The 72089-nt window shown below is 36.6% G+C and overlaps 1 protein-coding gene and 1 long non-coding RNA gene across 5 annotated transcripts; one reads left to right on the top strand and one right to left on the bottom strand.

Annotated features, from left to right (window-relative positions):
- Positions 1 to 34629: 34629 nt before the first annotated feature.
- Positions 34630 to 37089, top strand: LOC131158276 (uncharacterized). Its single transcript, XR_009137439.1, has 2 exons — positions 34630 to 36733; positions 36834 to 37089. It is a non-coding gene; the product is annotated as an uncharacterized LOC131158276 (long non-coding RNA).
- Positions 37090 to 38094: 1005 nt separating this feature from the next.
- LOC131157652 ((-)-kolavenyl diphosphate synthase TPS28, chloroplastic-like) lies at positions 38095 to 49116 on the bottom strand. 4 transcript variants are annotated; one of them, XM_058111962.1, is made up of 16 exons: positions 49060 to 49116; positions 46014 to 46139; positions 45406 to 45492; positions 45261 to 45337; positions 44743 to 45049; positions 44333 to 44516; positions 43564 to 43784; positions 43298 to 43418; positions 43039 to 43151; positions 42625 to 42851; positions 42365 to 42480; positions 41875 to 41973; positions 41215 to 41469; positions 40100 to 40229; positions 39000 to 39200; positions 38095 to 38401 (listed from the first exon to the last, which is right to left on the bottom strand). In XM_058111962.1, exons 2-16 carry the CDS (start codon positions 46120 to 46122, stop codon positions 38174 to 38176), a joined length of 2475 nt encoding a protein of 824 aa, XP_057967945.1. In that variant the 5' UTR covers positions 46123 to 46139; positions 49060 to 49116; the 3' UTR covers positions 38095 to 38173. The 4 variants fall into 4 exon arrangements, with proteins under 4 accessions (XP_057967945.1, XP_057967946.1, XP_057967947.1 ...); XM_058111963.1 differs by having other exon boundaries at positions 45261 to 45325; XM_058111964.1 differs by lacking the exon at positions 45406 to 45492.
- Between the last annotated feature and the right edge of the window lie 22973 nt (positions 49117 to 72089).

Below are 72089 nucleotides of genomic sequence, written 5' to 3'. Positions count from 1 at the left end.
GTTGGACATGTCGAAGCTGACAGTGCCTAAAAACTCCTTCCCAATTGAAAAATATGTGATTAGATGCTAACTTAGTAAACTTAGTTATTTTTAAGCACCCAAAGTCCAATTCGGGCATACGAGGTCCTCCCTGGGAGGTTTTTTCCAACTTAGAAGTAAAGTTAGAATACAAACATAATAAACTTAGTTCATTTTAATCACCTTGGTGTCCAATTCAGGCATACGAGATCCAAACTAAGTAAGGTCAGTCCCGACACATCCGTCACATTGACTTGGACGTGCTGGAGCTGACGGTGCCCAAAAACTCCTCCCCGGGAGCTTTTTTCCGACTTACAAGCAAAATTAGAATACAAATATAGTAAACTTAGTTCATTTTAAGTATCCAATTGTCCAATTCGGACATACGAGATTCAAACTAAATGGGGTCGTCCCGACACGTCCGTCACATTGACTTGGATATGCCAGAGGTGACGGTGCCTAAAATTCATCCCCGAGAGATTTTTCCCCACTTAGAAGTAAAGTTAGAATAAACACAAACTTAGTAAACTTAGTTTATTTTAAGTACTTAGCTTACAATTCGGGCATATGAGGTCCAAACAGAATGAGGTTAATTCCGACTGATCAAACTTACTTAGTTACAAATGTATCAATTTTTTTACACTATGTCCGAATGTCCATTCATTTTGCTATCAAATCATTTTTAATTATAGTATATACATATATGTTCAAACATTGTATACTAGCTAATTTCTTATATAATTATTATTTTGTAGGATTTGTGGCTATCTAAACACTACGACGATGCCATGCACTATAGTCAAGTCGAATGCGCACAACTTTTGACTTTTCCTGTATTTATTGTTATCTGAACAGAATTAATTTGTATATTTTAATTTGAATCTGTATTTGTATGTATTTGAATTTTGAACATTTTATATTTTAAATTTTAATAATTTATGAATGTAATGTACGCTAAAATGAAATTACAGGTTTTTACAGGAATTTTTTTTTAAAAATAATTATTTCAAAGTATTAGTGACGGTTTGAAAAACCATTACTAATAATAGAAGGATGAAGTATTAGTGACAGTTTCTAAACCGTCGCTAAAAGACTAAAATCGTTACTATAGAATCAACATATTCTGAACTCAAATTTGTCACTAAAGGCCAAATATTAGTAACGATTTTATAACCGTTACTAATATTTGTCCTATTATTAGTGATAGTTTAATAACCGTCACTAAAAGAGTAGCATTAGTGATGGTTTATTGACCATCACTAATAGCGTTGTATTAGTGACAAATTTAAGTCGAGAATATGTATAATTTATAATGATGGTCATATGCTATTAGTGACGATTTTTTCTAGTTTTAATACTCCACTATTTGTGATGGTTTGTATAATTCGTCACTAATAAGTATTTGTTGCCGCAGATATGGTGACTAATTTAAAATCGTCACTAATAATGATCGAACCGTGACTAATACTATTAGTGACGGTTTTTTATTATTAGTGACAGTTTGAAAACGTCACTAATAACCTTGCTTTTCATAGTGTTCCAAAACTTGTTTTTATTAACTTTGAAAAGTGTTTTGGACCTTATAAAAATATTTTCTATGTTCTAAATAAGATCTCTAAGTCCAGAGTTAAATCCTAAGAGCTTCAGTCACAATGTTGAAATTAAAAGTACTTACATGAGACTCTAAAACGATTGTAGACACCTCATTTTTACCCAGGCTCAATATATTTATTATCATTATTATTATTATTTTATTAGTATTTTTATTATTTTATTTATTCTTATTATTATTATTATTAGTATTATTATTATTACTTGATCTTATTGTTACTTCTATGTTATATTATATTTATGATTATTATTATTATTTATTATTTCCATTATGATTACTATTATTTTTTAACTTTGATTATTATTAGTAATTTCTATCTTTATTATTGACTATTATGATTATATATTATTTCTGTTATTATTATGATTATTATATATTATATATTATATTATTTATTATTATTATTATTATTATTATTTGTTTTTGTTATTATTATTATTCTTATTATGTTTTTATCATTATTATTAATCTTATTTTATTATTATTAGTATTTTTATTTATTCTTATTAATTTTCATTAGTCTTATTATTATTATTATTTTATTTATTATTATTGTTATTATTAATTTTCATTAGTATTATTATTATTATTATTATTATTATTTATTATTTTTATTATTTATTTATTATTATTATTAGTATTTTTATCTTTATTATTATTATTATTAATATTATTACTATTTTTTTATTATCATTATTATTTTACTCCTTATTATTATTACTTATTTATTATTATTTTTATTATTTATGGGTAGCTAGGGTTTTGGGGAGCCTATTTATAGGCTCTTCTCACAGCACACAAAGGGGGCGCTGCGCACAGCACAGCCGGAGAAGCCAAAAAGAAAAAAAAACAACCAGCCGCTGCTCTTTTCCTTCATCCTCACCATACCAGACCACCTTCTACAGCCAGCCGAGGTTCGAGCAAATCTCTGCAACAGAACTCCCCCGCTCACGGCCCATCAATCCTCACCCTGCTGCAACTCCGCAGATCACAACGGCCTCTCAGGCGCTATCGCGACCACCGCTGCCCACAAAGGACTCAGCAGCGGCCGCAGGAGCAACCACCCAGCAGCCCCGTCGCTCACTCCCGTCATCTCCGGCCGCAGGAGCAACCACCCAGCAGCCCCGTCACTCACTCCCGTCACCGTCACCGTCGCCGTCGCTCGCTCCCGTCACCGTGGAGTCTCTCGGCTGTACCCCCCCCCCCTCCGTAAGTCCCTGCACTCAAACACGATGCACACACACACACACACACACGCTGGAACACACAGTGAGTTTCCTGCCTTCAAACACACATACACACACACACGGAACCCCTACCCAGATTCCTGCACACAGCAGGCACTTCACACATAAGATATATATATATATATATATATATATATATATATATATATATATATATATTTTTACTATTTATTTCATGCATTTTTTTATATGTTATCATTATTATTATGTGTATTTATTTTGCATATTATTTATTATTATGTTGCATATTTGTTTTATATATATTTTTACTTTTTTTTGTAATGTTATTTATGTGTTTTAATGTTGTAATACTTTTAGTAATAGGTCTGTATTTTATTATGTTTTATTGTTAATATTTGAAATGCAATTATTGTCTTGAATATTTATTTATGGTTTTTGTTGTGTTAATATTATAATATTTTAAGTGCAATGTATTTAGTTGGTTTGTACATTTATTCATGATTTCTTTGTTGATTTTGTAACATTTAATATGTAATAGTCATTCTATTTGCTTGTATTATATTTAGGATTTTTATCATTATTGTTAATTTCAATATGTAATATGTTAGTGTTTTAGGGTTTATTTTGTTGTCATTATAATATTCAATGTGTAATATATTCATCTTATTGGCTTATATGCTTATTTTCGGTTCTTTGTTTTTATTGTAATATTTAATGGGTAATATGTTCACCTTATTTGCTTGTATAATTATTTTGGGTTTTTATTTATTTATTGATATTGTGACATTTAATGGGTAATATATTTATCTTATTTGATTGTGTAATTATTTAGGGTATTCTTGATCATTATTTTATTATTGCTCCCATCTTTATCATTTTATATTATTGCTTACTAATGTTAAAGCTTATTTGTTCCCATATTTATCCTTGCATATCTACATATTGATTTTAGAATTGATTGTTTCCATAATTTCATTATTTTGTTGTCATACTCATAATTGTGTAATTACATACTAATTTTAGAATTGATTTGTTTCCATATTGTATAGTTTACATTTTAATTGTAGGATTGATTTGTTTCTTTAATTATTTCCATATTGTATATGTTATTATTAATTGTATGTTACTATTAAGACAAGTATTGTATTATTAAGATATACCTTTTTATTATTAATATTATTATTGCTACAACTATTATCTTTATCATTATATACATATACATACATATATTTTTAGAATTGTGTCATTATTGTATATCCCACTGCGTGTTATTATTATTATTATCTTTTTTGTGTAGGTATATATATGTTAAAGTAGGTGTTATTATTATTGTTAGTGTATGTATATATATATATATTATTTGAGATACGTGTTATTATTACCATAAATCAGGGTACAAGTTATTTATTATTATTATAATAATTATTATTATCATACATATATATACATATGCTAAGGTACGTGTTATTATTACTATTACGTTATGTACATATATTTAAGTTAGGTATTATTATCATTATCATGATGTGCGTTCTTCATAATTGCCGTATTTATTTTCTTTAAGTAATTTATATTATATTTTTTATTTATATATCATTATACTTATTTTTTTTTTTATAAGATATTTTCTCGATATTTCAATCCCTATGATTTTATTGCAGGGGTATGAGCCTTCGGGCATTACGTACCCTAAGTTCTGAGGGAATATATATATATATGTATATATATTATCTTTATTTATTTATTATTTTATTTATTTATTTATTTTTCACATGTATTTGTAAATTCATAAAAAGGAGTAATTTAAAGACTTATTAGATTAACTTAGGGATAATTTCAAATTAATTAGGTACCGTTCGTAAGAACGGGCGCGTAGGGGGTGCTCGTACCTTCCCCTCGCGTAACCGAACTCCCGACCCCAACTCTGGTAAGGTAGACCGATTCTACCCCTAACGGGGTAGTAATCATGTGTTCTAACCGCACTAAAGGTTAATGGCGACTCCGACATTCCATGTTTTTCCATGAAAATATTAAAATGATTTTTAGTTCGCCGCCCGGGGCACACGCGCTCCCGGGACGTCGCGACAACGATAAATACACTTAATTTCCTAAGTCTTCTTGTCATATGACTTCAATCTTTGCTCGAGCTTGATCAACACTTTATAACGCTTCGTAATCTTCATGACTTGTAACTTTAAGTTTAAGCTTTATTCAATCTTTTCCAAGTAGAACCATCTTACTTTGTAAAACACTTGATTCGTGAAACTAAACTTGAAAGTACAATTAGTAACCTTAGTTTGTTATCATCAAAACTAGATTAAGCCTTGTTAGGCCAACATCCCCTCCTCTAGCCGAAGTTGCACTGCCAGACGGTTGGCAAAGGATGAATGGATGGAGAGATGGAGATGGTCAAAAAGTAATTTATCATTTGGGTTATTATCTTAAATAATAATTTAGCAATGCATACACCGCTGGTTGTAGGATTTCGACAAATTGTATTGTTCTAATTAATACTATATTAATTTTATCCAAGAAATTTTAAAGCATCATTTTGGAAAATTTTTTTTGTTTGACTCAATAAAAGGGGTCGCGATTTAATCGTTATTATTGTCGCAACGTCTCGGACCCGGCCCTGGAGAGAACCACTCTCTTGGCGCAAAATATGGGTGCGACTGCGAACTAGGAAAATGGATGTGTGATTTTGAAAATGTGAGTTTCGTGGAAAAATAATGTGCGATGGAGTCGCCACTAACCTTTTGAAGTGCGGTTAGAACACTTGATTGCTACCTCATTAGGGGTAGAATCGGTTTGCGTAACCAGAGTCGGGCTCGGGAGTACGGTTACGTGAGGGGAAGGTATTAGCACCCCCTATGCGCCTGTTCTTACAAATGGTACAAGATTAATCAAAAACTATCCCAAAACAAATCTGATAAGCCTGCCAAAACTATTCCCTTTCAAAAATCAAAAGAATGAAAATATTATATAGGTATTCCCTCAAAACCGGGGCAATCCGATACTCCGAAGAGTCTATGCCCTTGATTGCAATCATCGGGAAGGAAAATTGAAAATAGGATACAAATTACACTCTTAGGGGTTTTGAAATCTATAGATTTTTCTAAGTAGGAAAATTCTATTTCGGGAAGTTTTCGAAGTTTGTTCGGGATGAAAATGATTTTCTGTGCCTAAGAAATATTTTTGTGATTTTTCTCGAACTTCAAAATCACACAAATAAAATCAATGGAAATCAAAGTGTGAAAATATTTTTTGGGATTTTTGATAATTTTTGTGATTTTTGTGAATTTTCTGGATATAATAATAGCATACAAGCGAAATGGAGAGAAACAGGGTGAACCGTTCCCGAGAGTGGTGAATCGGTCAAACGTTGACCGGTCTAGTCAAGGCTTTTGTTTGGATTATAATGCAGGCTCCAAGTATTGGTTAGAGAAGAAAAGGGTACAATGTGGCTTGAATTTTGCTGATCTTTAGAAGGATAACCCTTGATCAAAGATCATGTCTTAAGCACGTTCCCTTTTGTTTTCTTTCTTTTTCGCCTTTCGGCTTAGATCACTAATGCTCTATTATTAGTGACAGTTCTAAAATCGTCACTATTGCTCTGCAGAACCGTCACTTATGGATTTAGTGACGGTTTTAAAACCTTCACTAAAGCCATAGTATTAGTGACGATTTTGAAACTGTCACTAATACTTAAATTGGACAATTATTAGTGAATTTAAATTTTTTTCCAATTATTAATTCCTATAAAAATCTGTAATTAAATTACATTTTTTTATACATAACATTAAATCATAATTGCAATAAAATTCATAAATTATTTAAAATTCTAATTCAAATTCAAATTCAAATACATTTATACAAATTCAAATTTAAATAGAAATACATTATTCAAATTCAAATACATTTCATCTGTTTAGATAACAAAAAAAGTGAAAAACTGCATCCGTAATGTATGACATTGTCCTGACGTTGTCACAGTTGCAAACCCTGCAAATTAAGAAAGTTAAAAAAATTAGTATACGTTTTTTGAAAAATTTTGGCAGCATTTCTCCAATAAATATGACATTTTCCATAGAGATATGCTCCAAACCTAAGTATTTACAATAAACAGTTCACAATAATCCAACTAGTAATGAATTTTTGCGAGTGCACATGAGCTTCATATAATAAGTATTAAATACTGTAACAATCATATATTCATGACATATGAATTATGTGACAAAAAGTAAATCAACGAATTATTATAAAACTCGTTTAACCTTCTATCATGTAGGCTCGTAACTCTACAATTACTCCCCCCATATGTAATTACTAAAATAAAAATAATATTGATTTATTGTTGTGTTGATCAGTATTCATGGACCTTAAAATTGAAAGATAAATGTTATAATGTTTTTCATCAATTCAATGAGCAGCACTATATTTTGGATTATCTGAATCTGGCAAGCTTATTGGGGTGCTCGACAACACCGAGTGGATTATACAACTACAAAGAAGACCCTTCAATGTATTTAAGTTCTAAAAACCATAAAATTTTTCTGTCTTAAGAGTTTGACAAGGACTGAAATTGCAGCCAAGCTAGACCCATGTTCAAAATATAGGAAAGACAAGACCAGATAAAAACCAAGCAAGGCTCAGTTCTGCAAAAATTATGATTAACATTTGTGAGGCCCAAAGAAGCGATAAGGGAAAACACAGTTGACAAGTGAAAATTCCCACAACTCAACAGGCTGTTATGTTAACCACAATGTAGAAAGACACAAAAGGTGTTGGTTTCTGGAATGGGAATGGGATTATGGTGCAGCAGATACTCAAAAATGAGTTAAGCTAAGTATGCGCGTAGATAGGTGAAAAAAGTGTTATGGCATTTATATACTTAAGAGAGTATAGTTAGGCGTTTAGAAATTGAAAAAAGATTTCTTTAATAAGTATGTTAATAATGACTGAAAGGAAAATTATGATGCAATAATGTTCTACTTTTATGATTAAAATAGATGTTATGTAGAAAAAAAATATTGAATTAAAACTTTGGAGCACTAGATTTAATCTCTTGGAACGAAAATATAGCATGTTTTGGACTGTTCATACCAATTTGCAGTTCACTAGAATGTTAGCATCTTGCAAAAGAATAACTCAACACTATTAACTGGAGTCTATTGATATTCTCAAGTTAATTTCACCCACCTAGGAAGCCATCTAAAAAAGGATGAGGATCAAGATAATCAAACAAACTCATTCAGAGAATGATGTCTTCAACCACATCATCTCACAATCAGGAAAAGAATGATGCATCAAAATCTCTTTTCTCCTTTAAAATTCACTAGCATCATAGGGAGTTTCAGGCATAACATAGGCTTCTCATATCAATATAAATCATCAAGATATGGATTCTTCACAAGCAACTTTAATCAACCCAATTCACCAAGTCAATCTACGGCGCCCATGGAGCACGTGTATGAATATGTATTTCAGTGTGTGCATGAGCGCATGTTTTGATGTGTATTCTGTACGTGTATGAGTGTGTGTGCATGTGCATGGGTGGGTAGGTTGGCGTGTGTTGTACGCAGACGGGTTATATGTGAATTGGTGGTGTGTGAGTTGGTGTGTGTGCAGGGGGGTGTGTGTGTGTGCAGGTTGTGTAGTGATGTGTTGGTGCATATTTTGATGTGCATGTGCAGGTGTGTGTACAGGTGTGACAGTGTGTGTTGTACTATGTATTGCAGTGAGTGTTTTCCTGTGTTTGTGGTTTAGTGTGTGTGTTCTTCTTGTGTGTTCTTCTTGTGTGTAGGCAATGTGTGTAGCAGGTTATTGTGTGAAACAGTGTGCATGAACAGTGAGAGTTATTATGCAAAAGAGATAAAGCCCTGCTTAGCCTAGCAAGTTCTAATAGATACAGCAGTTGGAAAAAAGACCCTACAATTGACACTGCATAGATTTCCAATTATGTCAAGACTCCATAATCTCCGAGTGTGGAGCAAGTGGCCCTAGTTCCTCATTCTAAAATAGTAAATGGAGGCAAAAAAAAATCAGTAACTGAAGCCATGAGCATGCTCCCTTCCCAAAAATATATCCAGGTCACCCTTCGGTCAAAAGACCCTAATATTTTTCTAGAATCCTGCAACCCAAAACCATCAGTTCTAATTCTCTAAAAAGCTAAGTCCCTTAACAAGAGCCTCTAACTCAGACAATCCCCTTTTTCTACAATCATGTTGCTCCCTATCATAGTTCTAGTTCTCTATCAAACTTTGGTGTTCTCCCCGAAGAACGAAATGAAAAAAACTTGTAGATCAGAAGTTAGAGAATGCCACAGCACACGCTAACGCCATGGGGGCAAAGATAATCTGTAAAGCTGCAAGACCCCTGGAAACAAGAACTACGCAAAAACCCCTTACACCATCTTCAAAACCCACCGATTCTAAAAATCTCCAATGATTTCAAGTATAAAACTGCCAAATCCCACACAACATCCAATTACTTCTCATAAAAAAAATGAACAAAACAAACAAAAGTCCTCAGGAAGTTCATAAAATGCGGAAGTGAAACAAAATAGTACACCCGAGAATCGAATAGAGAAATTCAGATGAAACCGCAATCAATAAGAAGTGTAACAATTACCGAAGTTGAACAACACAACTCCCAAATTCAATTCTAAATCCTTCGAAAACCCAGATTGACTCTCGTGAACTTCACAAAACACAGCAGCCCAAAAAAGGAAAATGCACCCGATAATTTGACAGAAAAAAAATTTAGATATCACCGTAACAATAATAAACGAAGAGATCCATGAAGTGTGATAATTACAAAGGTTGAAACCCTTTTCTCACAGATGACGATGGGGACTATTTTGCTTTGTTTTTTCTTTCTCTCTTCTCTTGTAGGGAGTCCCAAAGAAGATGTAACAAAAGAAAGCAACCAAAAAAAGAAAAAAAAAATCCACAAGGAGATGGGTAGACAGAGATAGAGAGGAAGAGAGAGACACAGAGGGGGAGTATGAGAGTTTACCCCTTTGAAATTTTTGGCAAGTTGAACCTGCTGAAGCAGTCAAAAATTAATAGGTCACACCTCCATGAAAGGGAATAATTAGTTTGAGTGCTAGGAGCAGGAGCAGGAACAGAGAAGCAAAAAGAGAAATGGAAATCGATTTGTGCGTGTCCAAGCGAAATCCCCCTTTCAGTGGCTACCTTCTGACCATGGGTGGTGAGGATGATAGTGGATGAGACAGAGGGATATGAGGATCCATGAAGGTGACGAGGGCTGCATACTGAGCTCCAGTGAGCTGGTTTACGTGGGGTCACGGCGCCGGAGGGGCATGGTGGTTTGGTGGTTACGGTGATTGGTGAGGGTGGTTTGGTTCGCTGGTGTTGCTGGTGGTTGACAGAGGCTACGGAGATTGGTGGTCACGGGTATTGGGTACTGCCGTTGCTGCTTGGAGATGATGGTGGTGCCGGGTGGTCATACCAGAGGGTGGCAGAGGTGAGTTTTGCGAGTGAAACAGGGAGGGTGGAAGATGGTTATGGCCATGGCCGCCTTGATCGGTGCGTCCATCATGGCCATCTCCGCCTTCTACATGCTCAAGCACAACATTGATCATCAGATTTTAGGGAAACAAAAATCTAAATTTGGGGAAAGAAGGGACGGCAGGAGGGAGAAGGAGGCGGGAGGAGAAAGAATAAATTTGGGAAAGTGGGGGAAATTATGCAAGTAAAAAAGCAGGGATTTCAGATTTTGAGCATTAGTGACGGTTCCAAAACCGTCACTAATATCGCCTTATTAGTGACGATTCTCTTAAACTGTCACTACTACTCTTAACTATTTCTTTTTAAAAATTTTTTAAATGAAAACACTAGTAGCGACGGTTTTAGAATTGTCACTAATACCCCCTTATTAGTGACGATTCTCCCAAACCGTCACTAATACTCTTAACTATTTCTTTTTTAAAATTTTTTAAATGAAAACACTAGTAGCGACGGTTTTAGAATCATCACTAATACCCTTAACTATTTCTTTTTAAATATTTTTTAAATGAAAATACTTGTAGCGACGGTATCAGAACCGTCACTAATACCGCCTTATTAGTGATGGTTCTCTCAAACCGTCACTAATACCCTTACCTATTTCTTTTTTAAAAAATTTTTAAATAAAAACACTAGTAGTGACGGTCCTCCCAAACCATCACTAATACCCTTAACTATTTCTTTTTTAAAATTTTTTAAATAAAAATACTAGTAGTGACGATTTCAGAATCGTCACTAATACCGCCTTATTAGTGACGGTTCTCCCAAACCGTCACTAATACCCTTAACTATTTCTTTTTTAAAATTTTTTTAAATAAAAACACTATTAGTGACAGTTTCAAAACCGTTACTAATACTCCTTTATTAGTGATGGTCCCCCCCAAACCGTCACTAATACTCTTAACTATTTCTTTTTTAAAATTTTTTAAATGAATATATTAGTAACGACGGTTTCAGAACCATCAATAATACCGCCTTATTAGTGACGATTCTCTCAAACCGTCACTAATACTCTTAACTATTTCTTTTTAAAAATTTTTTTAAATAAAAACACTAGTAGTGACGGTTTTGAAACCGTCACTAATACCCTTAACTATTTCTTTTTTAAAATTTTTTTAAAATAAAAACACTAGTAGTGATGATTTCAAAACCGTCACTAATACCCTTTTATTAGTGACGGTTCTCCCAAACCGTCACTAATACCCTTAACTATTTCTTTTTTAATATTTTTTAAATGAAAACACTAGTAGCGACGGTTTCAAAACCGTCACTAATACCTATTTATTAGTGACAGTTGTCCCAAACTGTCACTAATACCCTTAACCATTTCTTTTTTAATATTTTTGTTGGCCTTACAAGGCTTAAAATCTTGTTATCTTATTTTGATGCTAACAAATAAGTTAAATTTAATATATTTGTGTGAGTAATGATATTTCAGGGCTCATATATGAGAAAGTAAGGTCAAAGTGCTCACAAAGATCAAATGAAGCTTAAATGAGTCAAAGCATGGATTTAAAGATGATATATGAAACCTTGAAGAATATGAGGACATGAATGAGTTGTTGAAAGCCAAAGAATATTAAAAGATCCAAAGAAAGGCAAAGTGATAAAGTTCAAAGAATATGAAAGCTTGAAGAAAAGATGGAAGCTTGAAGAAACAAAGCATGAAGACTCAAGAACCTAAAATGAGAAAAGTTTTAGAAGTTTTCATGTAAATACTTTAATGTTTAAAATATCGTTTGAAATATTTTGAAACTCTTAGGTTAACTTAGACCTAGATACTTTTTAAAATACCTGAAAAATATTTTTATAAGGTCAAAAATTATTTTAAAAAGGTTAGAGTCATTTTTGGAATGAAAAGCATCAAAAAGAGTTCTTCCATTTGCTATCAGTTTTTATTTAGCCGTTTTCAGGTGAATTTTTCACTATCAAAACCTCATTATTTTGAAAAGTGATCAACATGAAAGTTGTAGTATTTTCTCTTAAATTTCATTTGACATCAAGAACATCTAATTTAGAGTTATACAGAAAAAGTTATGGTCAAAAAATTGAAACAGGGTTACTGCTGACAGAGAACAAGACAGAACAGGCAGAGAGTTGCAGCAGCAAGTTCAGACGACTGAACTTGCGACTTCAGTCATCTGAACCTGCAACATCAGATGAATGAACCCTGATTTCAGTCAATTGACCTTGTATCCAGTTCTATTTTTTAAGGGGTTAAGGAACTTCAGACGACTGACCTCGACACTTCAGATGACTGAACACTATTCAACGGGAAAATTTTTTAAATTCTAATGTTTTAAAATATAGTCCTTTGAGCTTCAAATTTTTTAAAAACTTGGGAAACTCTTTAAGAAAACTTTTGCAACATGGAAACAAGTTTGAAAGCCTATAAATACATGGTTTTGCAAATCAAAACTCATCTAAGAATTGAAAAATCTGCTTGTAAAGCTGAAAGCACTCTTGTTCTTCAAAAGCTCTCTTGCTCACTCATTGCAAATCTATTTTTTTGAGATATTCTGAAGTTCTAATTCTTCCTCCTCTGAATTCCTACTGCTAATCCTTATTTAAGAAGGATATTGGTGAATTCTACACTTGAGCTTCATTGTATTTCATATTGATATTTTACATTCAAGTATATAGTGCTGAAATTGTACTAACTTGCTCTTTGAGAGAGTATACTTGTACGCAGATTATATCTTGTTTCTTATAAGTTCTTTGACGTTCCAAAGGTTGTTTGGATCGTTGGCTAAGTAAGGGGCCATTGCTTAGAGAGGCGGGTTCTAGCCTATAGAAGGAGTGACCGAACGAGGGAATATCGTTTGGAGAAGGCGGGCTCTAACCTTAACCAAGGAGTGTTGTAATCGGTATTGTTCCACCCGTCAACAGAACTGAACTAGTGAATCCTTTGGTGGTTTGCCAAAGGCGAAGACGTAGGCTGGGTATAAGCCGAACCTCGTAAAAATCTCCGTCTCATTCTCTCTTTCCCTTACTCTTTATTTTCAGCATATTTAAATTGTGTGGATGGTTTTAAATTTGAAAATCATATAAACTACATATATTTGGAAATCAAACAAACTTAAGGTTTAATTTTGGTTTGGGTTGCGGAAACCTTACGGGAGTACGTTACTTGGTTAACATCCCAAAGATAAATTTACCAAGAGTTTATTTGAGTTCTAAATATTTGGAAAGAGTGATTTAATTCATCTATACAGGGCTTTACATCAACAAGCATAAATTCTCATTTACTACAGGGCTTGGCTCAAATTTGGCAAATATAAACAAACAACCATCTTGAGTTGTTATATTACCAAAGTGTTGAATACTTTATATCTTGGTTTGGTTGTTTGTTGTTTAACTTGTACTTGGCAAATAAATTGATTGTTTGGCTTGAAGATATTGTTTAATTGATTGGTTGTTTAATTGTATTATTGATTGGATAAAGGAACTAAGTTCTCGATTGATTAAAGAATTAAACAAACAAGTCAAGAATTGGTTAAAAGAAATAAAGGAAGTTTAAGGTATCTCGAAAGGAATTAAAAGAAATTTTTAAAAGCCATTTCACCCCCCTCTTGGGAAGCTATTCCTAATTTCAATTTTATAAATAAAAAACTAGTAGTGACGGTTTCAAAACCGTCACTAATACTGTAGAATCGTCGCTAATATTTTTTCGAAAAAATTTTCGCACTGAAATTATTTACCGCGCTGTTATTAGTAATGAAAGTATTAGTGACGGTTTTTAAACCGTCACTAATAGTATTGTATTAGTGACGGCTTCTAAAACCGTCACTAATGCTAAGACTATTAGTGACGATTCTTAAAAACCGTCACTAATACAAACTTTTAGTGACGCAATTAAATTCGTCACTAATACTTTCGTCATTAAAAACCAGTTTTTTTGTAGTGAACGTTGGTCATCCATTCAGGGTACTGTGCTACCTTCAAGAATCCTGCCTCAAATTGTTTCTGTACCTCCTCCTTTATCTTAAGTAACATCTCCGGCCGCATTCTCCTCAGTTTCTGCTTTATTGGGTTTGAATCCAGGTGAAGTGGGATCTTAGGGGTCACTAAATCTGTGTCTAAACCTGGCATGTCTTCGTACGACCAGGCAAACACGTCCCAATATTCCCTTAATAATTCAATCATTTTGTCCTTTTCCTCACCCTTTAGTAGTGCCCCGATTTTCACCTGCTTGGGTTCTTCCTCGGTTCCCAGATTAATCATAATGGTGGGATCGCTACTGGTCAAGGTTGGTTTTCATCTGATTTTAACATTTTTTCCATTTCAAGGGATAAGTTTATTTCTTGATCTTCAACTTCGGTTTCATGGATTAGATTTTCAAAGTTATTGTCAATTACTTGGCGAGGGATTCTGGTGTTGTTATTTTCTATATTCCTACATGAAATTAACAAACAAATTTTGACAACTAATTTCAAAGATGCACATAAATGACAAGGAATGCATAATTCATTTTCATTAAGGAGCTTCCCCGGTTTTTCAGTGGCTAGGGGAATACAAAAGAAAAACAAAACTACACAAATTTTGAATAAAGATCATTACCTGATGATATCTGGTAAATCAAAAGAGCTCTAGTTCTGAAGCTGTACTCCTGGTTGGAGACGACGGATCCACTCTGCAGAATTGCCTGAGGGGACTTCAGCATCCAACCCTGATACGCTCAGTTGCCACAATTCTGCCTCTAGGTTGGATTGACTGCTTTTCATGAAGGTCTGGCTGATGGACGGGACAATTAGTCCTCCCTTGGAGTTTGTTTCACCAGTGAGTCTTTCCACCCTTTGCATCTTCTTCTCTTCAGCTTTCTTCCTCTGGTTTGCCGCTGTGGGTATGTAGCCAAGGCCATATCGGTCTTTCACTTCCTTAAGCATTAGTGGCTTTCGGATTGCTTGTAGGTATTTTCTGAGCCCCTTTTCCGGATGGTACCCCTGCCTAATCATTTCGGATTCCATCATATATACTGCGATAGAGATCTAAGGGCGCGGGATTGGAGATCCCTTTGTTATGGTTGCAGTCGCGACGTCCCGGCACACAGGTGCCTCGGGCGGCGAAATAAAAAATGTGGTTTAATATTTTCGAGGAAAACAATGAGTATCGGAGTCGCCACTAACCTTTTAGTGTGGTTAGAACACATGATTACTACCCCGTTAAGGGTATAATGGGTCTATGCTACCAGAGTTGGGGTCGAGAGTTCTGTTATGCGAGGGAAAGGTACTAACATCCCCTACGCACCCGTTTTTACGAACGGTACCTAATTAATTTGGAATTATCCCTAAGTTAATCTAATAAGTCTTTCAAATTACTCCTCTATTAGTGGATTTACAAATATTCATGCAATATAAATAAATAAATAAATAATACAAGAATATACGTAATATATAAATATATACATATTCCCTCAGAACTAAGGGTATGTGAAGCCTGAAAGTTGACACCCTCACATTAAAATCATAGGGATAAAATCAAAAATAATTTACAAAATACACTCCCAAATTTTGGAAATCTTTTAGGGTTTTTCTAAGTATTAAAATACTAGTTGGGAGGTTTTTGGAACTCAAAAAAAAAAAGAGGTGATTTTCAAGTTTCAAAATATTTTTCTTGGCTTTTTCTACTTTTCTGATTTTATATTCTTTTCACATTTTGCTGAATTTTGAAATAACAACAAATCAAAAATATTTTTAAATATTTCTCCTAATTTTCTACTTTTTATAATTTTTCGTATTTTACCAAAATTTTAAATAGCTAAATAAAAAGAATAAAAATATACTACTAATACTATAAATTATAACTTGTAAAGATTATATATCATAATAGTCGAAAGCTCAATGTTAAACCATAAGTGTTAATAATCAATCTAACTTTAATAATATAATTTAGTATAGAAATAATCAAATCCTAGAAATACGTACTAAATATTATGTACAACCTACACCTTATAAAATGAATATTAATATTTTAATAATCTAATATTAGGTATACGACTTGAATATTCTATACACAAATAACTAGAAATACGTACTAAATATTATGTACAACCTACACCTTATAAAATGAATATTAATATTTTAATAATCTAATATTAGGTATACGACTTGAATATTCTATACACAAATAACTACAACCGATATTACTGCATTTAAACACTAAAACATAAATCATAACTTATAAAACTCCTATATCTACATTATTAATACAACAAGAATTTATACTTTAACTATTAAATGAATTTCTACAATAAAATTTCTACAACCATATTTAATATCTAGAAATAAATAAATAAATAAGCATAAACAAGTAACTATTTAATATATACAATCAAGAGCTTAATCCTGCATATTAAAGAAAACACACAAGAGTGTGTGCGTGCTTAGTAGGGGCTTAGCGTTGGGGGTGATGCTGGAGGTCGCCAGAGCTGCAGCGGGTGGAGACTAGTGCCTGTGGCCGTGGGGGAGCAGGCCTGAGTTGGGGTTGGTGCAGGGGCTCGCCGGGCTTGAGGTGGAAGAACGGGTTGGCCGGTAATCCTGGAGGGCGGCTATGGTGGCTCGCCTCGGCGATGGCTGTGGCTGCGGGAGAGCAAGCCGCGGAGGGGCCGCTGCTGCTATGGCTGGTGGCTGGAGAAGGAGGTTTGGAAGAGTGGACTCGCGGTGGGGAGCCGATGGAGATGGCTGTGGTTGTGCCTGGGTGCCATGAGAAGCAGGGGTAGCCGGAGTTGCTGGGGATGACGACGGAATTTTCTGTGACGCCGCGGTAGTTGCGACTGTGATTTCGTACGGCTGCTGCCCTGCGTGCAAAGGAAAGAGTAAGAGAATGGAGTGATGAGGGGGAGAAGAGAGTGTGTATGGCAGTAAAGGCTCCCCTGCAACTGGATCTAGTCGAAGGTAGCTCATGGTGGTGGCTGGACTGTGTGGCTGGCGCTGACAGTGGGCAGCCGCAGACGGTGTGCGGTGGTTGCTGGCAGATGAGAAGGCTTCGGGTTGCTGCTGTTCGGCGGCGACTTGCAGCAGATGAGGCTGCAGATGGGCTGGTAGCTTGGTGACGGGCTGTAGAGGGAGCAGGGGAAGGTTGTGTAGGAATAGAGGGGAACGAGGGATGAAGGAAGAAAGGGAGTTGGGCGAAGGACTTGGGTTGGCCGGGAATAAAGGGAAGGAAGCACAGCAAGGGGGGCCAAGATTAGGCTTTTTTTTTCCCTTTGTTTCGTTTGGCTCTCCGCGCGCCCCCGTACTGTGCTCTTGTTCACCTTCGTATTTATAAAACAAACTAAACCCTAAAGCTACTTCTTTTTTTTTTTTTTTCTTTTTATACTTTTATAGTGATAATGAATATGGTAACTAATAATAATAATATCTTAATAATAATAATAATAGTAATATAATAATGACAAGATTTGAAAATAATAATAATACAATAATAGTATGATAATAATAATAATAATAATAATAATAATAATAATAATAATAATAATAATAAAGTAATATTTAATAATAATAATAATAATAATAAGGATAATAAGAAAAATAATAGTAAAGTAATAATAATAATTATAATACCCTAATAATAAAATAATATTTAAAATAATGATAATGATAATAAGAGAAGTAATATTAATAATAGTAATGAGAATGGTCATGGTAATAATAATAAAATACTATGATAATAATAATAATAATAATAATAATAATAACAATAATTATAGACAAGTAATAATAAATAATAATACTAAGAATAATAATAATTTAATAATAATAATAATATTATTATTATTAAAAATAATAGTAATAATAGTAAAAATAATAATAATAAGGTAACAATAATATATAAGTAATAATAATAATAACACGAAAATAATAATAATAATAATAATAATAATAATAATAATAATAATAATAATAATAATAATAATAATGTATTGGGCCCTGGGCAAAAATAGGGTGTCTACAGTTGCCCCTCTTTGTAGGTTTTGTTGATTCAATGTAACGATAGGAACTCTCCTACGTTTTTTGTAGCAACAAGCCTGCAAAGATAAAAGACACATATTTTAGTCAAGCCACACAACTGTCTGGGGCTTTTCAATCAGGTATTGTTTGCTTTTGCCAATCAAGGATAACAAAGAGTGATTAGGGCAATCTTGAAATGCTTAGCATAATTCTCTAGAAGATAACTTTGTGAATGAACAATGTAATCCAACTAATATTTTTGAACGAGTCAATAGAAACTGAAAAGGAGGACTTGCATCAAGTTTGAGAACCCAAAGGCTGAAGTATATGATGATGACTTGCATCGGGTGTAAGAACCCGAGTGCCTAAGTATATGAGGATGTTTTGCATCGAGTGTAAGAGCCCGACTACCTAAGTATATGATGATGACTTGCATCGGGTGTAAGAACCCGAGTGCCTAAGTATATGATGATGACTTGCATCGGGCGTAAGAACCTGAGTGTCTAAGTATATGATGATGACTTGCATCGGGTGTAAGAACCCCAGTGCCTAAGTATATGTTGATGACTTGCATCAGGCGTAAGAACCCGAATGCCTAAGTATATGATGATGACTTGCATCGGGCGTAGGAACCAAAATGCCTAAGTATATGATGATGACTTGCATCGGGTGTAAGAACCCGAATGCCTAAGTTCATGAGACTAATTTGTACTTGGTTTGAGAACCTGAGCGCCTAAGTATGTGAGACTAACTTGCACTTGGTTTGAGAAATCGAGTGCCAAAGTACATGAGACTAACTTGCACTGGGTTTGAAAACTTGAGTGCCTAAGTATGTGAGACTAACTTGCACTTCGTTTTGTTAGGAATATTCAAACAAATTCCCGAAACCTGTGAGAAACAAATAGAGAAAGAATGACACCAAAGAAAAATGCAATCACACGCACAAGACAATATTTACGTGGTTCAGCAATTTTGCCTACGTCCACGGAGTTGCAGGGATTTCAATATTATCAGGAAGAAAGCACAGAGAGTGCGGCGATACAATTCTCTCGCTCTCGCTCTCTCTCAGGAAGAAAGCACTCTTCGCTCCATGGACTAAGCCTTAGGATAGAAATCTCTAATTAAACGGAGGTCGGGTCGTCATCCAAATTAAGACACAACTAGGCTCCACAAAAGCCCAACACGTTTGAGAAACCAAGCGCCAAAGTACATGAGACTAACTTGCACTAGGTTTGAGAACCCGAGCACCTAAGTACATGAGTCTAACTTGCACCGGGTTTGAGAACCCGAGCACCAAAGTACAATGATACTAACTTGCACTGGGTTTGAGAACCCGAGTGCCTAAGTACATGAGACTAACTTGCACTAGGTTTGAGAACCTAAGCGCCTAAGTACACGAGTCTAACTTGCATTGGGTTTGAAAACCCGAGTGCCTAAATATGTGAGACTAACTTTCACTTGGTTTGAGAAACCGAGCGCCAAAGTACATGAGACTAACTTGCACTAGGTTTGAGAACCCGAAAGCCAAAGTACAACGATACTAACTTGCACTGGGTTTGAGAACCTGAGTGCCTAAGTACATGAGACTAACATGCACTGGGTTTGAGAACCTGAGCACCTAAGTACATAAGTCTAACTTGCACCGGGTTTGAGAACCCGAGCGCCAAAGTATAATGATACTAACTTGCACTAGGTTTGAGAACCCGAGCGCCTAAGTGCATAAGACTAACTTGCACTGGGTTTGAGAACCCGAGCGCCTAAGTACATAAGACTAACTTGTATTGGGTTTGAGAACCTGAGCGCCTAAGTATATGAGGCTAACTTGCACTGGGTCTGAGAACCCGAGCGCCTAAGTACATGAGACTAACTTGCACTGGGTTTGAGAACCTGAGCGCCAAAGTACAATGAGACTAATTTGCACTGGGTTTGAGAACCTGAACGCCTAAGTACAATGATGGCTTGCTTCGAATGTAAGAATCCGAGTCGTAGTGGATACAATGATTCAAACCATGGGACACAATGATGGCTTGTTTTGAATGTAAGAATCCGAGCCGTAGCGGATACGATGATCTGAGCCATGAGACACAATGATGGCTCGCTTCGAATGTAAGAATCCAAGTCTTAGTGGATACGATGATCCGAGCCATGAGACACAATGATGGCTTGCTTCGAATGTAAGAATCCAAGCCATAGCGGATATGATGATTTGAACCATCTCAACCAGTAACAAAGTGTGAAACCAAATTTTGGAAAATGGTTACTCTTTTTGGAAAAAGCACTTGGGGTAATGTCCGAATGTCAATGAATGAATCCCCTTGTCTTTGGGATCTGTTGCCCGAGTTTTAATATAAATCAATGTGTGTCTGGGGTCAGTTACCCCAGTTTCCAAGTAAATCAATGGGCGCTTGGGGTCAGCTACCCCATTTCAAATATTAACATAGTAGAAAGCTCTCAAATAAGGATGTCACATGATCATTCGACAGCTTATTCAACAAGACAGGTGTGAAGGATGCTCTATTGCTGCTTGTGATGTTAGAATGCAATGATATGCTGCTATATGTATGCATGTTGATAACTTACGATGCTAGAATGCAGTGATATGTTGCTATTGGTATGCATGCTGCTAACTTATGATACCAGAGTGAAAGGATATGTCGCTATGTGTATGCATTTCTTCATTTTATATTTTTTTATTTTTTATTTTTTATTTTTTATTCGTGTGCAATGCATAATGATGCATGAAATGTATGGTAATGTGTGAAATGTGAGGTAATGCATGAAATGCATGACAATGCATGAAATGTAGGTAATGAATGAAGTGCATGGCAATGCATGCATGACATGTAGGCTAATGCATGAAATGCATGAGAATGCATGAAATTAGTTAATGCATGTCATGCAGAGTAATGCATGACAATGTATGAAATTTAGGTAACGCATGCAAGCCATGGTAATGCATGAAATTTGAGCAATGCATGTCATGTAAAGTAACGCATGGCAATGTATGAAATGTAGGTAATGCATGAAGTGCATGACTATGCATGAGATGTATGGTAATGCATGGAATGCATGACAATGCATGAAATTTAAGTGGTGTATGAAATACATGGCAATGCATAAGGTGTATGGTAATGCATGGAATGCAGGGCAATATATGAAATTTAGGTAATGCATGTCAATGCGTGAAATTTGGGTAATGCATGACAATGCATGAATCTTTTCTCCCAACGCGCTTATGATCAATGACCTCATCTTTGATCTCTACATGAAACTCGCCACATTTGAATGGGTCTGTAACTGATCTTGACTCAATCTTCTTGATTCATTGGGTCATGAAAATGATTGACTCGGCTCAAATGAAAATCACAAATCCTGCCCCAGTTGAATGGACCTACAACTGATTTGGACCCTGATTTCATATTCCAATCTAATAAGAAGGCGCTTGAATGGGACCTACTGGAACTCAACTCGAAATTTGCCCCAGTTAAATTCATCTGTCACCGATCTTGACTCTATTGTTGGATTCTTTTTTAATAAGAAAATCTTTGAAACCTGACATAACATTTGCCCCAGTGAGGCTGCTCTTTCTCCATAAGTATCTTTTTCGAGTTGCATCCTTAGTGTTTTAAAATCTCTTTGAAATTTATATAAATAAACATGCAATCAGATGACTCAATCTCAATAAGAATATGGATGGAATGCACAAACTTGCTTGTCTTTGCTTGATTTTCTGTGCTTGTTAAATTGGAGACACTTTTTACTTGTACCTTGACACTAATGTAACTTTGCTAGCTTAAGGAATCATATCAATGGGCAAACCCTCTTTTTTTTTTTCTTTTTTTTCTTTTTTTCCTTTTTCTTTTTTTCCTTTTTTTTAGTAACCTCATAACCATAATTCCTCCATTGTATCACCACTTTAGAGATTATTTCTTACTTATTTCAAGCTTATTTCAAACTCCTTGTCTTGAATTATGACTAGTATCTTATTAAGTAGTCTGATCAATATTCCAGTCTCAGGGTGGCCTTTAAGACACGGGACGAAATGTAAGTTTAGGATTTAGGTTTCACCAAGAACGAGGAAACTAAGGCTCAAAAATTACCTCCCATAATAAAAATTTCTGCCCCAATTTGTGGTGCAGTATTCGCAAAGTGTTTACCGAACTTGTTATTTGAACAAGCTGCCTACGTACCTTTTCAGGATCAGGTCATTACGTAGTTCAGACTCAATATTGAGTCTGACAAATCATTTGAGACAACAATGTATACCAATCTGGTCAGGACTTTCATTTGGATCGTAACTTAGGCTAAAGGTATGGGTTGAAGAAAGAAAGATTTAAATAAGGCTCAAAATTTATCGATTTCATCAAGGGTAATTTGGTCAAAGATCACATATGTAGTATGTCCCATATTTTCCTTTATTCTTCCTTTTCTTCTTCTTTCCTTTTCCTTTTTTCTTTCATTTTTTCATCTTCTTCTTCTTTTACTGCAACTTTTGTTTTTCCTTTTATGAAGGAATCTTAACTTCCTTTTCATTTGAACTTCATTTGGGATTGATTTTTTTAAAACTGCCCCAGTGTAGGGTGTGATCCTTTGACAGGTTAATCAAGAAATGAATTTTTCAAGTTCAAAAGGGCTTGCAAGGGATTTATTCTTTGACTTTCTTTTGGGTATCTGAAAGAATGGCCTGATTCATTTTGGTGGCGACCATTGCCTCAAATGACTTGTCAAACACTAGAGGACTCAAACCCAGGTTGAATTTTTGGTCAACTAACTTTTAAGAAAAAACTGGTTTAACATTTAGGCTCAACTTGGTTAACAAATGGTAAATCATTGTTTGGTTCTTTATGGGAAAACTGGTCGATCAAAGATAGTCACCCCTCATTTGATCAGAATATAATCATCATACCTTTAAGATTCCAATCATAACTTAGATAACAAAGATAAGAGACTTTTTTTATCAATTTCATCAAACAAATGTAGGACCAAGTTCAATAAGTCATTTTTGTATATTTCTCCTACGACTCTTCATCATTTTGAAATCCACATCCCACCAAACTCCTTGACAACATCTTAAAGTGGCGTTTTTTACTTCATCTTGAAGGCTTTTCCTTCATCTCCTTTTTTTTTTTTTTTTTTTTTGCCCCATTGAATAGATTCCCCAAAACCAACTATTGGCTCTAAGTCCTTTCTACTGGCAAAACCATTTCCTATGTCACTTATACAAAATGTAAGCAAAAATAGACAAATTTTGGCATATACAGGGTGACGATTCGAGGAGGGTGGGATGAGATGAGACTGAAAGAAATTATTATTTTATTTAATTTCAAAATGATTTAAATGAAAAACATGGATGCATTCCTCTTGTTATCGCCTTTAGGTGATCAAGCACATCATTTTTGTATCACGTGAACTCACTTCTGAAATTGAATACTAATCAATCCTTCAACTCGATGGCATTTGCGACATTTCAACCGTAATTTGACAAAGAGTTCCCTTGATCTTAACCTTTCGCTTATAATAAAGAGATCGTTTTTGTTCTACTCAATGATGGAACCCTGAATCTTTAACTTTGCCACCTTGACCCATGATTTTGCAGACAATTTGAATGTGATTATTGGCCCATTGGAGATGCTTGTGCATGCATGGTTATGAAATTGAGCATGGAATGATTATGTTATTCAATGGGTGTTTATGCATGGGTGTACCTAGTGCACTTATACATACAAACAAATATATGAGCTTGCGTGCAGCCTATCGTGCTTGACTATGTATGAAATGAAGTGCATGAATACGATGTAACCTAAATGACTACTTAGCCAGAATTCTAGAAAAATTCCACTAATGAAAGATTTCAATATTAACACGACCATTGATGGGCCATGATTTCAATTCAATTTCTCCCTTAACCGTTCCTTTCCCTGATGAAGGTCCATGTACCTTAGATCCTAGGAAGGGTCAGATTATGATCTAAGTTTGGGGTTGACCCAGGCTAATCAATCCATTGGATTTGTTCAATGCGGGCTTGTGGACTTTAATGTGCACTTGGACCTCGAGTATTTTAAAATATAGGTTTCAAGCTATTTTATGATGGGATCAGGCCCTAATTGAAAAGAAATTGGGCTTGGATTGCTTAAAAAAATGTTGGCCTGGATTTTTAGGTAATAGTGCCGAGGCCCACTTTTCAAATCTGTGTTTTGGCCTTTTTTTTTTTTTTTTAAATCAGGCTTGGGCCCAGTTTTTTCTTAGGAAAAGGTCGGACCTAGGTTTGTTATTTTTAAAAATTGGGTCTGAGTTGTTTGAAAAGGGTTGGGCTGACCCGTATTTTAAAATGCTCGGGCCAAGTGCTTCATTTTTTGAAAAGATGGACCATGGTCTCATTATTGGGCTTTTTCAGAATACTGGCTAAGTAGTATGTAAGTCTAAAATGGATGCAAAATGCATTGTATAATACAAGGTATCTCACAACATATATACTACATACGGTATAGGGAGAAGGATGTCCCGACCCAGGGTAGGTATGTATATACAGGGTTCTTCATGGCTCTATCCTAGTTAAGGAAAACTATATACAAACATGTGTGGGTAGGCTCTAACCCTATTGACAAAAGGTCCCCAGTTTGGAATTCCATCCTCCCCCATAGGGGTCCGGATAAAACTAGCACTGAGCGGAGTGGTTCGCGGGTCCCATCAAGCTCTGCCACGAAGGGACTGACGCTATTACACTCCTATCTAACCCTAATAGGTAAAGCTCGGGTATAGAGCGTGAAAGTGTGTGAATGCAAATTTTAACCTAATCCCACTACCCCACATGCATGTCACATGCTTATTCAAGCACCCATGGAAACAAATATTTTCATAAAAGTAAGGATATTTTCAAACATGGAAACTAAATGTTTACATTAAATCTATACTATTTACAAATATAGTAACAAACTCTCACATTAAGTCAAGTATATTCAGATGTTTGGGGACTAAATACATTAATTAAAGATATCTACATACATGTTAACTAAATATTCACAATAACCAATGACATCTACCTATATAGAAACTGAATATTCACATTAATTAAAGGTACCTACCTATATGGAAACTAAGTATTCACCTTAATTAAGGATACATACCTATATGGAAACTGAATATTCACATAATTAAGGATATATATCTATATGGAAGCTAAATATTCACATAATTACGGATATCTACTTGTATGGGAACTAAATATTCACATTAATATCTGTATGGAAACCAAGTATTCACATTAATTAAGGGTATTTACCTATTTGGAAACCATATATTTACATTAATTAAGGGTATCTACCTATATGAGAAATAATATTCACATTAATCAAGGGTATTTACCTATTTGAGAAGTAATATTCACATTAATGAGGGATATCTATCTATATGGAAAGTAATATTTACATTAATAAAGGGTTAGCTATCTATATGAGAAGTAATATTCACATTAATGAGGGTATCTACCTATATGGAAAGTAATATTCGCATTAATGAGGGTGGCAACCTATATGGAAAGTAATATTCACATTAATAAAGGTTATTTACCTATATAGGAAGTAATATTCACATTAATGAGGGTATCTCTATATATGGGAACATTAATTAAGATATCTATGATTATTAACTCCAAGCTATCTACAACTATGGTAACATATATATATTTACTAAGTCAAACGTATTATAATTTTAACAAATTACTTTATTCAAATATAGGGGTATTTTATTAACAAAAGTTGAGTAATTAAAAGACTTAATAGATTTAAATTGAGATAATTCCTAATTAATTATTGGCTCGACTCTCAAATGTCCTCAGCAGAGTCGGTAGGCTGTTGCGACGTCCTGGCACACAAGTGCCCCGGGCAGAGAAATAAAAAATGTGGTTTAATATTTTCGGGGAAAACAATGAGTATCAAAGTCTCCACTAACCCTTTAGTGTGATTAGAACACATGATTACTACCTCGTTAAGGGTATAATGGGTCTATGTTACCAGAGTTTGGGTCGGGAGTTCGGTTACACGAGGGGAAGGTATGAGCACCCCCAACGCGCACGTTCTTACGAACGGTACCTAATTAATTTGGAATTATCCCTAAGTTAATCTAATAAGTCTTTCAAATTATTCATCTATTAGTGGATTTACAAATATACTTGCAATATAAATAAATAAATAAATAAATAAGTAATACAAGAATATATGTAATATATAAATATATACATATTCCCTCAGAACTAAGGGTACATGAAGCTTGAAAGTTGACACCCTCACATTAAAATCATAGGGATAAAATCAAAAATAATTTACAAAATACACTCCAAAATTTTGGAAATCTTTTAGGGTTTTTCTAAGTATTAAAATACTAGTTGAGAGGTTTTTGGAACTCAAAGAAATAAAAATAAAAAAGTGATTTTCAAGTTTCAAAATATTTTTCTTGGCTTTTTCTACTTTTCTGATTTTTATATTCTTTTCACATTTTGCTGAATTTTGAAATAACAACAAATCAAAAATATTTTTAGATATTTCTCTTAATTTTCTACTTTTTATAATTTTTCGTATTTTACTGAAATTTCAAATAGCTAAATAAAAAGAAGAAAAATATACTACTAATACTTAATAATAGTAATGAGAATGGTAATGGTAATAATAATAAAATACTATGATAATAATAATAATAATAATAACAATAATTATAGACAAGTAATAATAATAATAATAATAATAATAATAATAATAATAATAATAATGTATTGGGCCCTAGGCAAAAATAGGGTGTCTACAGTTGCGACGTTTACGATCTCGAAGGCTTGGATGAGTCCTCCAATACATCTTCCACAGCTTCTACATAAGGAGTGGAAGTGGGCTTTGTTATCATAACATCGGTTTCACCATGTACATAGACCAATTGGTTCCCTACTACAAATTTCAGCCTCTGGTGTAGGGAAGATGCGACCACCCCAGTGTTATGGATCCATGGCCTTCCCAATAAGCAGCTGTAGGAAGGTGTGATGTCCATTACCTGGAATGTGACGTCGAAGATGATTGGCCCAATCAAAATGGGAATCTCAGTTGCCCGTACGGATTCCCTACGGGTTCCGTCGAAAGCCTTTACTACTAGATTATTCTACTTGACATACGAAGGGTCTACCGGAAATTTCTGAAGAGTGGTCATTGGCAAGACGTTGAGGGACAACCCGTTATCGACTAACACCCGAGCTATCATATGGTCCTTACATTTGACCGATATGTGCAGTGTCTGGTTATGCCCTTTTCCTTCTGACAGGATTTCTTCATCACTGAAGGTAATATAATTGGTTGCGGAAAAACCTCCAATCACATGGCTGAGCTTTTCTACACTGATGTTTTGTGGTATATATGCCTGATTAAGTAGTTTCAGCAGTGCTTCTCTTTGAACCTCCGAATTTAAAACTAGAGATAGAACAGATATATGCGCTAACATTTTTTCAATTGATTAACCACGTTGTACTCGCTGTGTTTGATAAGCCTAAAAAAGTCTTCAGCCTCCTGAGGTTGAACTGGCTTTTTAATGTTCTTGCTTGATTCCCCGATTTGTTTTGTATCCGGCTTCATAGAGTGTGCTAGTGCATATACTCTACCACTACGGGTTATACCCGCAATATTTCCTATATCTTCCATGCCCCGGGCTTGGCAATCGTACTTCCAGGGTACCCCCTTGTCATTCTGATATGGGAACGGCCAAGGTACCGAGATAACTAGACGGGTTGGGGCCTTGGGGACATAACTGGATTTCTTTGCTAATGGTATGAAGGGTTTGGTGCGGGTACGGGGAATGCTCTTGTCCCTCATCCCCCATAGTTGAAATTTCCCCATCTTTTTGAATGGAGCCGACTTCTATAGCCTTGTCATCCAAAATTTTGCACAGGGCCCACCTAATGGTTTTGCAACCCTGAACAGTCCTTTTCAACGAACTCTGGCATTCACAATGTGCGTCTTTGGCACAGGTAGCCTTTGATTCTACTAGGCCTGCCTTCCTGAGCTCTTGATGTATCTAATCCAAAGCAACACGATCCAGGTTGGCTTCTCGTGTCTCTTCGAGTCCTACCTCGACCATACTGACCTGGTCTCCCTCGTGATTTGGTAAAGGGTTGCTTTGAATACCTACCGGTTTATCATCAAAGGCCAGCCACCCTGCATTTTTCAATGACTGAACTTTATATTTGAAAGCTCAACACTGGTCGATGGAGTGACCTGGAGAGTTTGCGTGGCATGCACAGTGGGTGTTGGGATCGAACCATCAAGGTGGTGGATTAGTGACTGGAATGACTGGTATGGTCTTCGCCATTCCTTTCTCACACAGTTAAGGAAACAAATCAGTGTAGGGCATTGGGATTGGGTCAATCCTTCTAGCATTCCTTGGCATATCCCTTTCTCGGACTTGATTATTTATCGGTGCCGATCTTGGTCGGGGGGTTGCGAACTGGGGCCTCAGGCCCACATGCAGTTTTTGATTCACTGTTGGTTCCATGTAGAAAATTTCTCCAGGTCTTTGGTGTCGGCCTCTCTGCCTTCGGCTCTTGGTAGACTCCTGTATCATTTGGGTCTTTTCTTCCTTCCTACCTTTGACCCACTTCTTGCTTGGGCCACTATCGGCACTCCTAACCTTTATCCATCTAGCTTTGACGTCGGCTTCCACTTTGGCCCCTGCCACCACAATGTCCATGAAGTTATGGGGGGTGGATCCTACCAGGTGTGAACGGTAGGGATCTTTTAAGGTCCCTACGAACATCGATATTGCTTCATGGTCACCAACCGGAGGATCCACTTGAATGGCCGCGTCCTTCCAACGGTGCGCGTACTCCCTGAAAGTTTCTGTTAGCTTTTTCTCCATTTCAAAAAGGGACATCCTGTATGGAGCCATTTCCAGGATATGACAATATTGCGCTTTGAAGGCATCTGCCAAGTCACCCCACGTGTGGATCTAGGCTCTATTCTACTGGACATACCATCTAGTCGCTGTTCCGGTAAGACTGCTTCGGAAGTAGTGCATCATCAACTTCTCATTATTAGCATAGGTGGCCATTAACTGGAAATATATGCGGAGGTGGGTCCGAGGGCATGTGGTCCCATCAAACTTCTCGAAGTCTGGCATTTTAAATTTTAGGGGAAGGACTATATTAGGCACCAGGCAGTAATCTAAAGGTTTGGTGGTATTGGAGGCCCGAGTCCCTTCTATGGCGCTTAGCTGTTCTTCCAGATTATCACATCGGTATTTCATCACAATTTTGCTTGTCCCTATGCCCGCCATTGTCGATGAGGGCATCCCCATTCTTGTTGCTGCCGGGATAAAAGGCGGCACGCCATGTGGTGGTTTCTCAGAGGTGAATGGCGGCGGTCCAGAAGATTGCTCATGAATCGGCGTAAAACATGGCATTTGGATAGGATCAGTTTCTTCTTCATGATCCTGATCTTGGATTGTCTTCCCTTTCTTTAGCAGTAGGTCCAATATCTTCTTAATCTGATTGCTCAACTCTTCTTGCCCCTGCTCGATTCCCAGAACACGACTCTCCAATTGTTCTGCCATGGCCTTGGCTTTTCTACGAGTGTTGTAAGGGTGCGTATTTGCCTCAATTTTGCTGGAACTTAGTCACGTTTGGCCTGTTTCGATCCCCTGTTCATGAAAAACTTGTATTTTTTTGGATAAATGCATGTAATGAATGTTTATGAGTATGCATAAAATTATGGGTGAAAAAGTACAATAATGCAGTCCTATGCGCTTTAGCCAAGGTTCTGGAAAAAATCCTCGTCATTTCATTTCAACTTTTCATACAATTTTCAGCAAGAAATACAAAAAATTCCCATCTAGTCTACACAGATGTCAGATTCTGATTCCCTAGTCTGCTCCCGACAAGGCAGCTTGAATCTTCGAGGGCTGGCTCTAACTTTGTGAGTGCAGCACTATCCACCTTCTGTTTCAGTGCTTTGTATTGGGCTTCCCAGTAGTTAGCCTTTGTCACACAAGGCTCTATCTTTTCTAGCACTTTGTTAAAGTGGTATCTTTGCTTGTCAAACTGCTCTTCCAGGTCCTGTATGTACCGAAATTTTTCTTCAACTTTTGCTTTTGACTCTTTCAGCTGTCGGACCTTTTGACCAAGTGCCTTTTGAAGTCTTTGCGTCTCCCTTCTCAGGACTGCCAATGCTTTCTTTGACTGTGAGCTCTGAATCTTCGGCTTTTTGCCTAGCTCGTGTTGAGGATCTGCTGAATCTTTCTTTCCTTGTTCTGTCAACTATTCTCCAGAGGTCTTTCTTCCAGACAAATGCATGGTTTCTTTTGGCCATTTCCTGAGAGTTGGAGCTTTTGTCTCACACAGAACCTGCGGGTTCACCCTATTACGCCTCCATAGTTCATAAGTCTCCTGGGCTCCCGAGTTTTGACTGCTGGCTTCGACTATGTGCACATGCTTCCATGATACAACAAATTCCCGGATCTTCCTTTGGCTATCATCAGCCTCATAAGCGAACTGAGCACTGCCAGTCCATGGATCATGGGTACAAACTGTAATGCACTTACTTGCCTTCGGAACATAAGTGGTGCGTAGGATATCCCACCCTAGGGGCCTAGCAGTGGGACCTAAGGAAGGTCTCAGCATCTGTATATTACTTTGGACTGGTCAATCCATGGTGCCTGCCATACGATCCCTTTGTTGACTAGATTCTGCAGTCTATCTTTCCATTCAGTTCTGCTGGCGTGTTCTTCCCAACGAGCTGCCTCAAACTATGCCAAAGGTATTCTAATCGTTGAGAAAGAAGCGTGAAAGTATCCCTGGATGCACGACAAATGACTTATCATCCAAACATAAAGCAATGGCACGCAGCAAGTCAACCTAGCGAGCCTTCTGGTCCGGCATTTGTTAAGAGATCGAAATGTTTCTGCCAGAATACCGTAGACTGGGTTAACCCTTCCCTCACCTGGGCGATGAAGGCAATGGTTGCATGATCGATGATTCCTAGTTCCTTCGAAAAGATAAGTAGGCCATAGATGGCTAATGCTAATAGGTGCAGTTGGGCTTCTTACTTTTCCTCCTTCTTAATCAAATCTTTCAGGTGTTCCCAAGTGATCTTTGAGTCTCCTAGATTTTGGACCTTAACCCCGGTGGCTCTGAACAAATCCTTGATGACAGACGTTCGAGCGGGCGCATACATTTTGTAGGGCATCGGTAATTTAGCTAGATGCAACAGTGAAATGTATTCCTCTATGGTGGGAGCCAAGTCTACCCCATTTAGAGTAAAGCAGCAATACGTCGGATTCCATAATTCCACCAATGCTTTAATCATGTGAGAGTCTACAGAAACATGTAAGAGAAAGTTGATGTGTCCGTATATCTGAGAAAATGTCTAACGTCCCTGAGGTGTCCACCCCTTTCAAATATCTCTAAGTTCCTTCGGGGAATTGGATCGAGTATTGATGTCAACCCTGCCCGGTATCTCAAGCACAGATCCCTTACTCGCGCTGTCACCCCTCTTCTCTTATTGACTTTCGGAGTACAGTTGCACTATTGGTTCGGTTTCATAATGGACTACTGTGCTCTCCATGAATGAGTCGAATTTTAAACAGAACTTTGGCCAAGTATATGGGAATACCTAGTATGAAATGCAGGATGTTATTAAGCATGCAACACATCTTAAAGCTCAAGTTATAGACATATAAAATCACAAGGAGAAGGCTGGAGCCTCTGTCCCAACCCCGGGTAAGTATATACACAAGGTTTCTTGAGGCTTCATCCTAGGCAAGGAATTATGGTCAATCATGTGTGGTTAAGCTCTAACCCCTATTTGGAAAAGGTCCCCAAATTGAAACTTCATCCTCCCTCACAGAGGTCCGGACAAAGCCCGCACTGAGCGAAGTGGTTTGTGGGTCCCCATAGGCCATGCCACACGGGAACTGACACTATTACACTCCTTTCTAATCCTAGCAAGGGAAAGTCTGGGTATAGAACTGTGAGAGTGTGTGAGTTTAATCATTTCAACCTACAACTTCTACCCCACATCCATCCATTATTCATAATTTAAACACATGCCCAAAAAAATAGCAAGGGAAGCAAAACATCATACTTATTCAAAGTATCACTAATCACATGCTTAACAAGCAGAACTAAACACATCCTCATTCACGTACCAGAGCAAACAGGGTATTCACAATTATTCATGTATATGCAACAAAATTTGTACGAAAATGAAAGGGAGTAATCAAGAAGGCTTATTTAGATTTGATACTAGGATAATTCTCAATTAATCACTGGCTTAACTCTCAAGCTTCCCAGCGGAGTCACCAAGCTATCGCGATGCCTCGGACCTAGCCTTGGAGAGAACCGCTCTCTCGGTGCAAAATATGGGTGCGGCTGCAAATTAGGAAAATGGATGTGTGATTTTGAAAATGCAATTTTCGTGGAAAAATAATGTGTGATGGAGTCGCCACTAACCTTTTGAACTGTGGTTAGAATACTTGATTGCTACCCCGTTAGGGGTAGAATTGGTCTACGTAACTAGAGTCGGGCTTGGGAGTACGGTTAAGTGAGGTGAAGGTATTAGCACCCCCTACGAGCTCGTTCTTACGAACGGTACCAAAATAATAAAAAACTATCCCAAAAACAAATCTGATAAGCCTTTCAAAATTACTCCCTTTCAAAAATCAAAAAAGTGAAAATACTATATAGATATTCCCTCAGAACCAGGGCAATCTGATACTCCGAAGAGTTTATGCCCTTGGTTGCAATTATCGAAAAGGAAAATCGAAAATTGGATACAAAATATACTCCCGGAGGTTTTGAAATCTGTAGATTTTTCTAAGTAGGAAAATACTATTCCAGGAGGTTTTCGAAGTTTGTTTGGGATAAAAATGATTTTCTTTGCCTAAAAAATATTTTTGTGATTTTTCCGAATTTCAAAATTACACAAATAATATCAACGGAAATTAGAGTGTGAAAATATTTTTTGGGATTTTTGAGAATTTTTGTGATTTTTTTGAATTTTTTGGATATAATAATAGCATATAAGCGAAATGGAGAGAATCGGGGTGAATCGGTCTCGAGAGTGGTGAACCGGTCAAACGTTGACCAATGTGGGGAAAACTAGTTTAAGGTCTTGGTCGAGATCATGCTTTTAGGATTTTTCAACATTCTTCCAAATAAAATTTGAGGCGAAAGCCATGAAAGTTAGAGTTTGAAAATATAATTGGGAATTTAAAACATATTTTTGAAATTTTGAATGTAAGGAAACAATCCTAACTTCAAAAAATGTTTTGGAAACTTTTCTTGGATTTTCTTAAAAAATTTTCAAGTGTAAACAAATTTTAAAGCTTTTAGAAAATTTTGAATTTTTCTGAGAATTTTTCTGAATTTTTAGGTTTCCTTTTTTTAATTGTTTATGATTTTTATGGATTTTAAAAGGGAATTATTTGGAAATATATAATAAAGAAGAACTGGAGTAACCCGATTTAAGGAGGGGTGGACCGGTCGGGCTCTGTCCGGTCCAAAAGGAAAACTGTTTTAGAGGTACAGGTCCGAACCATGTGCCACGTGCCAATGCCTGAGAGACTGGGAAGTGTGTGGTATGATTCGTCCACATGGCATGATCCCGAATGCTTACCGGGAGGCTGGGAACAAGTAGATGGGATCTGCGACATGGCGATATCCTGGCCTTTTAACGCAGATCAAATGGTCAGGAGATAATGGCATCGCACGCGTTCCTGATCGTACGTGGAAGAAATGGGATCCACGTGTCGGGGATCAAGAAGATCCCTTGGCGCGAGACGGTCCTAGCCGTAGATGGAAGTCGGAGATATAATGGTATGGGTGAAGCGCGTCAGGATCACATAAGTGGCCGCATCTTCACCGTGCATGGCGTGAAGATCTGACGGCCATGACTTTTGAGAACAGGAGACGCCTTTGCATTGATTTTGAGGGAGAGCAGGGGACACGTGGTATGGCGCGGGTGGATGAGCGGGGTTGGCAGTAGTGCTTTCTGACATGGGCAAAATCCGGGTCGTTGATGCTACGAAGATCGAACGGTGGTGGTCGAGTTGTGTCAAAGCTACTGACGAGTGAACCATGGCCTTTCGATGGATTTGGATTGGAGGGTGACAGGCTATGCGTGCACAGATTGAGGACGTGGCTCAATCTGAGTCGTTCATGAAAAATGTGGATCGGGTAGCCCTGAGAGTGACACATGACTATGTGATCCGATGGGTATGTGCACGCCACGCGGTGAGATCCTATGGCTAGGAGGCCGTGGATATTTAAACTCTCATTTTTGTGTTTTCTCATTTATTCATCTTTCTTTCACATGCTCCCCGTTCTCTCTTTCTTCTTCCTTCACAAATTTCATTCTTCTATCCTCCGGCTTATTCCCCCTAATGCCCTGAAGTCTCCATCGCTCTGCAGCTTCTCCAACTCAACTTACCACGATCAAAATTTTACATCCCTCCTCTGTGCTCTCACATGCTTTCTGTTAGTTGAAAAAGCACCTCCCTAAGCCCTAGCTTTCAACAAAATCCTCTCCAAACCTTCGCGATCACGTGAGAATGGCAACGGAGTCCTTTGGAGATGCCAACGGCAAATTGTGAGCCCCCCGGGAGGCGTTGTAATGTGAGTGATAGAGGCAGACTCTCAAGGGAGAACTCTCTCAAATTCCGAAGGACAAACCCAACGGAAAAGATAACTTTCCTTCTCTTTTCCCTTTTTATTTTACTATTTTATTTGATGTCTAATGTGTTTTGAAGGTCATGATTTGAGTGCCGACAAGTTCTGGTAGTGATGACTCTGGCTTATTTGATCGGGGTCTCGATTTTCGAGTCAAGGGTTAGGAGCTCAGGTTTAGGGTTGGAGATGGATTATGTATCCTGGAGTGTGTGAACACTGTTGAGGTTTGGTTAGGGTAGGGACAGAAGCCGGAGGTTAAGGATAGAAACGAGTTGACTCGTTTCTAACACAGTTAGTAATACTCGGGTCGACTCGTGTGAGTCAACCCGGTGAGTCGAATGGGCTCGGTGAACCTCGAGTCAGACTCGAGGGAGTGTGTTGGATTTTGGCTAAGTGGAGCTAAAATTGGGTTTGATTCAAAACTGGATGGGCCGGGTTGTTTTGAGTTAAGAATGGGCTTCTAGTATTATTTAAAACAGAGGTGAGCTGGGTCAGTCTCAGTTGGGTTTGGGTTTGATTTAAAACGCAGGAAGGCTTGGGAGTTGAAATTTTTGAAATGGGCTTGGTTTTCAAAATGGGCTCTATGTGGATCTCGTGGATTATCTGGGAAATGGGCTTTGGTTTTAAAATCTGGAAATGGGCTTCAGTGGGTTTTAAAACAGGTGCTGGGGGTATTGAATTGAAAGGTGGGCCTTGGATTGATTTTCAAAATGGGCTTTGAGGGATTTAAATGGATGGGCCTAGGTTGACTTCTTTTGAAACGAGGCCTCGGTTAATTCCTAAAACGGGCTGGGGTTCAACCTTTCGAAATGGGCTTGGCCCAGTGGAATTCTAACATGAGCTTGAGTTGACAACTAAACTGGCCCGAGGTTTAGTTTTTTAAAACAGGGTTGGGTTTGACTCGGGGGTAAACTTTTGAATGGGCTTTGTTCACCACTGGGCCAGACCAAAACAGAGGAGCATAGTGAAGTTAGAAATGGATAGGCGCGGTTAGGCTTCAAAGCTTGAAGATGGGCTTGCTTTTGAAACAAAAGGGAGTCGGTGGGTTATGCAGGAGTGTTTCGAACCCGAACCCAAGTTCGGAAGCCTGAATCCGGATTGAAGTGAGAACCTAAGACTCCCAGGGACACCTACACTTGCACTCGCACACAATTCATATGTGAACTAAACAAAATGGAAGTGAGAGTTACACTCTTACCTTTTCTTTCCACTCCACCTTTCTTCTTCTCCAGTCTGTCTGGGTTGTCTGTGCCTGCATTCTGAGGTGGAAGGTTATTTGCTCCATCGCTCAGAATCCTGAGGTTGAATGTAGCTCTTGGTGCTCTGACCTCTTCACAGAGTCCCCTCCCTCTCTCTCTCATTGGCTTTCTGAACTTTCTTTGCTCTCCCTTTTTAAATAGGCAAGACCTCTCTACTCTTAATTACTCTCTTTTCTCTTCTCAATTTTTGCAGGGTTATGCCCCATTTCTTTCCTCTTGGTTTTTTTTTTCTCCTAATTTCTGCAGAGCATTTCTATGCTCCCCGGCCCCTTCTCAATCTCAGCAGGGTTTCTCCACTCCCTCTTTTCTAATTTTCGCAGAATTCTCTTACCTTCCCCGCCTTTTTTTATGCTACGGTGATGGGGGCTCCCCTTTTATAGGGAGTCCGAGGGTGCATTTGGCGCTGCAGATGAGGAATGGAGGGCTTTTTGAGTGCCCCCAGGTGGCGTCTCGGGAATGGACGACCTGGTATCTGTCATTTTGTTTTTTTTTTTTATTTTTTATTTTTATTCTTCCCCTATGATTTCTCTCTACTAACTAACTCTCTGCTCCTTTCTTCTACATGCAGGTGGCTCTCAGTTTGTCCAGGTGGCGCTCAAAGAGAGGAGGGCTTTTGGGAGTTCCAGGTGGAGAGTGGGAATTGGCGGGGGATATGAAGGTACTCCCATATGGCTGGCAGGGATAGGCTCAACATCTTTATTTTGATTTTGTATTTCTTTCCTGATGTATGTGTACCGATGTATTCCTCCCATGTTACCCTTTTGATTATTCTTTTATGATGTATGTGTATCAATTTTGACCATTTATTTGACTAATTTTGACCAGAGTAATTGACCAACCTCAGTCAAACAGGACACGACTTTAATCCTTGAATGATGTTGACTTTTAAGAACGAGACCCGATCCGTGAATGGTTAGAGACTATGGTTAATCAACTCCAAATTCCATCTCATCTTGATTAGGACTTTGAACCACTAAATTAGCTGGGAAAACTAAAATCAGACCTTAAAGGGCAATATTGGAATTTGGGAATTTTAACAGATGACTCAGTTTGCAATAGGGCTTCAACTCAAAATCTTTAGTTTTGAACTTTGCAATCCCTAACTTGCTAAGAAAAGTAGAATGACCCCTCTTAATTTGGAGACCTGGGACTTGGGGCTTTATCGTTGCCAATCTTAATAATCAGAAGATCCAAAAATTTTGAAGGCTAAACCACGATGAGTTTGAGAAACTTAGGGGACTCTAATTAAAGAAAATTATTTTTGAAATCAACTAATTAAAGGTTCTTGACTTTAAAGGGGGTCAACGATCCTCAAAGTTTTAAACCCTCAATTCCATAGAGGGGGGAATTGTCTTTCCAATTGAAAGGAATTGCCAACAACAAAAACCTAACACTTGGCTTGAGAACCAAACAATATTGGGATCGGTGTGACTCAACCTTAATTTTAGATCTCGGGGTCATTCGGTGCTTCAAGTCGTCGACTCTTGTTTTGTTGGGTTTTCTTGGGGTGGATGGTTAAAATTGGGGTGACAACAGTTATTAGGTTGGTTGACATTGTCATGTGTTTGATAAAATCAAATGATATAAATTAAAGAATTTAAGGCTAAAGACAAGTCAAAGTAAATTGACCAAGTCTATTTAGATGACATAGATTATTGGTCATTTTATAAGACTCTGAACAGTGAGTAAAAATTGTTCGCTATTTAAGCATTGTGAAGGAAATCAATTGATTAGAGGGAATTAACATTTCCATATGATATGATTGCTAATTATCTAAAAATTTCTAGTTAGAGATTTTAAATGATAAGAATAACATTGCTCCTTCCTTGAGCCATAATGTGATTGAAATTTGTTTTAAATAAGCATAAATAATGTGATTGAAATTTGTTTTAAATGCACAGATCAAGCTCAAATTACTCGTTGAAAGAGCACTTGAGCAATGTGTTGATCAATAACTTCGGGATTACAATAGGTTGTGTAGTAAAAACTCTTTGCTACGATTAGGAAGGTTTGCTTAATGTTGGGATCGATATCATCTGAGGAGTTTTGAAGCACTATCTGCACAAGTTTTTGCATGTCTAATTCGATTTGAGGGGTTGTCATGTTGCTTCTATTGTTGTTGTCACTATCATGTACCTGATAAAATCAAAAGAACAATAAATTAAGAGTATTAAAATTAGTGATTATCCAAGTAAATCAACCAAGACTATAACCAATGATGTAGACTATTTATCATTTCATTAATTTTGATGGGTGAGTAAAATTTATGAGCTATATAGAGCCACATACAAATCACAAAGTATTGCAAAGAAAATGGATTAATTGGATGGATAAAATTTCTATATGACAATGTTGTAATTGTTTGAAAATTTTCTACTTAGAAACTTCTAACGATGAAAATAAGGAATCCATTTTTTGGGGGTAGGGGTTTGGTGCTACCCCCTCCTCCAATTAATTGAGCTAAAGATATTCTTAAATATTAGGTGTTTGTTCTTTTTTCTTTCAAGACATAAATTAGCTAGTAAGCATCCCTAAGGAGACAATTCTACGGTCAAAAATTGAAAGATTTCTCAAGTTGGAATTGTAGGACATGTGAGATGTGAAAGGTTACGGAATAGAATAAAAATGAGCTTTTGTAATGCAGTTGAGACCTAGTATAGATTTTCAACCTCTTGTTTTTTTTCCCCCCCAAAAAGAAAAAGCTAGTAGACTTTTGTCATATATAGGATCTAACCTTTTTCTTCTTCAAATGATGAAGTTGGTGACAAACTCTAGTGGTGAGGGTGGACAAGCTTTTGTAACGAGGATGAGACAATAGCTCCTCTGATACCCAATGCCCAGAACTCAAATTTATGGTACGCACTACAAGCTCTGCTTCACCTTGTTCCCTTATACTGTCTCCTTCCTCTAGCCACGATAGCATCCACATTTCCCACTACAAATTTTGCCACAAAAACACAAATGTCAAAATCACTCATTGATCATATATATAAGAAGCATGTTGCTAATCAGTTTGCAAGTGGTGCATATATTCTTTATTTAGTGTTTTATACACAGACATATGCATGTGTATGACACACACACACACACACACACACACACACACACACACACACACACATATATATATATATATATATGTGTGTGTGTGTGTGTGTGTGTGTGTGTGTGTGTGTCATATATTTTAAAATAATGTCTAGGATAGAAAAAATCAAAATAGAAGGTCACGTATTTTCATTTTTTAAAGTTTTGAATGATATATCATAAGTGAAGATTAATAATTGATTTAAGTTGTAATTATTTCTAATATATCATACTATAGTTGAGTTTAAAAGCATAATCTTCATTTAGAAATCATCTTTGGAGAAGTCTTCAATAACTAACTTTTATCGTAGCAATCAATTTTTATCTACTAATGAATATTTACCTATTTAAAAAAAAAAAATGTAGGGTTTGAGTCCTTCTTATTACTTGACAGAAGTATTAGGAAATATGGGGATGTTGTCACTTAGAGAATTAGTCAAATTCTAAGGGGACTCAAAAGATCATGCTTATTAAGATAAATGCCCCCCAAGAGTCGCTCAAGTGGTAAACTCAAAGCTCTTCTAGTTAAATGACCAGAGAGTCGTGGGGGTTACAACTTTCCATTGAAATAATACTTTAGCATTTAAGTAAAAAATGGTAGAAGGGTGGGCCCATAATCTCGGTGGATTAGACAAGTGTAAAAAAGGTCTCAAATACCATCATTTCAAAAAAAAAAAAAAGAAAAAAAAGAAGAAGAAGAATAGATCAATAAGTAAATATAAACTTGTAGATGTGTAGTGTAAAACTCACGGCATGACATAAATGGGGGCGGATATTTCTTTTGTGTGCCACCGTTGCCTCTACTGAAAGATGGTTTAGGGTTTCAATTAGGGCCCTAAGAGGACTTTGTGCTGTCTTGTTAGAATCCTTCATAGACCACCTGCAACACATATCATACTTTAGTAACTTTCAAATGTATTTTTATGATAAGAATTATGCTCTTTATATTAAAGAAGCTAGAATGCGGCATTGCTTTTTGGTACTTTCAAATGTATTTTAGTATACCAAAAGATAACCAATGCATATGCAGTGTGTAACCTTTTGGAAATGATTTTGATCCTCATCTCTCCCCTTAGGCTTCCCAATAGTACCTTATTTCTAATGTTAGCATATGCAAGCACCATTATTTTTAGCATTATTAGGGAAGTAAATACTCTATGTTACTTTATACTACATATACATAGATACTCTCTTAGAGTTCCTACCTTCATCATCTTTCAATATCATTTAATTTTTCAATAATTAAAATTTTTTTCAATACTATTAAACTAAAAAACAAACCATATAATGTTGATGCATATAAGTAATCATTTTAATATAATGTTGTCTATTGTATTTCTTTTTTGTTATAATTTTTGCTAGTTAAATAAATTTTTTTTTTCAATAATACTCATGAATGAGTGGTCTTTTTTTTTTTTTTTAAGTAATTAATAAATTAACAAAACAAGGACGAATGTACATTTTGCATATATGAAGTAAGCCAAGAATTGCCTAACATGAACAAAAAATTGTTCTTAATATATCATTTATCTCCAATGAACTCATCTTGTCATTGATTTAGAAAGTTACTTTTGATACATTAGAAAAAAAATAAGATTCATTTCTCTATTTTTTTCTTAAAAAAAAATTGGAAGGAGTGAGAATCCACACATCAGTTACGACTAAAGTTTAGGCTACGTTGAATTTTATCTAAATTTAAACAAATTTAAATATAAAGTTTCAAATTTGTGTCCTCAAACACAATAAAATTTAAAAATTTTGATAAGTCAATATAGAGAGAAGTGATGTGAAAAGCTTGATGAAGATGACACTACAATGATAGATCTAAATAATTATCTCACAAAGAGAACTAGTTAACCACATACCTTTTGTCATTTGTATAGTTTGTATTGCCAAATGTACTTTTGAATTCATGGATGAAGGCGCTCCTCTGCTCCCTTGTAGTTTCCTCATGGTTGAAATAAGATGAAATCATGTCCACCATTATTGTAGTTTTAGCCCATGCCAATCGCCCCTTAAACCTTTCTGGTTCAAATATACTAGCTGCTGTAACAAAATATGCCAGGAGAAGTGTCTTTCGACTCACCCCTAACTCTCCAAGATTGTACTTTTCATACCACCTATGTTTTTGTTCATTAGCATAGATCATTTTGTAAAATATAATTAAAAAAATGTTTAATGTTCCCATTTATTACGGGTAGTATTCCGACTAGATACGTGACAGTGAGACTCATTTGAGATGAGGCTCGTCCATATGTCCGACCCGTATACTATTTGAGACACATGATTTGAGATATTTATCTTGAATATATTGATATTTGGTAGTCCAAAAAGCCATTTCTTTTTTATTTATAGGGTACCTATAAGTTAGAAGTACATCATGTGCCCAACCCATATACTATTTGGGACACACGGTTTGGAATATTTATCTTAAAAATATTGATATTTGGTAGGCCGAAAAGCCATTTATTTATTTATTTTTATTTGTGGGAACCTATAAGATTGAAGTACATTTGGTTACTTACTTTTGAAAACTAGCCCATTCAAATTGATGCAGTGCTTGGCAGTTGTTGTAGTCTAGTTTGGCTAACTCAAGATAGTTGTTGTTGTTCACATAAGGCATCCTGAAATCAACGTTAAACATGACAAGTTAAAATGTGTTAAGTCTAAATTAACACAAATTCGATTTATCACATTTTAGAGTGTCTTAAAAAAAAATTGTTAAACCTAATTAATTATTTTGAGAGACATTTATTAATTTATTTTATTTCATGATGATGATTGTAAGCACAACATAACTTTAAACTCTTGTTTAATTAAGTGATGAAATTAATAGCTGTTTAATTCACCTTTTTGTATCATAAAAAATATATAGAAATATGAAATGTATAAAAGTCACAATAATAAAATGACAAAAGTGAAAAATTGAATGAAATTTGACTAGTTCAAATAACTTGACCAAGCTCGAATGTCGAATCACACCTCATAAAAACCAAATAATAATAAAAGAAGTACCTATAAAGGGTCTTGCCAATCCAAACATCGTTGTCACCACCATATTGTTCTATATAAAATCTAGCTTCCACCCGTGGTAAGCTTGCATACCATGGAACCTCTAGTGCATACCCAACCTATATTTTAAAAAAAAAATTTATAAATACGCACTTTTCTGAAAGAAATTCTTTGCTTCCAATATAGTTGAATCTCTTTTTATTAAAGTATCTCTTTGGGTGTGTGGGTGTGTGTGTGTGTTTATATACACACATATGACATACCTCCCCAGGTAAGTCTTTGATTATAATCCACTTATCAAGGAGCTGTTTGGTAGCTTGTTTTTCTTTAAGAAATTTGCATGAGAAATTCTTGGCATCCTCAAGAATCTTCTCTCCCGGAAACACCAACTGAGAAGCTCTGTACAAATTAAACATTCCGGTGACTGCTTGCGTTGACTGTCCTGTGAAGCAGAAGAACTCCCCGTCGCTCTCAAAATGTCCAAACACGTCTGATCACAAAAGTGCATGAAAGATAATCACTAGAAAGATAATTAATGGAATTAATTACCATATAGATACTCTTCATTAAATTATATATATATATATAATATTCATAGTTTAAATGATGAAAATAATTTTAAATTTAAGATATTTTTAGGATACAAACTTAATTTTCACTGAAAATAATGAAATTACCTGCGGAGACATCGAAGCCATGTAACCTAAGAAGCTTGAATCCCATGGCTGTGTCATCTATGTCATGAACCGGTGTATTTCTTGCCCAGCAAATTCCCCGTTCAGTCCAATATCTAAATTTATTATTCAATTGCACAATTGATGATAGTATTCGATACATAGGAAAGATATGAAGTTGATTGCTAATTAATTTACATATTCATCATATACTTTTTCATTTTATTCCATTCAAGTCTATAGTAACACATTAACAAAGTACCTATGGACATAATGGGCGCATTTTGTAGTTTCGGACTGGAAATATCGAGAAATTCCGAGGCGTTCCAACCGATCCACGATCCAAATACGTTCGAACAAGTCCACCGGATAAACATTTGGTACTGTTAAGTTGAATAAAGCATTAGTAAACTTAATTAGCTAGAATTCAATTAACTAAGACAACTTAATTGAATTGAATTGAATTAAAAACTAGGGCAGGAACAATAAAATGCATTAATACTTAATGAAATAATATAGATTAATTACCTCCACCATTAAATTTTTGAACAGCATTGTTGAGATAAGCAAGACAATTATGGTTTTTGGTGTGGATGAGGGCAAAGGCAGTGGAGGATGGAGAGAAAAGGAAAGACCCATCCGAGCACTGCAGCTTTAGAAGCTTTTCCCAGTCAAGCCCTGCCAATGCCATGCCTTCCAAGCTATGCAGCAGTGTTGTGGGCACTTGATGCATTATGTCTTTTGGTATCCTATCCAACACCCACTATATTATTATTATTATTATTATTATTTTTATTATTATTATTATTATTATTAGCACTACTACTGAAAATCATTGTCATAGCCTCGGGTTTTAACTCCTCTACCATACATGTATAATGCATAGCATCAATACTTCATATGTTTAAACATCTATCACATAATAACATGATATCAATGTGTTTAAATGAGACTTTTTCATCCTTCTTTTTTGGATAATTCGGGATTCCAGCCACCATCGCTCCACTTTGATACTATGATGTGAGACCAAATTCGAGGGTGGAAGCCACCCGCCCATTGACGCACCCTTGATAATTCACTGGATAAAACTCTCAAGGGGGAATCGACCCGTGACCTTAGGGTTACCAAAGTTACACGTCGCCCTTACCACTCGAGCCAACCCGATTTGGCTTTTTTCATCTTTTATATGATAAATTCTTAATATACATTACATAGTTAATAATAGTAGCTTAGTAGAGAAGTTGGGGCTGAAATAAATGACATAGTTTTAGGCTTGAAGTTTAAATTTTGAAACTACCTTGTGAGTTTTAGATCTCTTCTTGCATAGATTTCTTGCAAGATAGGAGAATTAGTAGGGATTTTGATATCGAATTTTTGAGCTATTTCAACGAGCGAAGGGAAAGCAACTTCGAAACCAATCGGCATGTGCTCAGCATTCTCATTTTCAAGCTTGCTTATGTTTTCCTTGATGAATGACATTCCTGTCATGACAAAGTCGCCAATTAATTAACCAACTTAGTTTGCTAATTAATCAATCAAAAAAAATATAAATTTTATTAAAAAATATCTCTAAAATTTTACAAAATCACAATTCACTTTCAAAAGTTTAAATTTCAATATTGAGATATTGTGAAAAGGAGCTAAATGCATTGTGTAGTGAAATTTAATCTAAGAACTTGTCATGTAAAAAATCATTGTACTTCTCACCTTTTTTGAATTTGTCGTGATGAGTATTCCATTTTTTCAAAGCAATCACACAAGCTAATGTGTTAAGGATCCTATCGTGGGCGGTAAACACCAAATGGTCACCCCAGGAACCGTCGGAAAGTTGATTCTCGGCGATCCATTGAAGGCTAGATGGAAACTGAGGAGCACCACTCCCATTGACATCTTCCACAAGAGCAACCCATGCTGTGTCGTAGGCTGATACTGTTATTTCTCCATCTCCCATTGATCCCAACATTGATCTTATTCTATCAACGCGTTCCTTTATCTCATCATTCGATACATAAACCTTAATCATTCATTTCAACCCAAAGACATAATCAAAATCATAATATATAAGGTTTGGGCATAATCAATGATTGCTTACGCTTACTAGGGATGAATTCTTCGTTTTTGAAGATCAACAGTTTACTCATCGGCCAAAACTATAAACACATTAGGAGCTTCCATTGCTCGCTGTGAGTAAAATGAAATGAGTTAAATGGTGAAATTAAAAGTACCTCAGGAGCTTCCTCTTCTGTGTCATCCTCCACAGTCTCCTGGCACTGTATCCCATCGTAGAACTCTAATTTGTTTTCTGCACGCACAATCAATTTCGTGCATACATAAATATGAATGTGTATAGTTAATAGTATGGGGACGTACCTTGTGTTGTAGGCTTGGATGTAGCCTTGCACGTCGCACGAAAATTGGAATTTAGCTGTTTGCCTTTGGCCCCCGACAGCCAAAAGGCTATAAAACCAAAAGTTTTGATGTTGACATATGACCATCAATCAGAGAATTAATTGAGAAAATTATTAATAAATTAATATTATTTTTGAATTAAAAAAAAAAAACAAACATTATTCATGAAGTAAAGTAATAAATATAAAATTAACATGTGAAGTGATGTATACTTAAAAGTAATGGTCCTATTATAAGAAATTCAAACCTACTAATTACAAAATATTATTTTAATGCCTGAATCTATTAGTTAATAAGGTTCACATCAAATTATTTTTCTTGTTTGCAGCTCAAGTATTAATGTAACGTTTTATAATTTAACAAATTTTAAATTTTGTACAAAGGAATAGTTCGTTTTAAGTTAGATCGCGTAATTAATAGGCTTGAAATCTCATATTTAGAATGAATTATTTATGTGCATGTGGGTATATTTATGTCTTAAATGACTAATAGATAAAGAGCATGAATAAACAATGAGGCAGTCATACATATTTAATGAAGCTAATATTAGTAAGAACGCACATGCTTACCAGTGAAAGATTTTGGGGAATCTTTGGAGGCTGGAGATGAGCGTGATATGCTGGGAGATGTTAACGTTGGAGAGAGGCCAAAGAGGAGAGTGGATGCTTTAGAAGACATGTTTTGCTCTTGCTTTCCTGCAGGGGGCAAGGAATTTAAGAGCTTGCTTATAAGGTGATAAAAGAGAGAGAGAGAGAGAGAGAGAGAGAGATGTTTGGCTAATTTAGGTTTGAAGTCTGTCCTACTAAGTGGATTAGGCAAGTCTTAGGATAGAGGTTAACACTTCTTTTATAAGAAAATAGAATATTTGACCTAAAAATGTACTTGCAAAAATATCAATATTGGTCGATGTATATGGAAGCACAAAACTCAATAAATAAAAACTACAACTAGCAGTAGAAAATCACAAAATACTAAGGTTGAAAAAATCATGGATGAGGCTGATGAAATTGGTGGCAATGGTTCAATATTGAGTAATATTACAGGTTATTTGAGGGTTTATGACCATTATGGGCCACATGGCAACACGAGAGAGCCAGGTGCATGATGCCCAAAACCCCTTTTCTTCTCTCTTCTGCTACCACTTAAACATTTTTCATGTTTAGGAAATTAGGTTAGGTGAATGTGCAATTAGTGCGCTCTTTACATATAGAGGTGTATTAGCAACCGCTTATGTACACATTCTTAGGTTTATAACTTGTAAAATTCCAAATAACAGAAAGTAAAAAAAAAGAAGAGTTAAGAATTTATTATACACCCCTCCCTGCCCCAAGGCAGATTATATATATGCTTTTTATTTTGAATCAAGAACAATTGAAACTAGAAATATGCAAATGTAATAATGAGAAGAAATCTTTTAATGAAATTTTCTCAAATTTGAAATAAAGAATTGATGTTTTCTTTTAATGAGGCATTTCTTATGTTTTCGAACTTTTAAGGTTATTCTCTTATCATTTTTGTCATGTTTTTCTTTTAAAAAAAAAAAAAGTATCGGTACATAGTTATAATTATTGAACAAAAGATTTTCCTTAAACTAACTATGATAATGTGCAATTAGTTAATTTCATATTTTTAAAATTAAGTCGTGAGAGGAGAATTTATTGCAAGAAAAATGTTGTTAAAAAAAGTATTAAAATTTAAAAATAAATGAACAAAGAGAATAAAAAATGTTGATATTAATATTTTATTTTAAATAAGAAAAACATAAAGTAAAGCGATTGTCAAGTTGTTTATTAATTAGGGCAAAGACTTTGTTGCACAGTAGAATGGAAGGAAACAATGTGAAGAACTCGTTGATCGGTAAAATGTTAGCCTAACTTTACCTCTTTTGTAGAAGTTTTTTGCTCATAAAAATTTTACATATCACCTTTTTTACCTAATTGGTTATATGCAATTCTCATAAGATAGACTGATATTAATAATAATAATATTTTTATTTGCTATCTAGTTGGTTATAGACATTTTTCAAGGGTCGATTTATAATAATTACAATATTATTTTTCATGCATCATAAAAATTCATTAGACAAGGACACCATCATAATAATAAACTACAAAATAACTCCTCTTTAGCATCAAACTTTTATAGACAAATTGATTTTCATCACTAAAAGTGAACGGGAAGGTAAAATCATTTTGGTGGACTATTCCAAGATAGTGAACACTAACTCTTTGAGATAGTACACAATAGGGGTATGCAAACAATCAATTCGGTCAAATTCGGTTAATTAACCAAATTAACCGAAATTTTCGATTAACAATAATCTCTAACTGAACCGATCGAATTAGGTGTTATAACCGCATCGTACCCGACCGAACCAACTTTTCGGGTAATTCGGTTAATTAAATAAATATGTATTATATTAGTTATATTTAATATTACTAATTTATATTTAATTTTTAATTAATTAGTAATTCGGGTAATTCAGTTAATCGAATTAAAATTTCCCATACCTGAACTGAAAATCGAATACCCAAAATTATCTAAATCTATAACCGAACTGAAATGAACCTCTATATTAACCGAACTGAACTGATCAAATTCGATTGATTAATTCAGTTAAACCTAATTAATGCTCACCCTTTGTAAGCACTTCAGAAGAGAAAATTTATTTTAGCATATTTAGCAATTTATTACATGATAATTGATTATGTTGGGTACAATAAGGCGGCCGGGGGTCATAAATTCTTAAAAATACTATAAAAGCCATTTTAATTATGTAGCATTTTCACATTAAATGAGTGAAAAATAGAAAATAAAATTTAAATTAGAGGCTTAGAAAATATATATTGAGAAAGAAAATTGATGCATACTTATCATAAAAGACTTGACCCCTCTTTATTTTCTCTTATAACTAATTTTTTTCTTATTTGTCCATATCAATAAAAAAAATGTTAAGAACTACAACATCGGAGAGTTCTATTTCACGGATCATGTAACTTTTGATAGATCTTACTAGAGATGAATATTTGATATCTAGTATTTTGGTATAAACCCTCGAAACTTTATATGAACAACACCTAGCATTTTCTTTGTTTATAAATATGGTTTCTTTTTTTTAGGTTTGTTCATAACAAATGTTTGATCTCTTGATTTGAGCCGATTTTTTCATATGAAAAATACAAATGCCATGTGCAAAACTGTTTGTTACAATGTGGAATGGCTCAAACAGGTCAACTCAAGTGATAAGAATGAACTTGTGACTTTGGAGACCCCAAGGTCACAGGTTCGATTGCCCCTTGAGGCATTACACTGGTAAATTACCAGGAGAGCGTTAATGGGTGAGCGGCTTTCACCCTTTAGGTTTGGTGCTGCACCATAATATCTAATGTGGCACGATGGTGGCTAGAGACCCTGAATTATAAAATAATAATAATAATAATATTAATATTAATAATAATAATAATATAGAATAACTGAAATATATTTCATCTGTAGTTTTTTTGATGACATAAACATGTTACATAATTTGATAAGCTTTATTTTAAATTATCATTCTACATAAAATATGAATGAAGGGGGAAAAAAACAATATTGGATATGAATACAGTATCGTACCTTTGATGTGATTTTCTGGAGATGTTTTTCCTTTCCTTCTCTTCTTGAATATATCCTCTCCGCCAGTACAAGGAAGTGTGTTGTATTTATATAAATGTCAAATATATTTAAAATGCATAATAATTATTACATGCATTCATATTTATTAGGCGAACAAAATTATAAAGTTTTTCCATCCACTCTTTTAAGGGAAGGTCTTAACTCTCGGGCCCCACTTCTCCACTTTATAAGTCATAAGAGAGTAAGTGCATGTATCTTGAGCAACCCAAAAATACTAATTGAGCTGTGCCCCAACTATTTTGTGTGGTATGAGTAGAAACTATATTTAATATGCATAGGTGCATTTAAGTATGGGCTCTAGGCATTGAAATCAATCTTGACACTTTCCAATTACTTTATAGAAAAAATTAGATCCTCTTTTATATATATTTAAGGAAGGCCTTCCCCCCAAATAAATAATTAAACACATATTTTAGGTTAGAGTTTTTTATGGAAATATTTTTTTTTTTTAAAAAAAACACAAATATAGGGTGGGTGGGGGTATATTTACGGTTTTGAACTCAATTAACTTTCCAAAAGTCGGTTTTGAGTATGAAAAAAAAAAAATACAAAATGTAGCATAACCAACTATCCAGAAGTTGATTTTGACTGACAGAACCGCTCCCCCTTCTCCTTTTGGCTCCTTCCCGATGCCACATTGCGGAAAAAAATAAATAAATGAAAGAGTCAAAATTGACTTTTGAAAAGTCGATTTTGACATGCAGGTTATGTGGGAAGCTCCCGTGCACTCCCTTCCCTAGTCCCCTCCTCCCTGCCTTCCCTTGACTGACATGACTGCTCCTTTCTGAGGCCACTCCGTTGAAAAAAAATAAATAAATAAAAGAGTAAAAACTGACTTTTGGAAAGCCAATTTTGACTTGCAAATTACTTGGGGAAACCCCTATGCACTCCCTTTCCTAACCCCCTCCCCTTGCCTCCTCGCGTGCTCCCTCGCCCCCACCCTGGCGTTCTATTTATTCTCCTTCACCCTCCCACTTGTCATTCATCCTTTCTCCTTGCTTCTTTCTTTTCCTTCTTCTTCCTTTCTCCTCTAGCATCCCTCACCACCTTCAACTGCTAAGTGAACGTTTTGCATATTTACTCTTGTAACTGCTCTCTTTCAAAAGGGTTAGTGATGATGTTGTTAGTGACATTCACTAATTTCTCGTTTTTGCTTTGATTTTGTACATTCATTTCATTTGATATTGAGGTATGTTTATGATTATGGTATATTTATTTTAATATATTTTTTTGAGATAATGATTTATATATATGTGTTAGAATTGGTGTATTCCCAAGAGGGGGGGTGAATTGGAATTTTTAAATTTATCACTTAGGTTATGCTGGATAAACAGCAGTATATACACAACCTAGGGTCTGCCTATTCAATTTCCAAATGCGTAGATAAGTATAATGTGAAATTTAAGTCATACGCATCATTCACCCATAACATACATGTGCGGCTAATATAAAGTGCGGAAATATAAATGAACACACGATATGTTATCGGGGTTCGGCCAACCGTGCCTACGTCCCCGCCTCGAGCTCGCAAGCTAGAGGATTCCACTAAGAGCTCACTTAAGGGTGGAGCGTCACCGTTTACAACCAGGTCAAATTAACACAGGGCTGACCTCAACCTTAACCAGGTCAATTAGCGGGGCTGACCTCAACCTACACGCCTTAATAGGACGACGCACCTAGCTTTCCTAACCGGGTCTAAGCCAATCCGGGACTATTCCAGGGCTAGTCTCCCTCTTCAGGCCCGTGCCTGGAAATACAACCAAAGTGTATTACAATGAGATGGTACAGTGATTATGCTTTCAAGTAAAGCAGATATGTACCCAAATTCGCGCAATAATATACACCACAAATATGAAATAATTTGTAAGCTCAGTGTGGTCTAAGATGTCAACTCTCAAATAGATTTACTATCGTTGTAATGAGTGCGTGAGAGTGCAAACCTAAATGATCTTTGTATCACAAGATATTTAATCTAAGTGCTCAAACAAAGATATCATCCAGACTTCATATATTTCAATCAACAAGTTTTCTCAATACACATATGTATATGAAGATCTAGCAACGTATAAGTTTGGTTTGCAAAAGGATATTCAATCTTTGTATTCAGCAAAAGATATATGAGTTAACGAGTATTGCAACAAAGATTTTATCACACTATCAAATATCTCATCAAATATTTTCAAGATTAATAACACAGTAGATATTTGAAAATGTTTTGCAATCAAAATACAAATACTATCTTCTTAAGATGTTGCAATGGAGGTGCAAATCTTAGAAGATCTATCAAAGTTTTCTTAGGATAGACTTATTAATAAAGTCCCCTAAGAATACTCAAGGTTTAGCTCTCAAGGATAATAAAACAATCAAATATGAATGGGAGAGCAAACCTACTTAGACCAGCACTCAATCAACTTACAAAGGGTTTAATTTGTATGAGAAGGTAAGTATGAGTGTAGGAGGCTTAAGAATGAGTATTATAGGGTTTTGGATTTTCAAAGAATTTTCCCTGATCAAAGTGGCTAATCCATCTTAATCTTTGCAAATGAAGGCATATATATAGGCAAGGGAGGAACTATGACCGTTGGGGACCTATAGGGTATTATTAGAAAAGTTTAATGGAGTTTAATGCATTTTAACCCTGTTTAGAAAAATATTAACCACGGTAAAAATGGGAACAACCCGAGAGGTCCGGTCGACCAAAAGTGGTTCGGTCGACCGGGACTCAAGTGGCTCGGTCGACCGAGGGCATTTTGAACTAAGGGGTCGGTCGACCGGGATAAGGCGATTTTGAAATCTCCGAGTTTCGGTCGACCGAGGCCTTTTTGAACTGCACGGCTCGGTCGACCGAGTTGTTGGGAATTCTCCCGATGCGCTTCGGTCGACCGAGTTGTTGGAGTACAAAAAGTGGTCGGTCGACCGGGGGGTCAAATAGTTGACTCCCAGGTGGTTCGGTCGACCGAGGTCAAATGACCTGTAAGGGGTCGGTCGACCGGGACCGGGTCAAATAGTTGACCCGGACCGGTTTCGGTCGACCGGGACAATTTGAACTGTTTGTCTCGGTCGACCGAAAGTGCACCAAGTGTGCATTTCGGTCCCGAATTGACCCAACTCAATCAATTTTAAGTGCCTAATAAACATATGTGCATATGTGTGTGTCCTAAGGCCACTTGGGGTCCAATTTTGAAGACACCGAAAAAGTCCGGTGTCGGTCGACCTTCGGTCGCCCAAAGGTACACTCTAAGGTCTTTCTATGGTTCGGTTTGAGCTTACAAAGTAAATCATTCATGTGATGTGTGTGAGCTTATTACAAACCGAAAAACCCTAATTACTATTACAAACAATTTCACTGGAAAATATTATAATTAAGAGTTTATGAAATTGTCTTCAAGCCTTTCTAGCTTTGTGCACATCTTGATTTTATCATTCTTGATTCCTGCACAAAAGCTCAACCACTCATTAGATACAATGAGTATTTGTCATAATCAAAACCGGGCGTGACCAATAAGGTCAACAATCTCCCCCTTTTTGATGATGACAAATACGACAAGCGAAAATATAGGGTTAGGCCTAATAAGGCTCCCCCTCACAATATGCATCTAATGTATTTAAATAAAACCATTAACCCATTAACCCATTATTTTTGCCCTCGTTTTCATCTCCCCCTTTTGGCAACAGCAAAAAAAAGTCATTTGAATTTAAAAAAAAACTAGGCAATAAGTGATGAGTGTACTTATACATGATGAATTTTGGAAAGATGTTAGAAAAATTTCGGCAGAGTGCCGTTCGTAAATTGGACTTTCCAAAAGTAAACCTGTATAAATGTAACCTGTTTGAGTTTATATTTCCTAACAGTTTATCCACAACTACTCAAACAGTTCAGCATGGTCCAATTTTAGCAAGTGAAATATTAAGCATGAATTGGACGGGTTGTGCAATAAAGGTATAATGTGTGCGCACAATCAATATAACTGGTGATTCTAAGATGTAGATGACATAGCAAACAAGATTAAACTAGAAATATACAAAACCCTTTAACAATGAAACATATCATAAAACCCGTGGAAGATTTGAGTTAGGATCACACGGCATATGATACTAAAAAGAAGGTTTGAGCATAAATGTAGTCTAACTAATTCGCATGCATTTTCACATATTATCAATGAGCCAGTTATATAACGCACCACCCTTAGGATATGACATAAAATTTTAATGCATGGAAAGAACAAGTCATGTAGACAAGTAAGCACACTAGCAAGACATATAATATATCCAATATGAGTTCTGTTTCTGCTTTTATAACTAGATATAGATATGCATATATATATATATATATATATATATATATATATATATATATATATATATTCCCCTTAAATATGTGCAAAAGGAGTTGGGGGAAGTTGCTTGAAAAGAAGAGAACTTTTTCTGGTTTGTCAATTATGCGCATACTCATTTATATCCAGAAAAATCATAACCATAGTGATCCAAAATTTTTGGATTTACATGCATGATCATATGGCAAATCAAGTAGCAGCGACAACATGAACGTATTTCAATTTAAGACATTCCATTTAAGCACAAGCCACACTTGATTTAAAGTATACCCAATCCCAGTATATTTTGTGAGCAAGACAGGATGGATATTTGTTTTTAGATGCTCCCCCTAAATGTATGCAAACTATGAAACAAATACTTCACATGTATATATACATTTGGCACACACAAGTAATGTTTCAATCATTTGGGCAAATAACCACAGAAAATTCGGCAGCATGCCGGCTGTAAACAGAACATTTCCCAGATTTTACCTGCACAAAAACGTTCTCAAACAACCAGTATTATAAACGTAAGGCACACGAGAATATCATAAGAGCATGCAAGTCAAGATACTTCAGACGCATATATGTATATATCATAAATAACCAAGATAGTATGTCAATAATATCATAAGAGTACAAGATAAAGCGAAAGAGCTGTTTTATTTAATACAGATCAGATGATATAACAAGACAACAAAAAGAATCAAGGCCACGCTATCTGATCTGTGGACAACTCTGGAGTCTAGATCTCCCCTCCATCATCTCCTCCATCTTCTCCTCCATCCTCTCCTCCATCACCACCATCGGCGGCATCAAAGTCAAAATCCATCGTCATCCGATCTCTCTCATCCTGCATCTCCTGAATGCGATCACTCAGCTCACTGAAGCTGGCTGTCATAGTCCGCTCCAAGTCTGTAAGGCGGCTATCAGTGGAGATGGAGTGCTGCTGGAGCTCCTGCCTAAGTGCAGTGGATGATGATACAAGATCCTGTAAGTCAGACTGGACCGATCCTCTAAACTGTATAAACATGTCTGACAAGCCAGAGATCGCAGTCATGAGATCTGTCATCGATGGCTGTGGAGGCTGTGGTGGCTCCTGTGGGGCCCCAACATGTGCTAGTCTAGAGGACGCCCAAACGTTCCCTACGAGCTCATACCCCATTAGTCTAAGGGTCACTCCAGAGAAGGTGTCCGCCGGTCGTCTCCTCTTCAGTGAAGCTACATTCGTCCTCGTGACTCCAATGCTTCTGAACAATTTGTTCAGGATACCTCCATATGGCATGATCACTCGGTGGCCAATCGTCTTGGCCATCATCCATCGGATAATCAAACTTGGCAGGTCCAATTTCTTCCGAGCAAAGAGGCACCACATGACAAAGCAATCCAAAAAGGAGACGTGCACTCTAGATCCCGCCTTGGGCAGGATATTGTATGTGATCAAATGGTGCACGATCTTAGCCTCTAGGCTGAACTGTCTGTACTGGGGAGGATGGATCTGGCTAGCAGTGCCAGGGTCAGACATGGTCAAATTGGCGAATGTGGCTACAGTAAATCCCTGATCAAGGATCCAGGTGTTACCCACCTCGGGGCACTGAAAATCGCCACGGCCAATGTCAAGGACTTCAGAGATATATTGTGCGTTAAACCGCACATCTGTCCTCAACACACGGGAGAAGTACCCATTCTCATCATTGCCAAGGTTGGCATAAAACATCCTAACGAATGTTGGGTAATGTCCCCCAGGTTGGTAGGAGATAAATGATCTCCACCCCTGATACTCGAACAAGTCTAATATATTTTGAAAGTATTGACCCATAAAGACTAAGTCGAGTATCTTACCAAGTATAACCTCCTTGGGACGGAACTCCCGTATGTACCGCATCTTGCATCTGTCAGAGAGAAAATACTCATCCTCGGCATGTGCAAGATCGTGAGCTTCAATGTGTGCCATGGTAGTGCAACTATGAGGTTTGGAAACTGGGTTTGTTAGGAAATGGGGAAGGATCTCTCAAGATTTCTCGCGCAAATGAGCTGAAAATGAAGAGATTCAACATTTATATCGCAGCTCGGTCGACCAGGAGTAGATACGGTCGACCGACGCTTGAAATTCCCCAGGTACCGACACCTTTCGGTCAACCGAGGCGAAAATGAACTGGGATGGCCGGTCGACCGTAAGGGTGTATTGTGCCATGTTTCGATCGACCAGGAGAAAACCGAAACTTTCGGTCGACCGAGACAATTTGTTCATGAGGGTTCGGTCGACCGCGAAGGGTCACAGTCAACATGGGCTGGTCGACCGGGGCATTTTATAACTGCAGTGCTCGGTCGACCGAGCATAGTAAATTTTCCCAGTTTTTCCTGATTTTTGATCCAGAGTTCTCCCTAAGGTCCATATTTGATGTGTAACAGTATTACCATGATTCTTAGGGGTTCTTGGTGAAGAAATATTGCTCAAGTGAGGTGCGTACCGAGAATTGACTTATCAATCTATTTCAGGCACCAGGCACTAAGGAATGTGTGGCCTTTCTAAACTTAAGCTCTGTGGTGATTGGATAGTGTCCTCCAGATGTGATAGCATGGGTTAAGCAATTAGACCTAAATACCGGGCGTACATGCCATGTCCATTTGGAAGTGGATAAAGGTTCTTAGTATAACAAGATAGTTTAGTGAGTCTGCGTACTAAGAGTTTCGTTTTAAACAACATTCACTTCCTGACACTACAATCGTCTCAACTCCTAATTCTAGGAATAAAGAAAGGATAGCAAGAATGCATTTTCAGTTTGAGTTTGCTTTTCTTTAAGTCCTACAAGGTTTGCTTCACTGATTATCCACCTCATTTCCTTTTCTAGTCCTTTCTCGCTTCTTAGTAGGCAATTAAACCACATATGCCACACAAATTTGCAAAATAAGCAAGTATAGAATATACGTGAAGGATTGTGCTTATTTAATTTATATTTCTTTAGTGAGACTGGATCATTGGTTTTATGTGAGCAACCCGAACCCTTTTTAAAAAAGTTTTCTCTTTAGATCCGAAGGGTTGATTATGATTATTCGTATCATTTTTAATCTCAAGAGCAATTTTCGAATAATCATTTCTTTCTTCATCCAAGCATGCAATATTCAATATTTTCTTAACCTTTTTCTTTTCAAGAATCGCATTTAAATTTTTCAGCCCCTTTAATTGTTTTGCTATTCCTTTGTTCTCATTCTTTAGGCGTATTTCATGCTTAGAGATTATAGCTAGAAACTTATGGATTTTCAACAAAGTCTTTTCTAGTTCTTCATATGATAGCATGCTTTTACTATTCAAATCAGCACATGATTCACCACAAGGGTTATCACAATCATTTTCATGCGAATCATTGCATGCATGCTCAATAAGGCTATCATGAAGTATAACCGATGATTCATTCCTTAATAAACTACAACATTCAATATATGAATCATCACAAACATCATTATCAAACTTATCATGATATTCAACAGATGGTCCAGCATTTGATATGTCACACAGACAAACATATGATTCCTCGCAGAATTTTTCATAGTAAACATCGCATGAACCATTTACAGCATTATCAACAGATGATTCAGTATATGACCCAATACAGCATTCATTACATAAATCATCAGGAGGGCTAGAGTAAGAGTCATATACCTCATCTTTGATGCCTAGCTCATGAATTACCTCCTCTTGATCATTTAAACTTGGAGCATCTAGAGGAGTTACCATTTCTAATTCCTGGGATTTTCCGTATTTCTTTTCCAGTTTATCCCAGATTTCCTGTGCACTTTGATATGCCACAAACTCAACAAAGATATCAGAATCTAAAGCAAGATGCAACATGTTCATGGCATTAGAACTAATCATATTAAAATCATTTTCATGTATTTGTGCACATCTTCCTTTGGCAGTTACAAGCCAGACCCTCCAGTCAATAGATTTCAAGAAAATGGTCATTTTAACTTTCCACATGGTATAGTTGATACCACAAAATACTGGAGGGCTGGAAAGTGACTGTCCCTCAACAAATGGGGATACACCAATGTGAGCCATTGCGATCTTTTACAAAAACGTTTAGGTCAAGTGCAACGAGGCTCTGATACCAATTGTTATCAGAGTTGGTGTATTCCCAAGAGGGGGGGGGGTGAATTGGAATTTTAAAATTTATCACTTAGGTTATGCTGGATAAACAGCAGTATATACACAACCTAGGGTCTGCCTATTCAATTTCCAAATGCGTAGATAAGTATAATGTGAAATTTAAGTCATACGCATCATTCACCCATAACATACATGTGCGGCTAATATAAAGTGCGGAAATATAAATGAACACACGATATGTTATCGGGGTTCGGCCAACCGTGCCTACGTCCCCGCCTCGAGCTCGCAAGCTAGAGGATTCCACTAAGAGCTCACTTAAGGGTGGAGCGTCACCGTTTACAACCAGGTCAAATTAACACAGGGCTGACCTCAACCTTAACCAGGTCAATTAGCGGGGCTGACCTCAACCTACACGCCTTAATAGGACGACGCACCTAGCTTTCCTAACCGGGTCTAAGCCAATCCGGGACTATTCCAGGGCTAGTCTCCCTCTTCAGGCCCGTGCCTGGAAATACAACCAAAGTGTATTACAATGAGATGGTACAGTGATTATGCTTTCAAGTAAAGCAGATATGTACCCAAATTCGCGCAATAATATACACCACAAATATGAAATAATTTGTAAGCTCAGTGTGGTCTAAGATGTCAACTCTCAAATAGATTTACTATCGTTGTAATGAGTGCGTGAGAGTGCAAACCTAAATGATCTTTGTATCACAAGATATTTAATCTAAGTGCTCAAACAAAGATATCATCCAGACTTCATATATTTCAATCAACAAGTTTTCTCAATACACATATGTATATGAAGATCTAGCAACGTATAAGTTTGGTTTGCAAAAGGATATTCAATCTTTGTATTCAGCAAAAGATATATGAGTTAACGAGTATTGCAACAAAGATTTTATCACACTATCAAATATCTCATCAAATATTTTCAAGATTAATAACACAGTAGATATTTGAAAATGTTTTGCAATCAAAATACAAATACTATCTTCTTAAGATGTTGCAATGGAGGTGCAAATCTTAGAAGATCTATCAAAGTTTTCTTAGGATAGACTTATTAATAAAGTCCCCTAAGAATACTCAAGGTTTAGCTCTCAAGGATAATAAAACAATCAAATATGAATGGGAGAGCAAACCTACTTAGACCAGCACTCAATCAACTTACAAAGGGTTTAATTTGTATGAGAAGGTAAGTATGAGTGTAGGAGGCTTAAGAATGAGTATTATAGGGTTTTGGATTTTCAAAGAATTTTCCCTGATCAAAGTGGCTAATCCATCTTAATCTTTGCAAATGAAGGCATATATATAGGCAAGGGAGGAACTATGACCGTTGGGGACCTATAGGGTATTATTAGAAAAGTTTAATGGAGTTTAATGCATTTTAACCCTGTTTAGAAAAATATTAACCACGGTAAAAATGGGAACAACCCGAGAGGTCCGGTCGACCAAAAGTGGTTCGGTCGACCGGGACTCAAGTGGCTCGGTCGACCGAGGGCATTTTGAACTAAGGGGTCGGTCGACCGGGATAAGGCGATTTTGAAATCTCCGAGTTTCGGTCGACCGAGGCCTTTTTGAACTGCACGGCTCGGTCGACCGAGTTGTTGGGAATTCTCCCGATGCGCTTCGGTCGACCGAGTTGTTGGAGTACAAAAAGTGGTCGGTCGACCGGGGGGTCAAATAGTTGACTCCCAGGTGGTTCGGTCGACCGAGGTCAAATGACCTGTAAGGGGTCGGTCGACCGGGACCGGGTCAAATAGTTGACCCGGACCGGTTTCGGTCGACCGGGACAATTTGAACTGTTTGTCTCGGTCGACCGAAAGTGCACCAAGTGTGCATTTCGGTCCCGAATTGACCCAACTCAATCAATTTTAAGTGCCTAATAAACATATGTGCATATGTGTGTGTCCTAAGGCCACTTGGGGTCCAATTTTGAAGACACCGAAAAAGTCCGGTGTCGGTCGACCTTCGGTCGCCCAAAGGTACACTCTAAGGTCTTTCTATGGTTCGGTTTGAGCTTACAAAGTAAATCATTCATGTGATGTGTGTGAGCTTATTACAAACCGAAAAACCCTAATTACTATTACAAACAATTTCACTGGAAAATATTATAATTAAGAGTTTATGAAATTGTCTTCAAGCCTTTCTAGCTTTGTGCACATCTTGATTTTATCATTCTTGATTCCTGCACAAAAGCTCAACCACTCATTAGATACAATGAGTATTTGTCATAATCAAAACCGGGCGTGACCAATAAGGTCAACAATCTCCCCCTTTTTGATGATGACAAATACGACAAGCGAAAATATAGGGTTAGGCCTAATAAGGCTCCCCCTCACAATATGCATCTAATGTATTTAAATAAAACCATTAACCCATTAACCCATTATTTTTGCCCTCGTTTTCATCTCCCCCTTTTGGCAACAGCAAAAAAAAGTCATTTGAATTTAAAAAAAAAACTAGGCAATAAGTGATGAGTGTACTTATACATGATGAATTTTGGAAAGATGTTAGAAAAATTTCGGCAGAGTGCCGTTCGTAAATTGGACTTTCCAAAAGTAAACCTGTATAAATGTAACCTGTTTGAGTTTATATTTCCTAACAGTTTATCCACAACTACTCAAACAGTTCAGCATGGTCCAATTTTAGCAAGTGAAATATTAAGCATGAATTGGACGGGTTGTGCAATAAAGGTATAACGTGTGCGCACAATCAATATAACTGGTGATTCTAAGATGTAGATGACATAGCAAACAAGATTAAACTAGAAATATACAAAACCCTTTAACAATGAAACATATCATAAAACCCGTGGAAGATTTGAGTTAGGATCACACGGCATATGATACTAAAAAGAAGGTTTGAGCATAAATGTAGTCTAACTAATTCGCATGCATTTTCACATATTATCAATGAGCCAGTTATATAACGCACCACCCTTAGGATATGACATAAAATTTTAATGCATGGAAAGAACAAGTCATGTAGACAAGTAAGCACACTAGCAAGACATATAATATATCCAATATGAGTTCTGTTTCTGCTTTTATAACTAGATATAGATATGCATATATATATATATATATATATATATATATATATATATATTCCCCTTAAATATGTGCAAAAGGAGTTGGGGGAAGTTGCTTGAAAAGAAGAGAACTTTTTCTGGTTTGTCAATTATGCGCATACTCATTTATATCCAGAAAAATCATAACCATAGTGATCCAAAATTTTTGGATTTACATGCATGATCATATGGCAAATCAAGTAGCAGCGACAACATGAACGTATTTCAATTTAAGACATTCCATTTAAGCACAAGCCACACTTGATTTAAAGTATACCCAATCCCTGTATATTTTGGGAGCAAGACAGGATGGATATTTATTTTTAGATGCTCCCCCTAAATGTATGCAAATTATGAAACAATTACTTCACATAATTACATACATTTGGCACACACAAGTAATGTTTCAATTATTTGGGCAAATGTCTACATAAAATTTGGCATCATGCCGGCTGTAAACAGAACATGTCCCAGATTTTACCTGCACAAAAACGTTCTCAAACAACCAGTATTAAAAAAGTAAGGCACACGAGAAAAAAATAAGAGCATGCAATTCAAGATACTTCAGACGCATATATGTATCTAACATAAATAACCAAGATAGTATATCAATAATATCATAAGAGTACAATATAAATCTAAAGAGCTGTTTTTATTTAATACAGATCAGATGATATAACAATACAACAAAAAGAATCAAGGCCACGCTATCTGATCTGTGGACAACTCTGGAGTCTAGATCTCCCCTCCATCATCTCCTCCATCTTCTCCTCCATCCTCTCCTCCATCACCACCATCGGCGGCATCAAAGTCAAAATCCATCGTCATCCGATCTCTCTCATCCTGCATCTCCTGAATGCGATCACTCAGCTCACTGAAGCTGGCTGTCATAGTCCGCTCCAAGTCTGTAAGGCGGCTATCAGTGGAGATGGAGTGCTGCTGGAGCTCCTGCCTAAGTGCAGTGGATGATGATACAAGATCCTGTAAGTCAGACTGGACCGATCCTCTAAACTGTATAAACATGTCTGACAAGCCAGAGATCGCAGTCATGAGATCTGTCATCGATGGCTGTGGAGGCTGTGGTGGCTCCTGTGGGGCCCCAACATGTGCTAGTCTAGAGGACGCCCAAACGTTCCCTACGAGCTCATACCCCATTAGTCTAAGGGTCACTCTAGAGAAGGTGTCCGCCGGTCGTCTCCTCTTCAGTGAAGCTACATTCGTCCTCGTGACTCCAATGCTTCTGAACAATTTGTTCAGGATACCTCCATATGGCATGATCACTCGGTGGCCAATCGTCTTGGCCATCATCCATCGGATAATCAAACTTGGCAGGTCCAATTTCTTCCGAGCAAAGAGGCACCACATGACAAAGCAATCCAAAAAGGAGACGTGCACTCTAGATCCCGCCTTGGGCAGGATATTGTATGTGATCAAATGGTGCACGATCTTAGCCTCTAGGCTGAACTGTCTGTACTGGGGAGGATGGATCTGGCTAGCAGTGCCAGGGTCAGACATGGTCAAATTGGCGAATGTGGCTACAGTAAATCCCTGATCAAGGATCCAGGTGTTACCCACCTCGGGGCACTGAAAATCGCCACGGCCAATGTCAAGGACTTCAGAGATATATTGTGCGTTAAACCGCACATCTGTCCTCAACACACGGGAGAAGTACCCATTCTCATCATTGCCAAGGTTGGCATAAAACATCCTAACGAATGTTGGGTAATGTCCCCCAGGTTGGTAGGAGATAAATGATCTCCACCCCTGATACTCGAACAAGTCTAATATATTTTGAAAGTATTGACCCATAAAGACTAAGTCGAGTATCTTACCAAGTATAACCTCCTTGGGACGGAACTCCCGTATGTACCGCATCTTGCATCTGTCAGAGAGAAAATACTCATCCTCGGCATGTGCAAGATCGTGAGCTTCAATGTGTGCCATGGTAGTGCAACTATGAGGTTTGGAAACTGGGTTTGTTAGGAAATGGGGAAGGATCTCTCAAGATTTCTCGCGCAAATGAGCTGAAAATGAAGAGATTCAACATTTATATCGCAGCTCGGTCGACCAGGAGTAGATACGGTCGACCGACGCTTGAAATTCCCCAGGTACCGACACCTTTCGGTCAACCGAGGCGAAAATGAACTGGGATGGCCGGTCGACCGTAAGGGTGTATTGTGCCATGTTTCGATCGACCAGGAGAAAACCGAAACTTTCGGTCGACCGAGACAATTTGTTCATGAGGGTTCGGTCGACCGCGAAGGGTCACAGTCAACATGGGCTGGTCGACCGGGGCATTTTATAACTGCAGTGCTCGGTCGACCGAGCATAGTAAATTTTCCCAGTTTTTCCTGATTTTTGATCCAGAGTTCTCCCTAAGGTCCATATTTGATGTGTAACAGTATTACCATGATTCTTAGGGGTTCTTGGTGAAGAAATATTGCTCAAGTGAGGTGCGTACCGAGAATTGACTTATCAATCTATTTCAGGCACCAGGCACTAAGGAATGTGTGGCCTTTCTAAACTTAAGCTCTGTGGTGATTGGATAGTGTCCTCCAGATGTGATAGCATGGGTTAAGCAATTAGACCTAAATACCGGGCGTACATGCCATGTCCATTTGGAAGTGGATAAAGGTTCTTAGTATAACAAGATAGTTTAGTGAGTCTGCGTACTAAGAGTTTCGTTTTAAACAACATTCACTTCCTGACACTACAATCGTCTCAACTCCTAATTCTAGGAATAAAGAAAGGATAGCAAGAATGCATTTTCAGTTTGAGTTTGCTTTTCTTTAAGTCCTACAAGGTTTGCTTCACTGATTATCCACCTCATTTCCTTTTCTAGTCCTTTCTCGCTTCTTAGTAGGCAATTAAACCACATATGCCACACAAATTTGCAAAATAAGCAAGTATAGAATATACGTGAAGGATTGTGCTTATTTAATTTATATTTCTTTAGTGAGACTGGATCATTGGTTTTATGTGAGCAACCCGAACCCTTTTTAAAAAAAGTTTTCTCTTTAGATCCGAAGGGTTGATTATGATTATTCGTATCATTTTTAATCTCAAGAGCAATTTTCGAATAATCATTTCTTTCTTCATCCAAGCATGCAATATTCAATATTTTCTTAACCTTTTTCTTTTCAAGAATCGCATTTAAATTTTTCAGCCCCTTTAATTGTTTTGCTATTCCTTTGTTCTCATTCTTTAGGCGTATTTCATGCTTAGAGATTATAACTAGAAACTTATGGATTTTCAACAAAGTCTTTTCTAGTTCTTCATATGATAGCATGCTTTTACTATTCAAATCAGCACATGATTCACCACAAGGGTTATCACAATCATTTTCATGCGAATCATTGCATGCATGCTCAATAAGGCTATCATGAAGTATAACCGATGATTCATTCCTTAATAAACTACAACATTCAATATATGAATCATCACAAACATCATTATCAAACTTATCATGATATTCAACAGATGGTCCAGCATTTGATATGTCACACAGACAAACATATGATTCCTCGCAGAATTTTTCATAGTAAACATCGCATGAACCATTTACAGCATTATCAACAGATGATTCAGTATATGACCCAATACAGCATTCATTACATAAATCATCAGGAGGGCTAGAGTAAGAGTCATATACCTCATCTTTGATGCCTAGCTCATGAATTACCTCCTCTTGATCATTTAAACTTGGAGCATCTAGAGGAGTTACCATTTCTAATTCCTGGGATTTTCCGTATTTCTTTTCCAGTTTATCCCAGATTTCCTGTGCACTTTGATATGCCACAAACTCAACAAAGATATCAGAATCTAAAGCAAGATGCAACATGTTCATGGCATTAGAACTAATCATATTAAAATCATTTTCATGTATTTGTGCACATCTTCCTTTGGCAGTTACAAGCCAGACCCTCCAGTCAATAGATTTCAAGAAAATGGTCATTTTAACTTTCCACATGGTATAGTTGATACCACAAAATACTGGAGGGCTGGAAAGTGACTGTCCCTCAACAAATGGGGATACACCAATGTGAGCCATTGCGATCTTTTACAAAAACGTTTAGGTCAAGTGCAACGAGGCTCTGATACCAATTGTTATCAGAGTTGGTGTATTCCCAAGAGGGGGGGGGGGTGAATTGGAATTTTAAAATTTATCACTTAGGTTATGCTGGATAAACAGCAGTATATACACAACCTAGGGTCTGCCTATTCAATTTCCAAATGCGTAGATAAGTATAATGTGAAATTTAAGTCATACGCATCATTCACCCATAACATACATGTGCGGCTAATATAAAGTGCGGAAATATAAATGAACACACGATATGTTATCGGGGTTCGGCCAACCGTGCCTACGTCCCCGCCTCGAGCTCGCAAGCTAGAGGATTCCACTAAGAGCTCACTTAAGGGTGGAGCGTCACCGTTTACAACCAGGTCAAATTAACACAGGGCTGACCTCAACCTTAACCAGGTCAATTAGCGGGGCTGACCTCAACCTACACGCCTTAATAGGACGACGCACCTAGCTTTCCTAACCGGGTCTAAGCCAATCCGGGACTATTCCAGGGCTAGTCTCCCTCTTCAGGCCCGTGCCTGGAAATACAACCAAAGTGTATTACAATGAGATGGTACAGTGATTATGCTTTCAAGTAAAGCAGATATGTACCCAAATTCGCGCAATAATATACACCACAAATATGAAATAATTTGTAAGCTCAGTGTGGTCTAAGATGTCAACTCTCAAATAGATTTACTATCGTTGTAATGAGTGCGTGAGAGTGCAAACCTAAATGATCTTTGTATCACAAGATATTTAATCTAAGTGCTCAAACAAAGATATCATCCAGACTTCATATATTTCAATCAACAAGTTTTCTCAATACACATATGTATATGAAGATCTAGCAACGTATAAGTTTGGTTTGCAAAAGGATATTCAATCTTTGTATTCAGCAAAAGATATATGAGTTAACGAGTATTGCAACAAAGATTTTATCACACTATCAAATATCTCATCAAATATTTTCAAGATTAATAACACAGTAGATATTTGAAAATGTTTTGCAATCAAAATACAAATACTATCTTCTTAAGATGTTGCAATGGAGGTGCAAATCTTAGAAGATCTATCAAAGTTTTCTTAGGATAGACTTATTAATAAAGTCCCCTAAGAATACTCAAGGTTTAGCTCTCAAGGATAATAAAACAATCAAATATGAATGGGAGAGCAAACCTACTTAGACCAGCACTCAATCAACTTACAAAGGGTTTAATTTGTATGAGAAGGTAAGTATGAGTGTAGGAGGCTTAAGAATGAGTATTATAGGGTTTTGGATTTTCAAAGAATTTTCCCTGATCAAAGTGGCTAATCCATCTTAATCTTTGCAAATGAAGGCATATATATAGGCAAGGGAGGAACTATGACCGTTGGGGACCTATAGGGTATTATTAGAAAAGTTTAATGGAGTTTAATGCATTTTAACCCTGTTTAGAAAAATATTAACCACGGTAAAAATGGGAACAACCCGAGAGGTCCGGTCGACCAAAAGTGGTTCGGTCGACCGGGACTCAAGTGGCTCGGTCGACCGAGGGCATTTTGAACTAAGGGGTCGGTCGACCGGGATAAGGCGATTTTGAAATCTCCGAGTTTCGGTCGACCGAGGCCTTTTTGAACTGCACGGCTCGGTCGACCGAGTTGTTGGGAATTCTCCCGATGCGCTTCGGTCGACCGAGTTGTTGGAGTACAAAAAGTGGTCGGTCGACCGGGGGGTCAAATAGTTGACTCCCAGGTGGTTCGGTCGACCGAGGTCAAATGACCTGTAAGGGGTCGGTCGACCGGGACCGGGTCAAATAGTTGACCCGGACCGGTTTCGGTCGACCGGGACAATTTGAACTGTTTGTCTCGGTCGACCGAAAGTGCACCAAGTGTGCATTTCGGTCCCGAATTGGCCCAACTCAATCAATTTTAAGTGCCTAATAAACATATGTGCATATGTGTGTGTCCTAAGGCCACTTGGGGTCCAATTTTGAAGACACCGAAAAAGTCCGGTGTCGGTCGACCTTCGGTCGCCCAAAGGTACACTCTAAGGTCTTTCTATGGTTCGGTTTGAGCTTACAAAGTAAATCATTCATGTGATGTGTGTGAGCTTATTACAAACCGAAAAACCCTAATTACTATTACAAACAATTTCACTGGAAAATATTATAATTAAGAGTTTATGAAATTGTCTTCAAGCCTTTCTAGCTTTGTGCACATCTTGATTTTATCATTCTTGATTCTTGCACAAAAGCTCAACCACTCATTAGATACAATGAGTATTTGTCATAATCAAAACCGGGCGTGACTAATAAGGTCAACAATATGAAATAAGATTTGTTCGATATTATTGTGATTTAATCATAATATTTATTATTGTGTTGAAATTTTTTTACGTTGTAGTTAAACTCTATTTTTGTAAGAAAAGAATAACTACATGAGGTTACTTTAATTTTTCGATTTTTTGAGAAAAGAAATATTACCTCAGTTGAAAATTTAAATTTCTTAATTTATGCTGAAAATTCAAAATGACATCAAGTTCATTAGCTAACAAAGTTACGGTTTTATTATATGTTGACGGTGAGATTATATATGGATTGACTGGTATTGAGTACAATAGAGGGTCAACGAAGAGGATTCAAGTTAGAAAGTTTTAAACAAAAAATAAATGAAGGATTAGATATTGATTCGAATGGTTACATGTTAGAATTAAGTTCGAAATATCCGCATCAATGGAGTGGTGGAAATGTAGTGTATATCGAAGTCCTAATAAAGGATGATGCAGATGTGCTAATTGCATTGGACCCGCAAAGTTCTTGTCCTAATGTGTATATAGTTGAAATTCTTGTTAAATGCACTCCTCGAAGCAAGAGTATGAGTGGAGCTTCAAATGTGCAGAGGGAAGCATTTTTTCATCCTTAATCATATAATGAATATGATACTGCTGAGACGAATAGGCTATTTGATCACCTTTCATAGGTGATGACAACTTTTTATTTGAATAATGTCCCATGCACATCGTTCTAGCAAGAATTTGTGTCAACAGAGTTTGAATGCGAAGAGGCTAATTTGCAAGGATTCAATGTGGGATGCAGTTTTTATGATGAACCATGACAATCAATTGAGTGTAGGCATGACAAAAGTTTAGCTGGAGTTATGTATATACTAGACTTTAAAACGGTTCCATCAATTATTATAAGAAGAAGAAGAAGAAGAAGAAGTTGTCATGCCTCCTGAGAACACGGTCACTACAAAAAAAAACTGGAACCGTCACTAATACGAAACTATTAGTGACGAAATTGAATCCGTCACTAATAATTTTGTCACTAAAAATTGAAAAAAATCACGGAAAATCATTTTTCACGCAGAAATTATTCCAAAAAAATATTAGCGACGATTTCTACGGTATTAGTGACAAATTAAAGCCGTCACTAAAATATATTCATTAGTGATGACTAAATAACCGTCACTACTATTATTTTAAAATTAAATAAAAATTTTTTTTTAGAGTATTAGTGATGAATTTATATATTCATCACTATTGGCTCATTATTAGTGATGGATTTGAGAACCGTCACTAATACTTCCCTTACTTAAAAATAAATAAAAAATTTTGTTTTAGAGTATTAGTGACGAATTTATATATTCGTCACTATTGGCCCATTATTAGTGACAAATTTGAGAACCGTCACTAATACTTTCCTTATTTAAAAAAATATATGTATTTTTGTTTCATAGTATTAGTGACGAATTTATATATTTCTCACTATTGGTCCATTATTAGTGACGGATTTGAGAACTGTCACTAATACTTCCCTTATTTTAAAAAAAAATAAGTATTTTTGTTTCAGAGTATTATTGACAAATTTATATATTCATCACTATTGTCCCATTATTAGTGATGGATTTGAGAATCGTCACTAATACTTCCCTTATTTAAAAATAAATAAGAATTTTTATTTCAGAGTATTAGTGATGAATTTATATATTCGTCACTATTGCCCTATTATTAGTGACGGATTTGAGAACCATCACTAATACTTATTAAAAAAAATAAATTTATTACATAGGAACTCCAGCCACCAACAAGTCATTTGGACCCCCTGGTATGGCACCAAACCTATGGATCAACATCCTCCCCCTAGGTCTCGCTGATAAGGTAAAGTCCGGAATGCAAACACGGCTTCCGTGAGTGTATCTACCTAGAATTGAACCCTCGATGCTCCTTCTTACGTGCTAATGCCTTTCCACCGCGTCATGCCCGTTGGGACAAAAAAAGATAAAATTATTTAATACTATTAGTGACAAATTTATATATTCGTCACTATTGCCCAATTATTAGTAACAGAGTTGAGAATCGTCACTAATACTTCCCTTATTTAAAAAAATAAAAAAAATTATTTAATACTATTAGTGACGAATTTTAATATTCGTCACTATTGGCCCCTTCCCCCCAAACTATTGTTTCCCCAATTTTCCCCCCAATATTTCCCCAATCTTTTATTTCCAGTGCGCAACCCCTCCCGATCCTCCTCTCTCCCAATCCTCCTCTCTTTGTCGCTTGTCGCCGTCGCAGCCCAGCGCTCGCCCATCGCCTTTCGCTACTCCGACCGCCACCACCTCTGCTCCTCGCCAGGTTTGTTTCTTCTTCTTCTTCTTCTTCTTCTTCTTCTTCTTCTTCTTCTTCTTCTTCTTCTTCTTTTTTTGAAGTTGGAAACCAACTTGTTGCTGAATAAGGCAGTGGTGGATCTTTCAAATGAAAAAATTGGCAATTTATTAATGTGCATGTATGTTTTCAAATTAAAGCAGGTTTGTTTGTTTGTTTGTTTTTTTTTTTAATACTTTTCTAACACCTTATATGGAGAACTTAAAAACAATAAGAAGCCATATCTTAGGTTTCTTATATAAATGCAAGAATAAAAAAAAAATCAATCATGTGATATTTTTATTAAATTTTTTAAGAACTAAAAAGCAAAAATACAAATTGTTTTCCATATATACTAATTAAACCAATTGCAATTTCTTGCCTTTTAAAAGAAAAGTTAATATCATTAAATAATTGTATCTTAATGGTGTATGTCTGTATTTTGCATTCTAAATTTGTTTTTATTCTTTAATCCTATACCAAAAGTTGGAACCCATTTAGTTGCGGCAAATATTTCTCATTCCCAATTCGTGATTCTCGATTTAAATAAATAAATAAATAAATAAATATCATCTTATTTTTTAGTTTTTAAAGTTCATACTAAAAGTGTAGAAAATGAAGAGTTTGTTTAGTTGCAAAATAGTTCTTTTATTTTTTATTTAGAGTTTTCAAAAAAGTTACGAAAAAAGAAACTCATTTTTCAATTTATCAATAATTATATAAGATAGCATTTATGATCATGAATTGTGGGGCATGGATTTGGATTTGTGTAGATTCGGGAGAAATTCAATAAATAAAAAGCACACAAAACAAACTCTATGATTCGAATTCCATGCTCTCATATGAAAAATATGGTGGCATTTTTGTGATTATTTAAGAATTATAAATGACAAATAAAACTATTTTTACGACTATTTATGTAAGAACTTGAACCGTGATATATGAAATAATGAATGAAGAGAAGGGTAATATGGTAATTGAGCAAGCTTCGTCGATGAAACCAGAGTTCGTCGACAAGGGGTCCGAGTCAAAGGGCTATAAATATTCATTTCCTTTTCTTCCAAGCTAAGTAATCTAAAATTCTCTCTCTATCTCTCTAGAAACTTGAAATACTCTCTCTCTCTCTCTCTCTCTCTCTCTCTCTCTCTCTCTCTCTCTCTCTCACTCTCTCTAGATTTCTTCCTCGTACGTTGCAGGAATCGTCGATCCGACATTACCACGAGAATCAGGGAAGGATTCTCTACAAGTTTTATGGATTGGATCTTCGTTTCGGGCATTTTCGAGTTTCAGCTCAAAATTGAGGTAAGACTTGGTTTTTAATTTTGATCTGGTAGTTATGTAGGGAATAGGATTGTGAGTATCTTCTGTAATGTGGTTTATAGGTTTTGGGAGCTCAGTTCGCTGGTTAGGGGCCGTAGAGTTTAGGATTGACCATTTGGGGAAAGGTAAGGAGATTCTATTTATGTTTGTTATTTTTGAAATCGGACTCGGTAGAACTGTGGTTCACGGTCCTATGTGTATTTTGGTTACTCATTTGGAGAAATTTAATGGGTAAAATTATGGGTTTTTCATGTTACAGTTTTGGGAAAAAGGGGGCGGTGGGCTGCATCCCTGGTTTTGTTGGAAAACCGTAAATATATTGTGATATATATTGTGTTATAGGGATGATTGTGCCTTGACTTGTTTAAACTGTATATGTTTGGAAAATCATGATTTTAGATTACCAAATGGGTGTGGTTTTTTTGGTTATATGAGCATACACGCTTGTGTTTTGATGAAATGCAATAGGAACTGGGTTCCGAATTATTCCAGGTACTGAAAGAGTGTCTGACTTTATATCCAAGAGCATGAAATATAGCCTGCCATGTTTGGCAAGATTGTCCGGCTCTATATTCGAGAGCGTGAGCCTTACCGGTTGATCATCGAAGGATGTGGATCCACCATTTGTATTGGTACGATGCCATGGGAATCTAGGACTATGCCATGTGTCAGGGACGCCGTGTAATGCGGGCTGGCTTCAGATCGAAGGGTGTGACGACACCAAGTTGCTTGATCATGCGTGTGTGCGTGTATGCAATGTACTGGAACTATTTTGTGAAAATACTGGAATTGTATTTAACTGTGTATATTTTGTGTCATGATGACACTCAAATTCTACACACCGATATAACATGTATTTGCCTTACTGAAAGGTGTCTCACTCTTGCTGTACGTACATATTTTTAAGGTCCTTCGAGTAACCGGAACTAGCGTCCTAGTATTGGGAGCGTTGTGATCGGTGTACTGCGGGAAGTACTTGGGTAAGTACTAGGATCTTATCGGGTTGCCTTTTTGGGGTATGGTTGACACCCAGGGTTATGTTTTGTATTATGGGACCTAGAATTCCTTTTTGGTATAGACTCTGGTATGGTACTAATTCTCATTCATTATAGCGTGTCATTGATGATTTGTATGATACATGGACATGTTAGATTATTTATTCACCCCTGGGTCCCATTTTCGGGTTCGAGGCATGACAACTTGGTATCGAAGCCAGGTCATTAGGATTTGTAAACTTGGTTAGGCATAGTTGTGTGTACATACCAGAGTATAGGATGTAGGAAATGGGTAGAGTAGGTCGAGGGTTGTTTTGTTGCTAAACCGGGACTTGTTCGTGGTGTTCCGTGTTTTTCCCGGAATGATGATTTCAGTAAAATTACGGCAAACCATTGATGATATTTTTGTCGGTGTGATAGGACAAACCTGGACCCGTGAGGGGGTAGTTAACATGATTAGTT

The sequence above is a fragment of the Malania oleifera genome, chromosome 6 (genome assembly GCF_029873635.1).
Source record: "Malania oleifera isolate guangnan ecotype guangnan chromosome 6, ASM2987363v1, whole genome shotgun sequence".
NCBI classification, from domain to species: domain Eukaryota; kingdom Viridiplantae; phylum Streptophyta; class Magnoliopsida; order Santalales; family Ximeniaceae; genus Malania; species Malania oleifera.
This window is presented reverse-complemented; position numbering and strand designations above follow the sequence as displayed.

Excerpts from the sequence above, each read along its gene's own strand:
- LOC131157652 (XM_058111962.1), bottom strand. The coding sequence starts at position 46,122 with ATGTCTTCTAAAGCATCCACTCTCCTCTTTGGCCTCTCTCCAACGTTA. Across the intron at positions 45,050-45,260 it reads CAGAAGAGGAAGCTCCTGAG|GTTTATGTATCGAATGATGA; the intron begins GTACTTTTAATT and ends TGAATGATTAAG. Across the intron at positions 40,230-41,214 it reads AACTATACAAATGACAAAAG|GTGGTCTATGAAGGATTCTA; the intron begins GTATGTGGTTAA and ends TATGTGTTGCAG.